A 72,089-nucleotide genomic window follows, 5' to 3' on the forward strand; every position below is an offset into this window, starting at 1 on the left:
TCGGTGCCAGAGCGATCTTATTCCACCATAAACGACCAGTGAATGTTGTAGAGCCGGTTTGACACATTCGAGCCACCATTGTTGCCGTGATGGGTACCGCAGCAATTGACGTTCACATGAGGCTAACGTCCTCTTATGAGTTGCGTACATTTTAGATCGTGTAGAAGTGCCACATTCAGTTTCCAAAATCCCCAACTTCTCCACACCGTCTGCCGCTGGAGGTTGACTGTGCAGATCTATGCACTGTGGGCTGGCAAAGTCGTAGGCCAGATCTCTGCTGCTAGAATCGCCTTCGCAAGGTCAGAGGAGACATAGATGCGATCGAACCAGCTGACGAAGGGACTGGTCGCATACGTCAAACGAGGGCGATCACCACATATCAGCAAAATGCAGGTGTTATACCAAGAGATGCAATTCATGGCACGGAGTGTAGTTGGTTGTTCCTCTTTCTGAGACAGCACACCAACAATAACGTCGTTATAGCGACCTATGAGGAGAGGTGTAAGTTCTTCCGAACACAACTGTGACCGGTATCGCCTTTAATCTGTCCCAGAAGGTGCGCATACATTAACAACGTAAGACCATGCATTGCCGGCCGCTGTGGGCGAGCGGTTCTACATACTTCAGTCCGGAACCGCGCTGCTGCTACGGTCGCAGGTTCGAATCCTGCCTCGGGCATAGATGTGTATGATGTCCTTAGGTTAGTTAGGTTTGAGTAGTTCTAAGTCTAGGGGCTGATGACCTCAGATGTTAAGCCCCATAGTTCTTAGAGCCATCTGAACCATCTGATTCTGCATATCGAATGCCAGCCCCTGTGCCGATGGCAAGCATATCACATTGGGTACCTCTGTCTTGTCTCGTAAAAGGGTAGCCGTTATCATGTCTCCCGTAGCAAGGACTTAAGTGCACTGCTGGCCATTAAATTTGCTACACTATGAAGATGACGTGCTACAGACCCGAAATTTAACCGACAGGAAGAAGATGCTGTGATATGCAAATGATTAGCTTTTCAGAGCATTCACACAAGGTTAGCGCCGGTGGCGACACCTACAACGTGCTGACATGAGGAAAGTTTCCAACCGATTTCTCATACACAAACGGCAGTTGACCGGCGTTGCCTGGTGAAACGTTGTTGTGATGCCTCGTGTAAGGAGAAGAAATGCGTACCATCACATTTCCGACTTTGATAAAGGTCGGATTGTAGCCTATCGCGATTGCGGTTTATCGTATCGCGACATTGCTGCTCGCGTTGGTCGAGATCCAATTACTGTTAGCAGAATATGGAATCGGTGGGTTCAGGAGGGTAATACGGAACGCCGTGCTGGATCCCAACGGCCTCGTATCACTAGCAGTCGAGATGACAGGTATTTTATCCGCATGGCTGTAACGGATCGTGCAGCCACGTCTCGATCCCTGAGTCAACAGATGGGGACGTTTGCAAGACAACAACCATCTGCACGAACAGTTCGACGATGTTTGCAGCAGCATGGACTATCAGCAGCCCGCCGATGTGTCCGAGCGGTTCTAGGAGCTTCAGTCTGGAACCGCCTGACCGCTACGGTCGCAGGTACGAATTCTGCCTCGGGCATGGATGTGTGTGATGTCCTTAAGTTAGTTAGGTTTAAGTAGTTCTAAGTTCTAGGGGGCTGATGACCTCAGATGTTAAGTCCCATAGTGCTCAGTGCCATTTGAACCATTTTTGGACTATCAGCTCGGAGACCATGGCTGCGGTTAACCTTGACGCTGCATCACAGACATGAGCACTGCGATGGTGTACTCAACGACGAACCTGGGTGCACGAATGGCAAAACGTCATTTTTTCGGATGAATCCAGGTTCTGTTTACAGCATCATGATGGTCGCATACGTGTTTGGCGACATCGCGGTGAACGCACATTGGAAGCGTGTATTCATCATCGCCATACTGGCGTATCATCCGGCGTGACGGTATGGAGTGCCATTGGTTACACGTCTCGGTCACCTCTTGTTCGCATTGACGGCACTTTGAACAGTGGACGTTACATTTCAGATGTGTTACGACCTGTGGCTCTACCCTTCATCCAATCCCTGCGAAACCCTGCATTTCAGCAGGATAATGCACGACCGCATGTTGCAGGTCCTGTACGGGCCTTTCTGGATACATAAAATGTTCGACTGCTGCCCTGGCGAGCACATTCTCCAGACCTCTCACCAATTGAAAACGTCTGGTCAATGGTGGCTGAGCAACTGGCTTGTCACAATACGTCAACTCTTGATGAACTGTGGTATCGTGTTGAAGCTACATTAACAGCTGTACCTGTACACGCCATCCAAGCTCTGTTTGACTCAATGCCCAGGCGTGTCAAGGCCGTTATTACGGCCAGAGGTGGTTGTTCTGGGTACTGATTTCTCAGGGTCTATGCACCCAAATTGCGTTGAAATGTAATCACATGTCAGTTCTAGTATAATATATTTGTCCAATGAATACCCGTTTATCATCTACATTTCTTCTTGGTGTAGCAATTTTAATGGCCAGTAGTGTAGTAAACCCTTGGAAGCTTGTGAAGGTCTCCATCCGAACTTCCTGCAGCAGAGCAACATCCACGTCCGCCTCCCTGAGTGTATCGCATAGCAGTTGAAGCTTGATACGTGTGCCAAACATATTGAGATTGATAAAGGAAATCTCGTAAGCTTGCATCTGGCCTGCAGGCCATGGGACGTTCATAAAAACATGGGGAAGAGTTATAACCACAACAACAGATCAACCACGCCTAGCCGCCCCTTCACCGCACAACACATTCTATCGTTTCTGTGCCGCTGAGGCAACAGTCACCTATGCATCCTTGGCCGAAGATTCGTGGACAATATCATCCACCCACACGACTGGGTGAGTTGTAGGACCTTCAGAGGCCTCCTCAATGGGACGTGGTGGCTGCCAGGATGCTTCACATGACAAAGGACGGCGTTCGTTGCATTGGTCAGCAATCAACGGCTGCGCGTTCGACAAGAGCGAATCGGCGGCCGGCACGGTGGATGGACACGCGCCAGAATCCGGCATGGAGGCGTCCATCGGAAGTTCATCGTGTTGGTGAGGAATCGCATCTGCTAACGACTGTACCATACGTGCACTGGCTGAGGTCATCTTTCGTTTCTTCTGACACTTTGGAGATCGCTGTTTCTGAGGGTGTGTGTGTGTCAAATGACGGGAGTGAGTCCGGACGTCCAGGCACATAGGCGGCCGTGGGTACAGCCATCGCATCTACCTCCAAACCACCATGGGGCTTCTCTACCTACACCTCCTAGAGCCCTCCGGGTGTGAGGGGGGACTGTGTTAGACGTCGGCTGCCCTCGTTGTTCTGTCTTGACATCACCGGTTACAAATAACTTAAGAGGCGGCACTGTCACAAGTGGTAAAGTACCAGTGGTTACAAGTGACAGATTAGTAGTTTTTAGGGTAGGGAGGGCAGAAACAAAAAACGTTCAGAGACAAGCTGAAAATGACATTCACATTGATAAAACAGGCAGCCAGAAAGCAAATTTTAATGTACACAATTCATGCAGGCGGCCTCTGATTGAAGCTAGAGATACTCAAAAATTGGGACGACAATTAGTTTCATCCAGTTGCAATTCAGCCAGTGCACAAAATCAGTTGTCGTTATTGCATCAGAATATCCAAGGACTAAGGGGTAAGCTTAATGAGCTGCTTTTTTGTGTTGAAGAATTAGAGTTGAGCAAACCAGTTTATATAATCTGCCTCTCTGAACATCATATGACCACTGGAATAGATATGTTAAATGTTGCAGGATTCAAGTTAGCTTCTTACTTCTGTAGAGAAAATATGGAGAAAGGGAGAGTTTCCACATTTGTCAGAAACTGTTTTGATTTCAAGAGTATTGATATTAATAAATTTTGTGCAGAGTAGCACTTAGAAGCTTATGCAACAAAAGTTTTTTTTTTTTTTTTTTTTTTTTGACTGTTAGTTAGAACCATGTGGCGTGTTGTACGATCTAAGACTGGAACAGGTATTACGTATAGAGCAGAGTGCACAACATTTGAGCGAGCATTTTCATAACTAAACGATCCGGTGAACTCAATTAACTTCGGTAACGGCTGTAAATACCATAAACTGGCTACGTGTGTGATTGTGGTGTGCATGTGAACTTTACATTGTGTTGCCACTTAGTACGGACTTGGCAGTATTAACTGTGATCTTTATCGTAAAAATACACCTGAAAATTTACATTGCTAAGTTAAAACTTTTATTTCAGTAGCTAGCCACATCCCGTTTACCGGACAATTCTATGTATGTTGCGACCTGCAATAGACAGTAGTGGTCTAGTATTTTCTACTACAGCTTTTAGCTAGACAAATGAACATTGCTGGAAACTGGCAGGGCGGTAAAAAGTAGCGTGCCACGACTCACATGGTATATAATTATAATTACCTTTATAATAGTAGGTATATACAGATCACCTTCAGGAAATTTTAACCTCTTCATAAAAAATCTGGAAGCTCTGCTGTCCCATCTCATGGTAAAAAAAAAAACAAAAAAAAAAAACAAGGAAATTGTGATGCTGGTGATTTTAATGTGGATTTCTTGAAAAGCTCTGTTAGTGAACAATTGTTGCAGTCAGTAACACTATCATTCAATTTAGTTCCTACTGTGAACTTTGCTACTAGGATATGTTTCATATTCTGAGACTGCTATAGATAATATCTTTGTAGACAAATCAAGGGAAAAAGTCATATCACAAAACCAATAGTAAATGGGATATCTGATCATGACAGGCAGCATCTTGTGTTAAATGTTGAAACTCGTCAGGATAAAAAAAATCTATTAAATCTAAGTACAGGATGGTAATAAATGAGTCAAAAATTGAGAAATTCAGGAAATTGCTCAAAGACATGAACTGGATAGATGTCTACAACACTTCTGAATCAAATAGAAAATATAAAGCATTCATTAATAAAGTTATCACCACTTTTGAAAACTGTTTTCCTCTAAAGGTAACTCAAATCACACTGAAGTCAAAAAATAAACAGTGGATTGCACAAGGAATAAATACATCACGTGGGACAAAAAGGAGACTGTATCAACTATCAAGGAACAGCTCTGATGTTAGAATTGTAATGCATTACAAAGAATACAGCAAAATATTGAAGCAAGTAATCAAGAAAGCGAAGCAGCTTTATTATGAGAAACAGATAATTACATCAGGCAACACAGTAAAAACTATATGGGATATAGTGAAGATAGAGACAAGTGGGGCCAAAAAGGAAGAGGAACAGATAGCTCTAAAAATAAATGAGACTTTGGTAACAAGTACATGTAGTGTTGCAAACCTCTTAAACACGTACTGCATTTCTGTTACTGACATCTTGGGGTTATCAGGTTCAGTGAACAGTGCAATGGAGAATCTGAGATCAATCTATAAAAATAACTTCAGTAAAATGGAAATGACACTCATGTCTCCCAAAGAAGTAGCATTCATCATCAAATTCTTAAAATCTAAGTATTCCAGTGGGTATGATAACATATGAATGAAGTCAATCAAAGAGTGTTCATGCAAGCTGAGTTCTATCTTAAGTTATTTGTGTAATCAATCTCTTATCAGCAGAACATTTGCAGACTGGCTAAAATATGCTGAAGTTAAGTCTCTTTACTAGAAAGGGGGTAAAGAAATACCATCAAACTATTGACCAGTTCCACTTTCGCTGGCTTTCTCAAAAATATTTGAAAAGGCTGTGTTCAAGCGTCTCCTTAAGCATCTGACTGCAAATAATATATAGTCCAATGCACAGTTTGGATTTCTTAAGGGTTCTGATATAGAGAAAGCTATTTACACTTGAGAGATTGCAGGGCACTCTCACTTTTGATACGGTGTCATGCTGCTTAATATTCTTAGGCAAGGTGATCTTTATTACTTGGTTGCTATATCTGATATGATCTGACTTCATTCATATGATGAATTGGTTGGTAGTAGTTATCGCTCTTGCTTGTGTGCTCTAGTGCAGGAATAGTGGGAAGGTTTACCTGCATTCAAAGGAAGAGGGTGCCGAATAAACTGACTGCAGTAAATGCGTACAGCGGCCATGTCTAGGTAGGCTGACTAGCGCCGAGGAGTCACTGCAGCTATGAGCAGACCTTTGTACGAACTGATGGCCGGCAATAAAGCAGAGGATGGGCCCTTGTTAGGTAGGAAGCCGATGAAACGGCTGTGAGTTTCTGTGAATTTCTGTAGGACAGGGCAGTGGCGCCCGGGCGTCCATACTGTGCTACAAAACACATTTGTGAAGGCACGAGGCTTTTAGCGAGTTTGTGGCCGTTCTTTGCAAAGTTCGAAATGGACGCAACAGGAGAGGTAACGATCTATTTATGGAGGGCTGTGGTTCCATCCAGGTCATGCTTTTAACAATGACACGGCACAAACACGTGGGAAAGAGGCGGCAAAGCTGAATCTTTTTCCTTTTCTCCCAATTAATTTTTAAAGTCGCTGGTTGGTCAAATCTGTGTATGTAGAGCAGGGAGTGGTCTCTCAGCTCGTTACTGGCTTTTGCTGAAGTGGGTGTAGTTTAAGCATGTAAATATGCTATGCTACCGAGCTGGCGAGGAAAGCTGAGAGAAAGAGAAGAACTCACTCTTGTACTGGCACTATGGTAGTAAAAAACGGCAGGTCTTTACCTAAGCGGTGAGAGTTGTGTCCTTTGGCTAGTGTGCCACTTAGAGCCTGTGCCAGTCACCATCTGGACCGTCAGAGATACTGCGTCTTGCATCACGCACACAAGTGATGCATGGGTGTACTTATTTGTTTTGAGTTGGCCTTCTGTACATTTGACATATTCCGTCACCCATCGTCATGTCACGGAGTCAAATTGGTTTGGCAGACCAGCAAACAGGTCCTCCTGCACACTGGAATCCACTAGGGTTTCAGAGGCTCATAGAGAAGTATCTACGTTCTGCATCAGCCGAACGCGAGACCGTGTACTTGAATGTTTCCGGCTGCGCGCCGTTAATAACAGATTGCCACCGTCCATGACTGCAGTCGCCGAATGCATCGTGGTGTGCCGCCCTGACCTGTAGCAGGGTAAAGTATTCGCTGCTATGGCGTAGGGCTCCAATATATGCTTCTAAGCACCCTGCTATTCGGAACCATATTTCTCTTTATGGAATAGTAGCGTCGTTTTTGGGCCATTCCACGAATTCATATTTATGCAGTGAGATGAAGCGATTAGTTCTGGTTAGTGTGGTGTGTTGATCCCCAGCTGATCACTTTGTTCACCATAGACCGCATGTTACTGAAAGCGTTTGTGGCGCTTCTTTAGCCATCTTTCGTCATGTTAAGTTAAGAATGAATAAATCAATTGTTATTTAGACCACAACTCTTCCCAGTGCTGTGATCATGATTACCTTTGCCATTTTTATTAAAGTCTTGATTGCAATTGGAAGAGCAGGAAGCTTGCAAATGGCGAACCACTGCCAAGATCTAGGTCTTTGGCAGTTCTGTGATGCTGTCATTTAGCCACTGCTTCTCAGTATATTTATTCCTTAATGAAATTCGTTGCAAGTAATAAATCTCTATTTCTAACCAATAGCTCAATACATAGTATCAATACTAGGAATAAGGACAATCTACATAAAGACCTAAAATCACTTAACTTGGTCCAAAAAGGGGTCGAATATTCAGGAACACAAATTTTCAATAAATTGCCGAGATTGGTTTCAGATAAAGCACAGTTTAAACAGAGTTTGAAAGACTTTTTGATAGGCAACTCCATCTACTCCACATATGAATATTTTAACAGAGACTGTTAAAATATGTGTTAGATTTCAGTTTTGACAGCAGTTAGTGACAACAGTCAAGATTAGCTATATTGAGTATGATAAATATGTTAACAGTGCTTAACAATGTTTCATTATTACAGAGTGTTAATTCTGTAAATATTAGCTGTTACAGTTTACCGCACTGTATTCACTTATTTCGACAATCTCCTGACAAATGGTCACGATAGTAAGTACACTACTGGTAATTAAAATTGCTACACCACGAAGATGACCAACAAGAAGAAGATGATGTGATATGCAAATGATTAGCTTTTCAGAGCATTCACACAAGGTTGGTGCCGATGGCGACACCTACAACGTGCTGACATGAGGGAAGTTTCCAACCGATTTCTCATACACAAACAGCAGTTGACCGGCGTTGTCTGGTGAAACGTTATTGTGATGCCTCGTGTAAGGAGGAGAAATGCGAACCATCATGTTTCCGACTTTGATAAAGGTCGGATTGTAGCCTATCGCGATTGCGGTTTATCGTATCGCGACATTACTGCTCGCGTTGGTCGAGATCCAATGACTGTTAGCAGAATATGGAATCGGTGGGTTCAGGAGGGTAATACGGAACGCCGTGCTGGATCCCAACGGCCTCGTATCACCAGCAGTCGAGATGACAGGCATCTCATCCGCATCGCTGTAACGGATCGATCCATGAGTCAACAGATGGGGACGTTTGCAAGACAACAACCATCTGCACGAACAGTTCGACGATGTTTGCAGCAGCATGGACTATCAGCAGCCGGCCGATGTGGCCGAGCGGTTCTAGGCGCTTCAGTCTGGAACCGCCTGACCGCTACGGTCGCAGGTTCGAATTCTGCCTCGGGCATGGATGTATGTGATGTCCTTAGGTTAGTTAGGTTTAAGTAGTTCTAAGTTCTAGGGGACTGATGACCTCAGATGTTAAGTCCCATAGTGCTCAGTGCCATTTGAACCATTTTTGGACTATCAGCTCGGAGACCATGGCTGCGGTTACCCTTGACGCTGCATCACAGACATGAGCGCCTGCGATGGTGTACTCAACGACGAACCTGGGTGCACGAGTTGCAAAACGTCATTTTTTCGGATGAATCCAGGTTCTGTTTACAGCATCATGATGGTCGCATACGTGTTTGGCGACATCGCGGTGAACGCACATTGGAAGCGTGTATTCGTCATCGCCATACTGGCGTACCACCTGGCGTGATGGTATGGGGTGCCATTGGTTACACGTCTCAGTCGCCTCTTGTTCGCATTGACCGCACTTTGAACAGTGGACGTTGCATTTCAGATGTGTTACGACCCGTGGCTCTACTCTTCATTCGATCCCTGCGAAACCCTACATTTCAGCAGGATAATGCACGACCGCATGTTGCAGGTCCTGTACGGGCCTTTCTGGATACATAAAATGTTCGACTGCTGCCCTGGCCAGCAGATGCTCCAGATCTCTCACCAACTGAAAACGTCTGGTAAGTGGTGGCCGAGCAACTGGCTCGTCACAATACGCCAGTCACTACTCTTAATGAACTGTGGTATCGTGTTGAAGTTACATTGGCAGCTGTACCTGTACACGCCATCCAAGCTCTGTTTGACTCAATGCCCAGGCGCATCAAGGCCGTTATTACGGCCAGAGGTGGTTGTTCTGGGTACTGATTTCTCAGGATCTATGCACCCAAATTGCGTTGAAATGTAATCACATGTAAGTTCTAGTATAATATATTTGTCCAATGAATACCCGTTTATCATCTACATTTCTTCTTGGTGTACCAATTTTAGTGGCCAGTAGTGTATTATATTCAAATGTTTTATGTTTTTATGTTATACATTCTGTCGTCTTCCACACGCACGAGAATCATCTCAATTTTTGGCTCTATGGAACGAAAAGTGAATCTAATCTAATCTAAAAAGATTCTGTAAGTGGTCGGGCCCATGCAGCTGACTGGGATCCGTCTGGAGCGTCGCTACATACGAGAGAGGTAAAGATGTCGGGGTGGTGGAAGGAGCTCCGTTGCTCGGAGTTGGGCAATCCGTCGCTGCAGACACTCTGAACGATTGTGGTCCTCTTTTCCGCAGGCTGTCGTATATGATAATCGCTCTTCATTCCCCGATGAAGAGATAAGACGGAACATGCTTTCTGAGTTCAATGTGTACCTGTCACTCTCCATTCAGTAAGGGGTACGTGGTATATTGGGCCTACTTCTCCGCGACGTGGCTGTGAATCGTTCCCTAGGACCCGAGTGCAATCACCACATCGTCCGACAACCCTTGGAACGGAAATTCGAATATGCGGACGAGTCTGAGACCTGCCTGATCCACAGTCACTGGACCAACGTTGCCGTCCGAATGTTGGAACTTGAACCCGTCTCGCGCCTTCTTTATAATCGCCTCGCATACAGCATCAGTTACTAATTTAATAGAAACCACGCTGCTCACAACCGAGTGGTGGATTCCAAAAAGGTCGCTACAAGAAATCTTCACATCGTCTCGGAAAAATTGTTCTATTTCAAGCGCTTTGGGACGTGGATATCCATTCAAGAAATTGAATGTCGTTGTAATAGGGAGTGACTTCAACTTGAAAGGTATAGATTGGGAGAGCCATGCAATCAAAACTAGTGCAGTAAATAGGGATTCATGTGACATTATTCTGATTGTCTTGTCTGAAAATTATTTCGAGCAGCGAATCAGAAAGCCAATTTGTGAAGTTAACGTCTCAGACCTATTAACAACAAAGCAGATCTGGACTTACCCAATCAGTTAACGTAGCGGAAGGTATCAGCTATTATATAAGGCTGTGATACCAACTATGTCTACGGGTATTACGAGGAGCGTCAAGAACGGTAGGAGAATTATTTTGCTTAATAGGATTGACAGATAGAAATTGCAGAGTATTTGAGTAGTCAATAACAAATATTCCGTGCTGAGGACGAAGATATGGAGCACAAATGGAAAAACATTCAAGAGCATATTTAATATTCCTTAGACAAGTATGTTCCGAGCAAAGCCTTAAGGGATGAGAAATACCGAGCGTGGTTTAATAGCCATGTTAGGAAACTGCTACCTAAACAAAAAGCACTTCATCGCAGATTCAAGAGAAGTCCAAACCCAGTTGTAAAACTAAAGCTGAACGAAGCCAAAATGAGCGTAAGGAGAGCAATCAAAGAAGCGTTCAGTAACTTTGAAAGAAAATTTTGTCAACCGATCTCACTAAAAACCATAAAAAGTTTGGGTCTTACGTAAAATCAGCGAGCGGTTCGAAATCATCTATTCAGTCACTCAGTGACTATACTGGCACCGGAACGGAAGACAACAGAGAGTATACCGAAGTACTGTATTAAATCTTCCGATATTGTTTCACCGCAAAAGATCGTGGTACGGTTCCTCTTTTCGACTATTGTGCGAAAGTAGCAAATACTGAGATAATCGATCACGGAATACAAAATCAACTACAAACTCTTAGTAGTGGAAGGGTATCAGGACCAGATGAGATACTTGTAAGATTCTAGAGAGATATGGAGAAGAACTTGCTCCCCTTGCAGCAACATTTTATCATAGTTCGCTGGAGCAAGAAGCGTACCTGGCAACTGAAAACAGTGCAGGTCCTTTCTGTTTTCAACAAGGGCCGTAGGACAGATGCACATGATCATAGGTCTATGTCGTTGATGACAATATGTTGTACAATTATGAAACATGTTTTATACTCAAGAGTGAGGTTCTTGGACAATGAAAATCTTCTCTATAAAAATCAACACCGATTCCACATACATACGGGGTGTTACAAAAAGGTACGGCCAAACTTTCAGGAAACATTCCTCACACACAAAGAAAGAAAATATGTTATGTGGACATGTGTCCGGAAACGCTTACTTTGCATGTTAGAGCTCATTTTATTACTTCTCTTCAAATCACATTAATCATGGAATGGAAACACACAGCAACAGAACGTACTAGCGTGACTTCAAACACTTTGTTACAGGAAATGTTCAAAATGTCCTCCGTTAGCGAGGATACATGCATCCACCCTCCGTCGCATGGAATCCCTGATGCGCTGATGCAGCCCTGGAGAATGGCGTATTGTATCACAGCCGTCCATAATACGAGCACGAAGAGTCTCTACATTTGGTACCGGGGTTGCGTAGACAAGAGCTTTCAAATGCCCCCATAAATGAAAGTCAAGGGGGCTGAGGTCAGGAGAGCGTGGAGGCCATGGAATTGGTCCGCCTGTACCAATCCACCGGTCACCGAATCTGTTGTTGAGAAGCGTAGGAACACTTCGACTGAAATGTACAGGAGCTCCATCGTGCATGAACCACATGTTGTGTCGTACTTGTAAAGGCACATGTTCTAGCAGCACAGGTAGAGTATCCCGTATGAAATCATGGCGGTGAATCGAGGAAGTACAGTACATACTGACGAAACTAAAATGAGCTCTAACATGGAAATTAAGCGTTTCCGGACACATGTCCATATAACATCTTTTCTTTATTTGTGTGTGAGGAATGTTTCCTGAAAGTTTGGGCGTACCTTTTTGTAACACCCTGTAGATCTTGCGTAGCTCAGCTCGCCCTGTTCCTCCATGAGATCCACTGCGCTGTAGACAACGACATTAAGGTTGATGTCGCGTTCCTCGACTTCACGAAGCCATTTAACACGGTTCCGCACAGCCGTTTACTGAAAACAAAAACTACGTGGTTACCGAGTATCGGGCCAGATTTGTGACTGGATTCAAGACTTCCCTGCGGACAGAGCTCCCCTGTCGCTCTTAACGGAACAAAATCGACAGATGTAGAGATAATTTCGGGGATATCCCAAGGAAGTGTGACAAGACCGTTACAGTATACAACGTATATAAATTATCTAGTAGAAAGCTTCGGAATCTCTTTAAGACTGTTCGCAGATGTTGCGGTTATCTACAAGAAAGTAGTAGCGCCAGAAAACGTTATCGAATTGCGAACGACCTACAGAGGTCTGGTGAATGGTGCAGTTGACCTTGAACATAATTAACGGTAACATATTGCGCATACATGGGGAAAAAAATCCACTACTGAACAACCACACTATTGATGGAAAATTGCTAGAAACAATATCTACGTACATAGCGACCTTAAGACGAATGACCACATAAAACAAATAGTAGGAAAAGCAGGTGCCAGAGCGAGATTCATAGGAAGAATCTTAAGGAAATATAACTCATCCACGAAAAAAGTGTCTTACAAGGCGGTTGTTCGACCGATTCTTGAGCACTGTTCCTCAATCTGAGACCCTTACCATGTAGATCAGGTAGAGGAGATAGAGACGATCCAACGAAGAGCGGTGCGTTTTGTCACAGGTTCGTTTAGTCAGCGTCAGAGCGTTACAAAGATGGCCAATAAACTCTAGTGGCAGACGCTACAAGAGAGACGTTGTGCATCACGGGGAGGATTACTACTGAAATTTCGAGAGAATACTTTCCATATTACTTCCTCTCACACAAATCTAGGAAAATGGCCACAACGAGAAAATTCGTGAAAATATACCTAGTACAGACGCTTACCGACAATTATTCTTCCTACGCTCCATTCACGTGTCGAACAGGAAAGGGGGATAAATTAGTGTTGCCAGAAGTACCCTCTGCAACATAGCGTCAGGTGTCTCGATAACTATAGATGTAGATTCACTGACAGCAATGGTTCTTGTCGAGTTTGAAACCAGTTGTCATTGCTTGCAGGTAAACTTTTTATGGCCACTGTTCTTAGGCCGCGTAACGTGAGTGCTAGTGGTGTATCGTCTTCGTAGACACGTTAACCCTCGCATTACCAAGCAGGGTATTCTGACTACCCCAGGTTGATTTTTTTCCCTATAATAATGTTATCTGAAGGGCCACTTGCCTGTGGTTTCATGACTTTGTACTAAAGTGATTGACGTTGAATTCACACTCACGACTGTCTATTTTTTTGGCTTTATCATTGTTATTCAAGTCATTTATTGGCGGGATTGTGAGACAACCCCGCTTGGTATGAAACGTCTTATTTTCTTATTTGTAGAAAAAGAAGGTTTTTGGGAAATATATCTGTTATTCATCTTCTTTGTTGAGTTTTGCCATAGATCCAATGTTTGTTATTGTTGCTGGTTACTATTGTTGAGATGAATTTGACGTTCCCTGTTGAGCTGACATTACACGAATCAGTATTTCATCTGCAAGTAAGGATATCCGAAGGACTTCCTAGCGAAGAGATCATGGAAATTCTATACAATTATGGTGTCAGTGACGATGAAAATGAATGGGACATTGATAATGAACTGAATAAATATATGGAACCTCTTGACAAAGACCATATCATAGCAACAGATGAAGCTGATGATGAAATATCAGAAGACACTACACATTCACGTGAAAAAGTAGTAGTAGAAGAAAAAGAAGAGGATGAAGAAGAAGAAGAAGAAGAAGAAGAAGAAGACGAAGACACTGGAGATTTGTTTGTTTCTAGAAGTGGACTACAATTTTCTAGTGAACCACCAAAAGGTGGGCGGCGTCGATGTCGCAACATTTTGAACGTAACACCTGGCCCAGTGAATGATGGAAAAACAATCAAAACAATAACAAGTCATTTTTATTATTTATCTCACCGGAAATAGTGAGCATCATTGTAGAAGAAACGAACAGAGAAGCCAAACGAGAAATTTCTTTGTGGAATGCAGCTCATTCTTCGAACAAAACGACATGGAGAGATATAAATACAACTGAAGTGTACGCTGTGTTAGTAATTCTAATAGGAGCTGGTCGAACTCATGGACATCGCACAAGTGCTTCCGATCTGTGAGGAGGTAATGTTGCCTTTCGGCAACCATCCTTTTCTGCTGCCATGTCAAGAAACCGACTTTTGTCTATACTGAAATTCTTGCCATTTGACAACAGACACACAAGAGCACAGAGAATTGAAGAAACCAAGGAGAAGCTACAAGCCATCAGGGTAGTGTTCGACAAATTTCAATCTAACTTGTGCAAGAACTTCTGTCCTTATTAATACGTGACTATTGATGAACGATTTGCAACGTACCGAGGAAGCTGTCCTTTTAGGTTTATATGAAGAGCAAGCCTGGCAAGTATGGCATTAACATTTGGGTCTGTGCTGATGTGAAGACATCTTACTTATTACGGATCCAAATTTACTCAGGAATGGTGGACAATACTCGGGAAGTGAATCAAGGACAGAGAGTTGTTTTGGATCTGATGGAACCATTTCTGAATAACGGTCATGGTGTAACAACTGATAATTTTTTCACCAGTTTTCCATTGGCTGCTGAACTACTAAAACGAAACACGACTTTGGTTGGTACCTTGCGTTCCAATAAGAAAGAGATTCCGAAGGAATTCTTGCCAAACAAAAAGAGAGAAGTTCACTCTTCAATGTTTGGTTTCACAAATGACTTGACCCTAGTTTCCTATGTTCCAAAGAAGGGAAAGGCAGTAATACTACTCTCTACTCAGGATAATGAGAGACAAGTGAGTGGTGAAGAAAACGAACACAAACCCGAAATCATACTGCGCTACTACAAAACCAAATGTGCTGTAGGTAATGGGGAGTTGTGTTAGAGGAACGAGGCGGTGGCCACTAAGAATCTTCATGGAAATGATAGATATTGCAGCACTGAATGCATATATTCTGTATACTCAAAGATTTCCTGAATGGCAGAAGAATTACCGAAGCCGACGCAAACTCTTCACGACTGAACTGGCATTTGGACTCGGCAAAGGCAACATGGAAGAAAGAGCCAAAAATATCAACGGTCTTCATAAAGATGTACAAGATGCACTGAAAGCTTGTGGTATTGCAATTCCTACAGCAGTGATCCAGACCCAGTGTTCCAAGTTATCAACGCCACTACGATGTCAAGATTGCAAGAGAAACGAAGATCGGAAAACAAGATTCTGTTGTGTAACGTGCAAGAAACCTGTTTGTAATATACAGAGGGAAGAAACTGTTACTGTGAAGCGCATGCAGTGCAAAAATGTACTTGACTGAAAAAGTGAAAAAAAGTCTTGTGTTATTTTACTGCAGTGACTGTTGAGGTACATAGATTATTAATTTTCTGTTCGTTGAGTGCTGACTTTAGTGAAAGATACAAAATTTTTTTTGTACTCTGTATCTGTGATCTGATTAAATACTTCTAATAACCTGAAAAGCTGTTTTTCAATACTAAATAAACCCATTCAATGGAAATAACGAAATCTGAGAACAAATATTACAATAAAACACAAAACTCTTTTGCGGTAGTCCAAATACCCCGCTTGGTAAAATAGAGATGTGAAAAAGCTTGGTAACTGGAGGGTTAAACAGTCCGCGCTGATACACCAACTAATGAGAAAACTTCATTCCTAGGCAACTCCAAACACAATAGCTCCTTTCTGTCATTCTGTGACGTCTCCAAGAGGACGAACCTACTGCGCTGATTGCGCACAGCCGACGGGCACGTACACACCCTTTCTCTGCCATGACTTAATGACATCCAGTGATGGAGGGTCTCTGATGCCAGTTATACACCATCTACAGCGCTCCAAAGTGGCCATGTTGCTCATTTAAGGGTGTGACTGATATACACGGTGAGCTTAGTCTGAATTATGACGCCGACACCTCAGGCGAGAACGAGATGCACGCTCTTGGATCTCCCCTACAGGACAAAGTGGGCCACCGCCGTGTGAGGGACTTTCCTCTTACACTGGCGGAGCTTCTCAATCCTGATTATTTACCCAGCGAGGTGGTGCACTGGTAACACACTGGACCTGTATTTGGGAGATCTACTGTTGAAGTCTCCGTCCGCCGATCATGAGTTAGGATTTCCGTGGTTTCCCTGATGTGTCGTCCGAACAAGACACAGCCATGGCAAAAGCACCACAGGCGCAAAAGATGCGAGCTGGTGCCATTACCATAGACACTCGCCACTTGCGCGAGTTCCACCAGCGCCACGGGCGGCGCTAATGATGTAGATATCGACTTCGCCTCGGCCAACTGCCGTCCGAGTACAAACCGCCAATGACCGGACGACAACGGACAGAAGCCTACTCGCAAGATAGAAGAGCAACTCTCGCCCACTTGGTTGTAGATAATCTTTCAGGGGTGACTTAGACAGGGAACGTCGTTTAATGAACTCTTAGAAGTGAACAGAAAGTTGTTGTAATTTACATTTGCTATCTGCTGTGAAGTTTACCTACGGTTTTCTGGTAAACCTTCCGGGATGTAAGGTCGTGGTCCATGAAACTCTTCATCCCGGAAGGTTTACCAGAAGATATGTCATCCGGTCGTGAAAGCTTTCATACTATGATTACCTACGGTTATTTACACTTAGCCATTGGAGGCCTTTTTGTGTTATATTACATGCAGTGTTGCAGAATTCATTATTCGACAAGTCACAAAGATAAATAAATCCCTTGTGTGACTTTGTTACTAATTTGCCCTGGGGCATAGCTGTGTAGTAGTGGCAGGGAAAAATTGTCTTAGCGGTGTACTGCACCAGAAGCCATTTCAAGAACTCACAAACTCGGCCTAACGTAACAACAGTGGCGGCTCGGCCTCCACAACAGTGGCGACGAGGCCTTTACAAAATTCCCTAAATCACCACATTAGGCAGAACCCGCAGTACCGCATCAGCTCCACGCTAGCACAGCATTCAGTTCTAGGTCACGAGGAGGTGTGCGTCGCAGGGAGGTGAATAACACGTGAAATGTAATACAGTGCCATAAACAGTCCCTACGCTTTGCCGAGAGTATTTTGCTCTTAGCACTCTTATTTAAAGTCAGGCTTAAAATATTTCTTACTATTAAATATTGTCTCTATAGTATTCATTAATCTTTTTAAACTTCAATTTTCTATATTTTTAAATCAGTACATATGCATTTATTTTCTGAACTTATTTTGCTAGTGATACATAATATTTTATCCCTTAGTGCATTATTATTGTTCTTATTACAACTTACTACATGCAACAACTCTTAAAAATGTCAAGAACACGAACGGTATACAGAGATAGAAAGTCTAAAGATAGCAGTAAATAAATAAATAAAATTTCCTAAATAGCTTAAACCAAATGCCGGGTTGGTTCCTTTCCCAAGCCTAGCTTTTGTTCCATCCATAATTTTCCTTTCATATTTCTTCTTGTGCAGTTGCGGATACATTAGATAAGTGAACAAGGGGTACTACAAATAGTTTGCATACCCACCTAGACTGGTCGACATACCCCATATTAATGACCACTAATAAGTGCCTGTTTACTTCTGATCAGATAGTGTCTATTACAAACATCTTAAATTTGTCAAACTGAAACTTTGCAGCTATCTGAAGAACTGTATTAGTAGTTTTCGATCTGACGCTGATACTGCCGAGCGCTGTTGGCAAGCGGTGTGCACTCAGCCCTTGTGAGGCACACTGAGAAGCTACTTGATTGAGAAGTAGCGGCTCCGGTCTCGTAAACTGACATACGGCCCCGAGAGCGGTGTGCTGACCACATGCCCCTCCATATCCGCATCCAGTGACGCCTTTGGGCTGACGATGACACGGCAGCCTGTCGGTACCGATGGGCCTTCTAAGGCCTGTGCGGACGGAGTTTTAGTTAGTCTATACCGAAAAGAATTCTGTAACCGGAAAATACTAATTATACTGTTCAAGAAAAAACTGAGACCATAAGTAGGTAGTTCTGTTGTTTTTGACTTTCGAGTGTTGTCGTACAGCCTTGTTTTCATGTTGCGGACGTTCCTGCACGTCATATACTATCGTATTTTCCATCTCCTGGCAGGAATACCTTGAAAAGGAATTCAACTAACAGGTCCTATTTATCGAATATTGAGTTTAATGCAGATGGAACTCAGCGTTTTGTAACAGTAAAGTCACTACGCAAATCAGACTTTAGGATTCGCAACTGATGATTATCCTCAGCATCCATCACCAAGAGAAATTCGCAATGATTGGCACTCTGGGCTCACATTTGGTAGCAATGGGTTACACAGCCGATTTCGTGTACACCCAGAACAAGTGGTTCTTCTGCAATGGAGTCGCCGTCGACGAGATGTTAGATCCTAGTCTTCCTTCCTTCCTTTCATCAGCCAGTGCTGGTTGTGGTTTACAGTTCAGTTGTAATCTATAGACCCAGTTTTGGCTTATGTGTTTCGAGGAAGAGAAAAAGTGGGAAGTAAGGAAAATTAGGACTTAATGTCGGGTCGACAACTATATCATTAGAGACGGAGCACAAGCTCGGAATGTTTCAAGGATGGGGAAGGACATCGGCAGCGTCCTTTCAAAGGAAACATCCCGGTATTTGTCTGGAACGAATTAGGGAAACCACGGAAAACCCAAATCTGGATGGTCGAACGCGGATTTAAACCGTGGTCCTCCCGAATGCGATTCCAGTATGCTAACCATTGCGCTACCTCTCGGCGAGGAGAAAATTTGTTAGTTACTAAAACAATTAATATATATAATTATGCCTATAATGTAAGTGTGCAATATGTTAGGGCTCTAATTAAAGTCGTGTATTTACACTGATCAGCCAGAACATTATGACCGCCGACCTACTATCGATATAAACCTGTCCAGGCGATAGCAGCGTCACCTGGTGAGCAATGACGGTTAGTCAGACATACGCACTGTGCACGTAGTATCAGTGGTCACGCTTTCCGTGTGTAGAATGGAGAAGGCGCACGATTTATATGAGTTTGACCGAGGCCAGACTGTGATGGCTCGGAGGCCTGGCACGAGCATTTCGGGAACCCCACGACTTGTCGGATGTTCGAGGAATGCTGTGGTGCGTGTCTTCAACACGTGGCGAAACCAAGGTTAAACCACGTCCAGACGTCGTGAGATTGGGCGACCATCCCTCATTACAGATGCCGGACGTCGTAGGCTGGGCAGACTGGTAAAACAGGACAGGCGACGAGCTATGGCGAACTAACATCAGACTTTAATGCTGCGCAGACTGCGAATGTGTCTAACACATATGCACCGAACACTCTAAACGATGGGTCTCTGTAGACGACAACCCATGCATGTGCCAATGTTAACCACGACATCGGAAACTACGACTGAAATGGGCACGAGGCCATAGGAACTGGGCTTTGGCGCAGTGGCAGAGCTTTGTATGGTCAGATGAATCCTGGTACCTTCTTCGTCATGGCGATGGGTGGACGCGAATCCGTCGTTCCAGGGGAACAGCTCCTTGACACGTGTACCTGCGGAATGGAGACAAACTGGCGGCGGCTCCATTATGCTCCGGGAAACATTCACGCCCCCAGTGGAGTTCGTGCAAGGCACCATGACGGCCAAGTAGTATTGTACACTGGTTGCAGACCACATACTCCCTTTCATGACGATCACATTTCTCGACGGCAGTGGCATTTTTCAACAAGATAATGTGCCATGTCACAAGGCCAGGAGTGTCATGGAGTGGTTCGAGGAACGCAGTGGCGAGTTCCAATTGATATGCTGGCCTCTGACTCGCCATATTCGAACCAGATCGAACACATCTGGGATGTAATTGAGCGTGGCGTCAAAGCTCATTGCTCCCTCCCGGGAATTCACGGTAATTAGGTGACTTCTGTGTGAAGATGTGGTGCCAACTCCTTGCAGCGACCTACCAAGGCCTCATTACTTCCATGCCACGACGTGTCGCCGCTGTTAGCCGTGCCAAAGGTGGACATACCACCTATTAGATATGTGTTCATGATGTTCTGGCTAATCAGTGTACTTTGTTAGTTAATAATTATTGTTCTCTCAAATCAGCCTGCACCATAGAGAACGCGTCCACAGGTGGGAGATCGCGGAATGCTCGTGAGCATCACCTGGCTGTTGAAGACAAGGAGGGAAACAAAATACCAAAAGGCTGGAAAGAAAACTCCGATAGCAAATCTAGCTAGGGTCGGTCTAGCAGGCAAAACGTGCATAAAGTAAATACTTTCAGAAATGGAACAAGCATTGAAAATAATATGTGTAATGGAAGACAGCCCAGCTGTTCCTAATGACTAAGATGTGGTAATCATAATATACAGATGCTGACAGGCAAGGTGGAGAAAGTCGTGGAATTGATGAATAGGAGGAGACTGGATATTCTAGGATTGTCAGAAACCAGGTGGAAGAATAAAGGAAGTAGGGAATTTAGTGAATATAGGCTGCACTGGAGAGGGAATGAGGAAGAAGGAAGACATGGAGTGGCAGTGGTTATGAGAAGAGCGTTGGAAGAGGAGTTGAAGGGAATAAGTGACAGGACGACGAAGGTCACAGTGAACTGATAGGGGAAGGATATGGATATTCTGTCAGTATATGCACCCCGTGTTGGCTAGTCTGCTAAAGAAGAGGAGGACTGCGAAGAGGAAATAGATTGACAACTGACTGGAAAGAAGATACTGATAATGGGAGATCGAAATGTACATGTGAGCAGGGACGGAGAAGGGTATGACGAAGTGTTGGTAGTGAAAGGGTTGGAAAGGGAAATGAAAGACGCGAATTTTTAGACTAACAGCCGGTAAGAACTGGTTTAAGAAGAAGGAAAGTCAGAAGTTACGTGCTACAGCCATGATTTGTCGAGTAAATTTATTGTAAAGTTGATAATATGTGACCAAAGCACAAAGTGAAGAATCACAGATCTCAAGGTAAACTTTCCGGAGCCTTAGATAGAGATCACATTCTTTTAGTAATGACAGTTAGAGCGATTATATAGGAAAAGGGAACAGAAAGAAACGAAAGAAGGATGAGAGTGTGCAATTTGAAAGAAGAGGTATTACTATTACTACTACTACTACTACTACTACTACTACTACCACTACGTGATCAGGCCCAGTTGACCGTACGCATCAACAAGTTTCCTCTTCCACTGTATTCTGTCCATTGCTGCTATCCACCATCCGTTCACATCTATTGACACTTGGTTTAAATCTTCATGGAGTCCATACCTCCAACGCTTCTTGGGTCTCCCTGACGCTCTCTTTCCTGTAGGTGTGAAATCCAGGAGCTTCCGGGGCTATCTGTGATCCTCCATCCGGGCCACATGGCCGGCCCACTGCGTTCGTTTGACTTTGACAGTTCATGCTAGTTGGGCTGCTGATATAGTTCCTCAAGTTCTGAATTGTATCTGATCCTCCATTCCCCTGTATCTGCATCCAGAACCGGACCGAAGATCTTCCGAAGCACTTTTCTCTCAAAAACAAGGAGCTTATGGAAATCCTGTTTCTGGATACTCCATGTCTCACAGCCATATAGAACAACAGGCTGGATCAGGGTTCTGTACAGTCGAATCTTGAATTGTCTGGAGAGATATCTGGACCGAAGCAGTTGTGCTAGGGTGTGGTAAGATCGGTTTCCTGCTTGTATTCTGGCACTGATCTCTGCTTCACATGACGAGTTCTCAGTGAAAAGTGCCCCTAGGTATTTGAATTCTTGCACTCTCTTGTAGGACTGGTCCCCAACCTGCAGTGATTGTAGATGATCAGCAGTCTAACAATGACCACGCGTCATAACGAGGTACTCTGTCTTGGCTTCGTTTATGTTTAGCCCAAATTTGCTGGCAGCCTCCTTTAGTGCTTTGGTCATTTGCTCCAACTCCTCTTCCGACCTAGAGAGTAAACAGATGTCGTCTGCATAGGCTAAGTATGCCAGTCTCTTTCCTTCGATTTCAATCCCTTCGTTCTCTTGGAAGGTCTCGCGTACGATCTTCTCGAGGATAGAAAAATTTCGGAAAGTAGTGAGGAACAATGTACCAAGCCACAAAATAAAGTAAATAAAGAAATAATGGGGAAGGTTCGAAACAACGATGGCAGAAGCAGCTGAAAAAGTATGTTGAAGAACTAGTGATAATAAAAGATAGAAAGACACACTCTGGGCCGGCCGGTGTGGCCGAGTGGTTCTAGGCGCTACAGTCTGGAGCCGCGCGACCGCTACGGTCGCAGGTTCGAATCCTGCCTCGGGCATGGATGTGTGTGATGTTCTTAGGTTAGTAAGGTTTAAGCAGTTCTAAGTTCTAGGCGACTGATGACCTCAGAAGTTAAGTCCCATAGTGCTCAGACCCATTTGAACCATTTTGAACACACTCTGGTGAAATGACAGAGTAAGAAAAGGTACAAAGTAGTAGAATTCCGGATATGGTTTCGAGAGAAAACAGAGGCAACTAGAAAGGTAAACACACTGAAGAAGAAGAAGAAGGTAGCTAAGAGAGTGGTAGCAGCGGAGAAGGCGAAAAGGAAAGAAGAGTGAACGAAATCGACGCAAGAGGACAGCGAGGGGAATAAGAATGTCCTGTATGGAGTGGTTAAGGCTATGAAGAGAAGTATGATCGAAACTGTCAGGATGACCAGTAAAGAATGAAACGAAATTAAGAATGTACAGGACTTCAAGGAAATATGGAAAGAATATTTTGAAGAATTACAAAGTATAGAAGAGGAAAGTGAAGAACCATGGATGTAGAGCACGTCGAGATAGACGTACCAATGGCAGAAGTAGAGGGGGTGATAAAGACCATGAAAGGGGGAAAGGCGCCTGCACTGGATCTCGTAACTGTGAAGCTGGTGAGAGCAGCTGGCATTGCTGATGTGCAGTGGTTCTATCGGATCATAAGGATAATACGGAAAAAGGACTCCTGAAGACTGGAAAACCAGAACAGAGGTGCCAATTTTTAAGAAGGATTTCATGAAACATTGCTAAATTATAGGGGCCTTGCTTCGATGTATGAAGCTGCCATAGTTTTTGAGAATGTCCTGGGAAAAGGGAGTGTGGGCAATACTAGAAGGAAGAACGTTATAGGTTTAGACCAGGAAGGTCAACTGTGGGTCTAATAATAAGCATAAATTAGGTGCAAGACAGACGCTACAAATTTTGCTAAGGGTTTTGTAATAGTGTAAAACATGCCCAGTGTGCACGCCGCGTCAATTCTGGGTGAAACCTCAAGCTTTCGACGATTATCACCCTTGTCTTCGTCAGGAGCAACTTATTGTCATGGCTTCTGATTAGTCAGTCTCCGTTATCCTTACGTCGTCTGGTATAAAAGATCTCGAAATCTACTCTGGTGGCGTCACCACTCTCATAGGAACGAAAATATTTCGGCGATTTTCTCTTTCTTCTCAGTGTTGAGAGCTCACTTCCACCTGCCAGTAAAATTATCCTCGCTGCCCCGGCTGAAGTTAATCTAGGACATTTCTAAAGCCTTTTTAATAACAGGATCTCAATATGTGGGAGCCTGGGACAAAACATTTGTTTTATCAAAGAGTGTTTTGTCTTAATTTGTGAGGTTACGCTCAGCAACTGCTGATTACTCAAGTTCCCGATTTTTACTGTGCAGGTGACGTTCTGCACAGCAGTAAGATATGATACGTTGGACTGACCGATGTAGCTGGTTCGGCACTCGCAGGGTATATTATAAATTCCAGGGACCCTGAGGCCGAAACTGTCCTTAATCGAGCACAACATCCCTTTCATCTTCTTAGAAGCTCAGAAAATAGGTCTTATCCTTCGTCTTCCCAGGGCTCTGTCTATTTTGTTAGCTGCAGCATAGCAGAAATGAAGGAGTATAATCGCTGGTTCATCGCATGATTATTCAGTAATATCACGTTTTCATTTCTTGGAGAGCGTCAACTTCATAATACGTGACCCCTAACCATTCCTTCGGAACACTTACTTCGGATGATTAATTTCGCAATTAGAAAGGCCCTCGTCAGAAACAGCTGTAGCCCTACACATCAATGTAATTAAAATGGCTCTCTTCCGGTCCGGACGATGAAAACTCTGTGCGAAGAAATATAAACCAGTGTGAGTCGTCGCTCTGCGGCACACGGCCGCTCATGCGTTGTACCAAAGCATCTAAAAATGACAACTTCCTTTCTCTCTGTCACTAGAGTGACCTGGATATTTGGGCGTATGCTGTTCACGTGCCCAACGAACTGCCCAAGAGGATAGACGCCATGTGGCCAATCGATAACCGTGTCGTCAACAACATAACGATAAGAATTAGGACGGATGGAAAGGTGAAATGGAGCCAAAATTAATGCTCATCCCTCAGAATGTTCCACAAAAAAGTTGCCCACTGCTGGAGACAATGGAAAACACATAGCCATTCCGTCAGTCACTTCACAAAATTTACCGCCATGCAAGAAGTAAGTGGTCGTCGTTGCATCATGAAATACCTTTACAGTTTCACAAGGAAAGTACTCTGCAACAGTTTCAGTCTGTCCTACACATGAACTTTTGTAAACAGAGAGACCACATCCAGACGGACTAAAGCGTCTTTCGGGCCAACCCTACTTTTTGTGATTTTCTAAATGAACACCTTAGAGTTTTTAATGTGATGTTCCCACTGGTCAACTACAGGAATCATTAACCTTGGTAGACATTTTTTCTAGTCTTCTCAGCCTAGCCAGAACACACTTGCACAAGTGGAACAAACAGGCGGTTCTTGTAGCCGATGATGATGGTGTTCGCGAAGTGAATGGCTGGTCAGAAGCAAAATAAAGAGTAAAGCAAAAGTCATCATAAATGTGCTCAATCAGTCCAGAATCTAAAAACATAAACACAGGCAAGGCCAATCAATCTACTCTCAATGAATATTAAAGGTTTCAGAGAATACCGAGAACTGGAGGACAAGTGTGGGCCCGCAGTATTGATGGACTCTGTTGCATCTGTGGACGAGGCTACATTATACGCCCGCACCAGTGGTGGCCCCCTACACGGGAGCAACCTGTAGCTCCTGCCTTTCTTCCAAATTGATATTCAGGCTGGGCGGGGAATTCTAATCACTGTCGGATACTGTAATATTTTCCTGGTCTGTGTGTGGAAAAACCAATAGCACTAACGATAGGTCTTAATGGAACACCATCTTCGTGGATTTTAGGTAATATGTACAATCTGGGAGGTCTTGGAGTTCGAGCGCTGAGATTTTTTTCATAATTTCGTCTGGTAGACCAGAATTCTTCAGCAGCTCCGCCGTGTTTCTGCTGAATGCCAGAGCGGGATCCCAAATGGTTCAAATGGCTCTGAGCACTATGGGACTTAACAGCTGTGGTCATCAGTCCCCTAGAACTTAGAACTACTTAAACCTAACTAACCTAAGGACATCACACACATCCACGCCCGAGGCAGGATTCGAACCTGCGACCGTAGCAGTCGCGCGGTTCCGGACTGCGCGCCTAGAACCGCGAGACCACCGCGGCCGGCCCGGGATCCCATTTCAGGCATTTATTCATATGACCCTCCAACAGCGATGACACTTTATTGTGATATTCTGTGACAGTAGGAACGAGCATGATATTTCCTGTGTCTGCCAGAAGCACACCTAGATCTCCAACTTACCATAATGCACGAAGTCCCTCTCTCTCTGCTGTGCTGATATTTGACTTGAGAGGCTTGACTGTGGATAAGATGTTACTTCTGGCAGGTCGTACCTCATCGTCGACGTCTGGTGAGAGATGCTGCAATGTCTGTTCCACTTCACCAATGATATCCACAACAGGTACAGCGTGTGGTGTAGGAGCGAAATTCAATCGTCTTCTCAGAGCCAAAATGATTCCTTCGTCTTGATTATTGTGTAAGAGGTTTTGACAGTGTGTGCTGTTCCATAAGATGACACGGTCGTTGTATAATAGGAAGCCGCTCAGTTTTAGTCTTTTGTTTTCTCGTTTTACTGCTGTGACGAATTCTCTGATGAGCGGGCGTGTTCACATCAACCCATTCCCATTCGAAGGGTTAATAAGATGCTTGTAAAAAGAGGTGGAAGCTAAAGAAACAGTGTTCTTTTGTATCCATTCATACCTTGTATGTCGAATCCTATCTTTAACGATCGCCAGCCTAGCCTTCAGTAAAATACTTTCCACACCTGCCGATCTTTGTGATGTTTTATGACAGCAGAATTGGACAAGATCTCCGTATCTTCACAGCTTTGTAAGAAGAAAAGTTGCCATTTGATACAATGAAAGTTGAGTGGGTGGCTGTATATCGCAAGCCGACGCACACTGATTTTTTATCTCAATGTACAGAGTTTCCACAATTCAGCCCAGAACAGAGCCGTTTTAAATAGATTAATACACAGAGTTACAGCTGTTAATCATTCGACATAGATGTTGCGAAAGAATGTCAACAGGGCACGTGATATAATTTGGCGCTCTCCAAGAAAGCAAAACTTGAAAATACCGAACAATTACGCGATGAGTTGCCGATTATGCTCCTTCTTTTCTGCGATGGTGCATCTAGAAAAAAAGTATGGTCTTCGAAAGACGAGGAATATTATTTATTATCTGACCATCCATGAAGATGGAGATGATGTGATCGGTTAATGACAGTCTCGGCCTCAGGGTCCCTGAGATTTATAATACCAGCAGCAAGTGCGGAACCAGCTACGAGTATATCCGTCAGTCTCCACGTACACTGTGTGATCAAAAGTATCCGGACACCGGGCTGAAAATGACTTACAAGTTTGTGGCGCCCTCCTTCGGTAATGCTGGAATTCAATATGGTGTTCGCCCACCCTTAGCCTTGATGACAGCTTCGGCTCTCGCAAGCATACGTTCAGCCACGTGTTGGAAGGTTTCTTGCGGAGTGGCAGCCCATTTTTTACGAAGTGCTGCGCTGGGGAGAGGTATCAATGTAGGTCGGTGAAGCCTGGCACGAAGTCGGCGTTCCAAAACATCCCAAAGGCGTTCTATAGGATTCAGGTCAAGACTCTGTGGAGGCCAGTCCATTACAGGGATGTTATTGTCGTGTAACCACTTCGCCACAGGCCATGCATTGTGAATAGGTGCTCGATCGTGTTGAAAGATGCAATCGCCATCCCGGAATTGCTCTTCAACAGTGGGAAGCAAGAAGGTGCTTAAAACATCAATGTAGGCTTGTGCTGTGATAGTGCCACGAAAAACAACAAGGGGTGCAAGTCCCTCCATGAAAAACACGACCACACCATAACACCACCGCCTCCGAATTTTTCTGTTGGCTCTACACACGCTGGCTGATGACACTCACCGGGCATTCGCCATACCCACACCCTATCATCGGATCGTCACATTGTGTACCGTGATTCGTCATTCCACACAACGTTTTCCCACTGTTCAATCGTCCAATGTTTACGCTCCTTATACCAAGCGAGGCGTCGTTTGGCATTTACCGGCGTGATGTGTGGCTTATGAGCAGCCTCTCGACCATGAAATCGAAGTTTTCTCACCTCCCGCCTAACTGTCATGGTACTTGCAGTGGATCCTGATGCAGTTTGGAATTCCTGTATGATGGTCTGGATAGAGGTCTGCCTATTACACGTAACGACCCTTTTCAACTGTCGGCGGTCTCCGTCAGTCAACAGGCGAGGTCAGCCTGTACGCTTTTGTGCTGTAAGTGTCCCTTCACGTTTCCACTTCACTATCACATGGGAAACAGTGGAGCTATGGATGTTTAGGAGTGTGGAAATCTCGCGTACACACGTATGACACAAGTGACACCCAATCACCTGACCACGTTCGAAGTCCGTGAGTTCCGCGGAGCGCCCCATTCTGCTCTCTCACCTGGCAGTAGGTGGCAGCACAGTGCACTTAATATGAAAAACGTATGTTTTTGGGGTGTCCGGATACTTTTGATCACATAGTGTACCATTTCAAACCGCTCTGTGGAACATCAGTGGCACGTTAAAGATCGGAAACTTGAGATATCTGAGCATAATTGCTGAGCATAGTCTCACAAATAATAAATACCGTTTGATGGAACAAAAGCTTTGTCCCAGGCTTCCGCATAGTGAGATTCAGTTATTACAAAGATTGCAGAATTATGTGAGAATAACTTCACTAGGGACAGCGGGTATAAGCTTAAGCGTGCGTGGAAGTGAGCTCTCAACGCTGAGCAGAAACAGAGAAATTCGCCAAATTGTTTACGCTACTATCGGTGAGGTGGCGCCACAAGAGCAGATGTTGATATTATCTATCGTAGCATGACGTAATGACGGGTACGTCGGCCAAATAGAAGCCGTCCATAATCTCCATTACAGCAGCAGTCACGACAGTCAGTTGCTCCTGACAAAGTATATGTTGCTAATAGTCGAAAGTTTGAGGACTTACCAAGAATTGAGGCAGCTGGAAGTCCAAGTATGTACATGGATGTTTGCGAGAAACTTGGTTTTCATTTAGTAATGATATTCCTGGGCAATGAGTAGACTTATAACGGAAAAATCATGATTTGGGAAGCCCTTCAGAAAAGGGAAATTGGATGCCTGACTATGAAAAGAATAATGAGAATTTATCAATGACATGAGTTGTGAAAATGTGGGGTGAGAGATGATAGACTGGTGAGAACAGAGAAAATGGGCCAAAGCCCACCACTATGGATGGGATAATAGAAGGAGTGGTAGCGCGAGTAGGAGATGAAAATAAGAAAGTAGTGCTGTTTGTACGTGATTTAATTGAGGAAGGAAATGGAGAAAGATAGCTATGAGAAAGGCTAAATGTATGAGAAGAAGTGTTAGGTCATAATGGGTTGAAATTTAATGCAATGAATTGTGAAGCGATAGTGTCAACGAGGAATCAAGAGAGAGTAGTAAAAAAATTGTGTATTAGTAGTAAGGAAAGTGGAAAGCTTCAAGTACCTGGGGAATTCCGATGTTAGAGGACTGAGGACAACCCAGTATGGCAAATGACCTGGCAAACAATGAATGCTGTGCTCTTATGTCCAGGTCCACCATCTTGAATTCTGATGTCATTGGACTGGGAAAAAATCTGTAAGGCAAAAGGTCTAAGGACACATGTTGGATTTTATACTCAGGGTAAGTGATCTATGTGCACGCTCTTGGATTTTTTGAATTTCCTATCTTTTTTTCTTGAATTTCCTGTCATTTTATATATAGGACAGTTGGCATCGGTCTGTTGTGATGTCAAACGGGTAGGGGATAAGGACTAAATGTGGTAACAATGCTTGGTGACATCATTGATAACGTCATCGGAAATCTAGTCACACTGCAGTCTGTGCTGCAGTCAGCTTAGGCCCAGTACTGTCATTCATGAGTTCCAAAGCGCTACCAGCAGAGCAGCTAGCATGATGACTGTGTGGTCGAACAGCTCCTCACAAGCCACACATTTCTGTAGTCACTGTTAAGCGACTCCTGAGGTGGTGTAAGGAGCCACACCACTCCAGAGTCCATAACTGGATACCAGTTGAAACGTCCCCTTAGAAAATTTATGAATGACTGTCTGATAAACTTCTACGTTATTTTATACAGAGACAACTGAGTAAAACTGAACGCCGGCCGAAGTGGCCGTGCGGTTAAAGGCGCTGCAGTCTGGAACCGCAAGACCGCTACGGTCACAGGTTCGAATCCTGCCTCGGGCATGGATGTTTGTGATGTCCTTAGGTTAGTTAGGTTTAAATAATTCTAAGTTCTAGGGGACTGATGACCTCAGAAGTTAAGTCCCATAGTGCTCAGAGCCATTTGAACCAGTAAAAGGAAATGCACACGGAAGTATGGATTTGCATGCAGTCTTCAAGAAGTAGTGTTGTCCCTCCAACGAAAAGACAATGCTGACTCCTGACATGCAGACAGGTAATGGGCCACAACAGAGCAAACCCACAGCAGAATCAGTCGAAGTTTTGAAGAATATTGGTGGGTAGGTCATCACAGAGCAGACCCAGTGTAGTCCTGGGTGAGATTATGGAATTGGTGGGCCACCAGAGGTGCAAACCCAGTGTAGTCCTGGGTGAGATTATGGTATTGGTGGGCCACCAGAGGTGCAGACCCAGTGCAGTCCTTGTAGAAATAATGGTATTGGTGGGCCATCAAAGGTGTAGACCCACTGCAGTTCTTGAAGAGATAATGGTATTGGTGTGCCATCAAAGGTGTAGACCCACCGTAGTCCTTGTAGAGATGGCCAGCAGCCATCTGTTGCGACTGTGCGGGTGAACAGTCACCATCAAAGAGTCTTGCAGACAATATAGCAAGTCCATAAACCACCACTTATGCACTCACAAACCTTTTGGAATGTCCTGAGAACCAGCAGTGCTGTTAACCAGTCCCTTGCTGAATTATCAACACATGTGCAAATGTTAACAGTCCCCTTTTTTTAACTTCTCACATATTGTGCATATACTATGACCAACAGAAACGTGTGCAGTGAAATGAAACTTAATTTGAAGAACTGGTGTCTATACAATTACAAATTTATGGCATAAGAATACAATTATAAAGATACAGAATACATCATTAAAGAACATAATAATACAGATAACATTTGTAGTAATACAGGCTTTACAAAAGAATAGAAATAAACATATACATCAGTGTTACAGGAATTATGACATAAGTAAATAAATAAAAAATGAGAAGAGCTTTTGAATCATTAACTTCACATATGAGCCTTAAAACAGAACAGAATAAATAATGTCTAAACATCTTTACAAAGTAAATAACATATTATTAGAAAAATTCTGCAACGTAACTCTTATCAGATAGACACATAAAGACAGGAAGAACACTAATACACAAGGGTACACAAAAACATAGCGGAATAACACAAAACGAAAGGACAGGTTTGTTTTCAGTATGGAATTTGGTACTGCAGTATTTATCGTATTTGATTTGCAAACAAAAATTTCTTTACTTCTTGGAGATCTCCCTTAGTTCATCATTATTCCCAAAAAGTCCTATCTATGTCTGTTGTCCCTAAACCCTACTTTTTTATTCATATCCTCTTTCAAAATAATTATTCTTCATTGTACACTACTTTTTTCTCAAACTTCTTTCTTATAGCTTCTCATGCATCTCTTCTAGTTCATCACAACTCATTCTCTTATATAGCTTACCCCCTCTTAAGCTAACTTAAATCTACTGAGCTCTGATATATATACTAAAGGACGAGGCAATGCAGCAACACAAAACAATTAACACAAACAGCAATGACAAAAAAATGCAAATTGGCAAAGCAAGCAGCAGTATATCTAAATTAGCAAAGCAAATGCAACATTACAACTAATATGAGCGAATGTGCAGCAAAAAGAAAAATAAATCAGTAGTAAAACTGGCTTAACACAATGTAAAATTCAGTAGAACTATGCCCGGCAAACAGCAGCAGCAAATGCAATAACTTATACCTAAACATGATAAAGCTCAAGCAGAAAGAATACTACAGTAAAGATAGGAATGTCTAATGCCTATGTCAGATCTTAACACTAGAGTGATGCATCACAATAACTTACTCTACCAAAAAAGTTACCAAATCGTTGAAAAATTATGTTTGCAATTCCTGTGATGGGAAATGTCTATTTTTGCTCCCTTTTTTTAAAGGAAGTACATCATAAAATTATTATTTACTGGGTCTGTAGACAGAAAACTTTTCTATTAGTACATGTATTAAATTTTATTTTAACCAATGCTGCAGTGTAGCTAGGAGCTAGATATTAAACAAAAATGAGCAAATATATACATAAAGCAAGGCATGAAACATCATTCACTAGCCATATGGCAATTCATAAGGCAGTAAAAAAATCTCTCGACTAGCAAGATGTAAAATGTTTCTCATCATTTCATTAGGCATTTCAATAACTATCAGAAATTACGAGCTCCAAAGTGTAATCATATGTTTTCAAGTATGAGCGTGTCGTATTTGCAATGCTTTCTACAAAGAAATGTCAATAGCGAGGTTAATGGCCTCTCCTTTTTTTGTTGTGCCTCTGAAAGGCATGGCTTTTTTTCCAGGCGACTGTCATGTAGCTGGGTGCCTACAGCGCATTATGTCAAGGTCACTTAGCTTCCTTATGAAATATTTACGAGAGCAGTTTCCGCTACAGTGACAGTCTCATATAAAAAAATTTCACAGGTCGAAAAATTATAGTATAAATTGCGTAGAAACGAAATCTCATGAATAACAGTGTTGTGATGCATTCATTCATGGACACACATGTCATAATTCTTAAACTACGATTCTTGGTTTCCAACATCCTTTTTCACAAACCAGAGCCCCTAACTTCTATTCATTATTCATATACATATAAACATGTAATCACATTCCTGATATAGCATCAGCTTATTGATCATAAACATGCCTCAACAGCATAATACACATCGTCATAGCAATAATAAGATCGTAACAGATCAATCACATCTCAAAATCGTCGCAGCTTCTTTCAATAATTTCAGAACCTTCAATAAAGTCATCTACCTCAAGCGTACTTCAAAAATCATGATCCCTAACCAAAAATAACATTCAAAGCTCTCATAGTATCACAATGGTTCCGACAAAATGTGAACAGTTCACAAAATACAGATAAAATACAATTTCATAAGTGTGAAGTTATCCAACTGTGTAATTGAGTGGTACCGATGTGTAAAGTTGTATAAGCAAATGCCATATTGGCTACCGAGTGAGGTGGCGCAGTGGTTAGCACACTGGACTCGCATTCGGGAGGACGACGGTTCAATCCCGTCTCCGGCCATCCAGATTTAGGTTTTCCGTGATTTCCCTAAATCGTTTCAGGCAAATGCCAGGATGGTTCCTTTGAAAGGGCACGGCCGATTTCCTTCCCAATCCTTCCCTAACCCGAGTTTGCGCTCCGTCTCTAATGACCTCGCTGTCGACGGGACGTTAAACACTAACCACCACCGCCGCCATATTGGCTAGGGCTCCTAGCGCTTGCCATACGCTTAGTGCACAAAGTAGGCGTGCACCCGCTGAGGATAAATGTGTCACTGACGCAGTAAACAAAAAAATGTTTGTCTCTCTCAGTTAAATGATCAGACAGCTGTGTAATTCTGTGTTAGAGAAATATGTTACCGATGTGTGAAGTTGTATAAGCAAATGCCATATTGGCTAGGGCTCCTAGCGCTTGCCACACGCTTAGTACACAAAGTAGGCGTGCACCCGCTGAGGATAAATGTAATTATAACCTCAGGTGTTACAGATTACAGCAATCGAATGAAATGTATCGCCGAAAACCTTCTTCGTATCTTTGTAATTCACAAATCTTTCAAAAAAAAAAAATGTTCCAGGTACAAAAAATTAATCACTCAACTACGTGTACTGTAGCGCTAAACTGTGCGTCTTGTTAAAAGATAATCTCTGTCATTAGGTAACGGTAAAAATGTGCCAAGTCTCGTAGTTAACGTCCTCCATAAGAAGCGTCCTGCAGAAGTCAATGTACTTACCTCGTCATAAACAAAAGTGAAATGCTATGCTTATAGATATCGTAGTTATTACGCTTATTGCCGTGATCAAGAAAGTACTGTACTGTACTGTTGTGCTACGGAAAAGGCTGTCTTATTGTAGCTATACCACGAAAGTTACTACTAAAACATGTTTTACTTTCCCAAAGAATTCAGAAAAACTCTGCAGATATAGAACAGACCCAGTGCAAAAGCAATAATATAAATTGTGTCACTCATTAGTAGCATCGTCATATAATCGTGTAGCTGTCAAATAAACTAACCACTGTGTCATCTGGTATCTCTCAGAAAGTACTTTAAATCCAAAATGTATTTTCAAGTAAACCAAAATGTTGGATTAAAATCTCATTAGCAGTATATGTTCTAAGTATGTAACCCTTATAGTCGTTACGTAATCGTGCAACTAGCAAGCAAGAATGTACACACAACAACACTGTGTCGTCTGTTCACTATAACAATGCATTCGTAATTACTGTTTAAATAAGTTCTCTTGGTTCTTGACTGGATAGTTAACTTTAAAATATTGTTGCATGTTAACAGTTTACAAGTGTGACAAAGCGTACTAGTAACGTGAAGTGAAAACATTTTATGGCAAAGACTAAGTTTAAAAGCAGATTATCTCTCAATAAACGGTTTTACATGTGAAATGTGGTGTAAACCTTTACCTTTCCTCAGTATGCAGAATGTCAACTTGAACGCAATTATCATGCGGTATCCGTCGGTAAAGAATACTGGAATTTTTCTCGAGGTTAGCTTACGTTATTTTTCTCAAGCCCAGCCGGCGCACGTGGCCGCCTGCGGTGCGTGTCATTATCTGTTACCTTTGTTGTCGCGCATCGTTACTGGGATTTGGAGATCTAACTTTTACAAATTCACCTTGTCGAGAGGCCCCTGCCCTATTCGAACCACGCCAATTTTGGTTAAATTCTGGTCTGTTGTTAAGATTATATCATCTGTCGTCTTGTCGATAGTTTCCGTAATTTCTTTCTTGTCGGTTTCATGGTGGAGAACTTCTCCCTGAGTCGTAACTGTGCGCTAGGCTGTTGCGTATGAAATTGTTCTGTCTCCCTTGATAATAATACTTCTGGTTCCCATATCGTCTGTTTTTATGATTGTCTCTGTTATATTCATTACTGTGGAAATGCGACCTTTCTCTGTAACTATTATTCTGCCAACAGTTGTCATACCGGTGTTGTCTGTTTTGGTCACGATTTGCGTTGTAAGAATAGCCTTGTCGTGTCCAATTATTATTTCTGTCATCGCGGAATTGTGACGGATGTAACCTGTAATTTTTGTGTTCCTGTTTTCGCGTCCCGCGATTGTCAGTGTCAATTTCCAATTCTTGTAACAGTCACTGAAAAGCTTCGATGTCGTCTTTGCAACATCCTGCCAAAATAATATGTCTCAAATGTTCAGGCAATTTGATTAAGCAAATGCGAATAAGTTCTGAGGGGCTGTATGGGTTTGAAAGATACTGATTCTTATGAAACATGTCTTCAAAATATTTGACAAGACTGGAAAATTCCGATTGTTCGAAATGCTTCATCATTATGATACTATGTTTTGCGCGATCTTGAGTAGTTTGAGACCAATATGCTGAAAGGAAGGCATGATAAAATTCTCCTTCACTGTGACAATCGCGAATGATCGAACGCATTCTTTCAGCCGGTTCATTCTCTAAGTAGCGACACATAAATACCAATCAGTGCTCTAATGACCATTTGGGAGGAAAACAATGAGAGAATTGATGAAGTTACGCTTGTGGATGAATGTCGTTGCCAGAATTCTTAAATGTTTTGAATTTACGTGTAGTGATGAACAGCTTATAGTCAAAGTCATCGCGTCGGCGAGTCGCATATTGGTCATTGTTACGTCGTGTCGGCGGTTCTACCTCAAAATTCGGTGCACCATGCCAATTTCTTTCATAATTTCCAAAATGCCCTGTGTTATTATTTTGTGGCTGTTCCGTATTTCTATGGCCCTCTTCCTGTATTGGAACACGAGTGTCCTCTGAAGTATGTAATTCTTGTATTACTTGTGCCAACTGATCTTGTACTTCCCGGATTTCCCTTTTGTGTTGCGTATTAATTTGATTCCGATTTTGTTTGAATTTTCTAATTTGTTCATACTCTTCTGTGTCAGTGATGGCTACAGGTGTTGTGTCATTTAGATCGTCATCTACCTTTTTAGATAAGTTAGTGAACTGATCCGAAAGTTCGGCAACTTTCCTTGATAATGAACTGATTTTCTCCATGTGTCTTTCTGAACCAATTTTCAGAGTGTCCATTTGTGTTGAAGGCGTATCTACCGTGTCCTTTAAGTTTTCAGGAGTTTTTGCAAGTTGCATAACCGAATCGGTAGATGCAACTGAGTCAGTTTTAGCCCGCAAGGTCTCGTGATTTTCATGAGCAACAGTTTGCAGTTCTTTTATGGCAGCTTCGTGATTCTGTAACACATTTTCATGCCGCGAAAAAATAGGTTGAAAATGCTCACAAATTTGTGTTTTCACGTCATTACACACTTTTTGACATTTAGATTCAATTTTGAGTAACTCTGCAGTTAAATCTTCACGTGTTTGTTCAAGTTTTTCTTCCACTGAGTCTAACTATTGAATCTGTTGATGTGTTTGTTTCTGATTTTGTTCCATTGTGTCTAACTTTTGAAGCTGTTGCTGTGTTTGTCTCTGGCTTTGTTCCATTTGTTGTTGTGATTGTTTTTGATTTTGTTCCATTGCGTCTAGCTTTTGAAGCTGTTGTCCCATTTGTTGCAATAATTGTAATAACAATGCACTGGTGTCTGAAACATGTTCCTCTGTACTTTTCGCCAGTGCATTTGCACCGGCAACATTCGCATTTTGAAAAGCAGAAAATGTGTCTCGACTTGACTGAGTAACGGGTAATGACGCAAAACCTACAGTATTTGCAAGATTGTTTCCTGTCATTTCGGATTCCTGGGGGGAGCTGTTGCTGACCGATCGATCGGCAGTACTAACCTGTTCACTAGCTGTTTCACTGTCGACACCTTTATTTATTGCCTGGTCCATTTCCCTATGCACAACTACCAAATTGCTATTCTGAATATTTGTTAATTCATTACACGGTGGCACTAACACACTACTCTCGTCTTCACTGTCTTTTCTCAGTTTACTTTGGAGCCTAGTATTACGTTTTTCACACGCCATAATTTTCAAAATATTTCACACGATTACACAGAAAAGCACAATTTGAAGAGCAAAAACATTAACATAGCATTAAAAATAATGTCTAATTAACTGCAAGCACGGCTGCGAAATATTTGGTGCTAATTTATATGCATGCCACAACTGTTTTACAGTGCAACAATGAAAAACTACAACTACAAAGGAAATTCTCTCTACAATTACGCGCTAGCAATAAACAATAACTACGCTAATTACACAAACTACAAGAAAAAATCAGAAGATTCCAGTGAGGTATCCTCGGCTAGGGGTCGATATATGAAACGTCCCCTTAGAAAAATTATGAATTACTGTGCTGGTAAACTTCTACGTTATTTGATACAGAGACAGCTGAGTAAAACTGAACGTACTCAGACATTTCTCTCCTTACTTATTCTGATAATCAATAAACTGACACACAATATTTTTAGCGCAACGCAATCTGACTTTCAATAATCCTCACAAAAGAATGGCCCTGACTAACAATAACCTATACCTTTCATTAATCACTTACCTCACAAAAATCTTCGTTACTCGAACTACTGCAATACAGCGAGCGCCAATACTGCCAGCTAAGTAAAAGATTCTAACTACTGAAGGCACTAACTACTGATAAGCGTAGTTAGCTAATGAAAGATTTTCATAGAGAACGAACGATGTATTTACCTTAATAGCGTTCAAAAGTCATCATATATATATATCAGTTCATGAAATCCAGTCTTACAAATTTCCTTTTTCTGGCGCACACACGTCCAGATCGTCAGCTCTCAAAACTCTGGCATCTCTCACCCCACATCCACCACTGCTGGCGGCTCACCTCCACCTGCACAACGCTACGTGCTGTTCACATCCAACAGCCCAACAGTACAATAGCGAATATTCCAACAATGCCAACCAGCCACAGACTGCACACAGCACAGTCAGTGATTTTCATACGGAGCGTTACGTGGCGTTAACAACATCACTTACACAGTCATTTGGAGGGATGAATCACTCTGTATCCTGCGGCAATCCGATGGAAAGGTTTGGGTTTGATGAATGCCTGGAGCATGTTACATGCCATTATTTTTAGTGTGAACAGGGAAGTGTGGGGCGTTAAGTTATGGGTGTGTTTTTCGTGGTTAGGATACAGTTCCCTTATTGCACTTAAATAAACGGTACGTGCGGAAGAATATGAACACCTTTTACCGCACTGCGTATTGCTGTTTCTGGAGAGTAATATTTCTGAAATGACCCAGCCCTCCCAGAGTCATGACCTGAATCAAGTGGAATGAGTTATAACATCGAATTCACTCCAGATCCAAAGGATCCAACATCACTACCGTCTCTGGTTCAGCTCTCAAGGAAGAATGGGCTGCCTTTCCTCAACAGACAGTCAAAATCAACAGTGAAATTATGTGCGTCAGTGTTTAAGCTGTCATAAAGGTGTAGGTTGGGCACAACCCATATTAACGTCCACTAACAGATGTCTGGATACTTTTGATAAGATTGTGTATATGTTACTGTACTGGTGTCACCGACACACTGGTGGGCAAATTGTTTGCTTCTTTTCCCCATACCGGCAGACATAGAACTGACAAGTCTGAGGATGACTGTGTGTCATTAGTTGGCAACTGACGATATATATAAACAATAATTGAGTCTGAGTCTAGCAGATATAATTTTAGTTTTATGACTGTAATTTTTTGCCAGCAAATCACAAAAAACATAAAATTTTAGGTCAATGGGGTCAGCTGAAGCAGAAAATTGTGAACCAGCGTATAAATGACTATTGGAAGATAACAAATAGCCCACTCACAAACTGAGTGAGAAACAGCGGTTGCCACGCGTTACACTGTGGAAAGTCACAACTAAACGTACCACGTTTCTTCTGTTTCGTTGAAGGCAGTGGTTACTATGAATTCTCTGAAAATTATTTCGAGCAGTTGGTTCATAAGCCGACGCGAATAGTAAACGACTGTGAAAATATACTTGACCTCTTAGCAACAAATAATCATGAGTTAATAACAAGCATCAAAACGGATATAGGGCTTAGTGAACACAGGGTTGTCGTAGCGATACTGAGTACTGTAACCCCCAAATCTTCCAAAAAATAAACGAAAAACATACCGATTCGAAAAAGCAAATAAAAATTCACTTGACGCCTTCCTGAGTGATAATCTCCACTCCCTCCAAATTAACAGTATAAGTGCAGACCAGATGTGGCTTGAATGTAGAGAAATAGTATCAGCAGCAATACAGAGAGTCATACCAAATAGAGTAACAAACGACGGAGCTGATCCTCCTTGGTACACAAAACTGGTCAGAACACTGTTGCAGAAACAACGAAAAAAACAAGCAAATTTAAACAGTCGCAAAATTTCCAAGATTGGCGGTTTATTACAGAAGCTCGAAATTTAGCGCTGACTTCAATGCGAGATGCTTATAATAGTTTCCACAATGAAACTTTGTCTCGAAACCTGGCAGAAAATCGAAAGAAATTCTGGTCGCATGTGAAGTATGCTAGCGGCGAGACACAATAAATGCCTTCTCTGCACTATAGCAATGGAGATACTATCGAAGACAGTGCTGCCAGAGCAGAGTAACTAAACACAGCCTTCCGAAATGCCTTCACAAAAGAAGACGAGGTAAATATTCCAGAATTCGGATCAAGAACAGCTGCCAACATGAGTAACGTAGAAGTAGATATCCTAGGAGTAGTGAAGCAATTTAAATCACTTAATAAAGCCAAGTGTTCTGGTCTAGACTGTACACGAATTTGGTTCCTTCCATAATATGCTGATGCAATAGCTCCATACTTACCAATTATATACAGCTGTTCGCTCGTCGAAAGATCAGTACCCAAAGACCGGAAAGTCGCACAGGTCACACCAATATTCAAGAAAGGTAGTAGGAGTATTCCACTAAATTACGGGTCCATATCATTGATATGAAGCAGGATTTTGGAACATATATTGTGTTTGAACATTTTGAATTACCTCGTAGATGTATATTTAGACAATCAGTATGGATTTAGAAAACATCGTTCTTGTGAAACACAACTAGCTCTTTACTCATACGAAGTGTTGAGTGCTGTTGACAAGGTATCTCGAATTGATTCCGTATTTCGGGATTTCTGGGAGGGTTTTTGACACTGTACCACACAAGTGTCTTGTAGTGAAATTGTGTGTTTATGTAATATCGTCTCAGTTATGTGACTATATTGGTGATTTCCTGTCAGGGAAGTCACAGTTCGCAGTAACTGACGGAAAGTCATCGAGTAAAACAGAAGTGATATCTGACGTTCCCCAAGGTTGTGTTATAGGCCCTTTGTTGTTCCTTATCTATATAAACGATTTAGGAGACAATCTGAGCAGCCGTCTTAGGTTGTTTGCAGTTGAGGCTGTCGTTTATCGACTAGTGAAGTCACCAGAAGATCAAAGTAAATTGCAAAACGATTTAGAAAAGATATACGTATAGTGCGAAAATCGGCAATTGACCCTAAATAACGAAAACTGTGAGGTCATCCACATGAGTGCTAAAAGGAATCCGTTCAACTTCCGTTACACGATAAATCAGTCAAATCTAAAGGCCGTAAATTCAACTAAATACCTAGGAATTACAATTACGAACAACTTAAATTTGAAGGAACACACAGAAAATGTTGTTGGGAAGGCTAACCAAAAACTGCGTTTTGTTGGCCGTACACTTAGAAAATGTAACAGATCTACTAAGGAGACTAGCTACACTATGCTTGTCCGTCCTCTTTTAGAATACTGCTTGGCGATGTGGGTTCCTCATCAGATAGGATTGACTGAGTACGTCGGAAAAGTTCAAAGAAGGGCAGCACGTTTTGTATTATCGCGAAACAGGGGAGAGAGTGTTACTGAAATGACGCAGTTTTGGGATGGACATCATTAAAACAAAGGCGTTTTTCATTGCGAAGGAATCTTCTCAGCGGCTGGTCCCGGTGGAGGTTCGAGTCCTCCCTCGGGCGTGGGTGTGTGTGTTTGTCCATAGGATAATTTAGGTTAAGTAGTGTGTAAGCTTAGGGACTGATGACCTTAGCAGTTAAGTCCCATAAGACTTCACACACATTTGAACATTTTTTTTTTAATCTTCTCACAAAATTCCAATCACCAACTTTCTCCTCCGAATGCGAGAATGTGTTCACGCTGACCTACATAGGGAGAAACGATAACCATGATAAAATAAGGGAAATCAGAGCTCTTACGGAAAGGTATAGGTGCTCGTTATTTCTGCGCGCTGTACGAGATTGGAATAATAGAAAATTGTGAAGGTGGTTCGATGAACTCTCTGCCATGCACTTAAATGTGATTTGCAGAGTATCCATGTAGATGTAGATGAACTCTGTTGTTGTTGCTGCAGCGGTTGTAACTGTTGTTGGTGTTTTTGTTATTGCTGCTGCTGCTGCTGTTGCTACTGCAGCTGTTACGCCAGTTGTTGTTCCTGCTGCATCGAATACTGGCTCAGCGGCCGGCCTAGGTGGCCGACTGGTTCTAGGCACTACAGTCTGGAACCGCACGACCGCTGCGGTCGCAGGTTCGAATCCTGCCTCGGGCATGGATGTGTGTGATGTTCTTAGGTTAGTTAGGTTTAAGTAGTTCTAAGTTCTAGGGGACTGACGACCTTAGAAGTTAAGTCCCATAGTGCTCAGAGCCATTTGATTTGAACTGGCTCTGCGTGGCGAAATCGCGTGAGCACCGCTTGCTACCCATCATTTGCTTCGCACGCATTGCGGAAGCACGCGTCCCGCAGTTTCCCTAAGCCGTCCTTTCACGGGACGTGAAAACGCACGTGGAAGAGGCGCTGGTGATGTTGGAGCTTGGAATTCCACGTTCCACTACACCCCAGAGCGTGAAATACAGAATCTGGCATGTTAGATATTTGCCTTGTGGAGAGAAACGTGGCCAGTGAGATGCGATGTTGTTGTACCTCTCAAGCAGAACATAACAGCCGCCATATTGTATGGTGTTAAACATCGTATCTGGTGTGTTTTTTACTCATAGAGCACAGGGTATGAATATAAGCTGTTTCAGATCATCAGCAAATTGAGGACCTCCTGAAAATACGTTGATTTACTACGTTTTGTTGGAAAAATGGAAATGATCGTATGGCGTCAGTGGCCGGGAGTTCCCAGGTGGGAAGTTCGGCCGCCAAGTGCAGGTCTTATTGAGTGCAACGTCACATTGGATGACTTGAGCGTCGACAATGGGGATGAAATGATGATGACAGCACAACACCCAGTCCCTGAGGGGAGAGGAACCTCCCGCCCCAGCCAGGAATCTAACCCGGGCACTCGTGCGTGGCATTCCAACGCTCTGACAGTTCAGCTATTTTTTTTACCCTGGCAGGTTAAAACTGTGTGCCCGACCGAGACTCGAACTCGGGACCGTTGCCTTTCGCGGGCAAGTGCTCTGCCAACTTTTTTTTTTCTTATGCGCTGACTATTTTTTTTTTAGGAAGGGTAAATAAACATTTGCTCCAATTTGTAATGAGAATAGAATGAACAAAGTATACATCCTTTCCAGGCTGCCGTTGTACAATATAAGAAATGAAAAGTTTTCTTGAGTTTTTTTAATTTTAAATTTTTTTTATGAGGAAGGGAAAATAAACATTTGCTTCAATTTGTAATGAGAATAGAATGAACAAAGTATTTATCATTTCCAGGCTGCCGTTGCGCAATATAAGAAATGAAATGTCGTGTTGAGGTTTTTTTTTTTTTTGCCAAGTAGTAAACAGAAAATTTTATGGTGCACAAAGGACTAATCACTTCATTGTTGAAGGAAAGTTGCTTCGCTGCTCTGTGTGAGAAGGAAAATGTTAAAACAAAAATGGGAAAGAAAAAATGCCTTCTGCATTGGTGAGGGTCTGGATATTATCTTAAAATTCGGACAAGAACTAAAGTCCCAGGAAGCAATTAGGATTCATACATACAGATCACTGGCAACCTCTGCTATCCGAAATATTGGATTTGAAGAATTCAACCGTTAATTATGATTTTCAGCATATTTCCAAATATCCTCCTGTAGTCACAATGTTGGCTCATTTTAAAGTGTTCAACGATGCTGTGTGGCCCATGATCCACGTTGCAGCGTTTTTTTTTCTTCTCGTGGATATCTCGGTTTTTTGTGGCTGAATGATCTCTAAAAGGTCTACACCACTGGGCGTCGTACGGTCTATCACCGACAATCGTTGAAGAAGAAATGTTGTAATTTCTTCTGCATGTCCGCCTGTGAGCCTATAAATAAGCGTATCGACTCTTCTGCATGCGTCACAGCTGGGCGTTGGATGGAGGCCTACTTTATGTAGCTTTTCATACATTGCTACTTTATCGTTGACTGTTAGATACCAGTCGGCTACGACGCGTGATGGTAAGATGTCGGTGTGCACATTCCGCCGTACTGTACTCCAATGTGTATGTGGATGTTTTTCTTCGAGACGATTTCTGTAGTTTGTTTTCATAAGAAGGTCATAAAGTTTCCTGTTCGTCAGGCTTCCGTTATCGACGATGTTGTGTCGAATGTAGCTCGTTTCCATGTAGTACAGTCGCACATGTCGGTAAGAAAGTGGAATGCCGGCGATATTAACGGGTGGGTCAAGGCTATGAGGCTTCCACCGATGAATGAGGTTTGTGATGATACTGGTCCTCCGGGTACGAAACTCCTTCCTGATGCGATTTAGGAGCGGGGTGACACCTTTTTTGCGTACCTTAATGAGGTTAAGGCCACCTTTGGACGAAGGTAAGGTTAAGGTATCGAATTGAACTTTGAAAATGCGCCCTCTAAAAGGAAACCAACATAACGCTTGTTGTATACTCTTGGCTAGATGGTCGGAGATTGGATGAATTTGCGCCAAATAGTTCATCTTGCTTGTAATGGCGATCTCAATGGTCTTAACTTTCTGTAGTATGTTCAAGTCACGGTCGGAGTGAAGTATCAAAGCAGCACGTAATTTATTAAGCATGTGTGACCAGTTCTTCGTCAGGAATTTGTCTGGTTTGGCCTCAAAGGTAACACCGAGTTGTGTGATAATCCTTGACCTTGCACCAGGTAACACGGTATATGTCTCCGATACCGCCTCCGATCTCCAGAGCTGTGGTTTTAGTTCTATTTAGTATTGCTTCTGAAAGAAACGTGAATGTTTGTAAAAGAGTTTCTGCTGACAGAAGTTGTTGTGATAATGACACAGTTACGCATATATCGTCTGCATACGCAATGCATGGGATAGTGACAGACTCGACGCTAAAGCCCGATCCCGCTATGGGCTAAGTTGTTCAGTAGCGGCTCTACTGCAATGACGTACAAAATCATTGACAGAGGACATCCTTGGCGGATGGATTGCCCAATGGAAACTTCATTTGTAAAATGGCCATTAATGAGAATCCGTGAAGAGGCGTTTGTAGTAAGTTTGCGAATTAATTCTATGAGATGAGGTCCAAATCCTAGTTTCTTCATGCTTTTAAAGAGGAAGTCATGACGTACACGGTCATAAGCCTTCTCAAAATCTAGAAAGATCAGAGCGCCCTGTCCTTTGGTTTCAGCATATGAACGGATGATGTCCCTCAAATCGTAGGCAGCTGAGATTGCACTTCGGCTTTGCACTGCACTGTACTGGTAACTGCCTAAAACCTCGTACATAATGGTTTGCATCCGTAGCTTAATCGATCTGGTAATGATTTTAAAATCGGCATTCAGGAGTGTGATGGGTCGCATGTTTTCGACCTTCCTGCTGTTACCTTTTTTCGGTAAGGGCAAAATGATAACTTCCGTAAATGCCTTGGGTATGACTCCCAGGTGCCAGATTTCATTCGCTATCTCGAGGAGTGTCGGACCGAGGAGGTTCCAGTATCGCTGGTAAAACTCAGCGCTGAGACCGTCGGGTCCTGGTGATTTCCCTTTCTTTGCACTGTGGACCGCCAGTCGGATTTCGTCCTCTGAGAAAACAGATTCCACATTTGCATTATCCTGTTGTGACAAGCGGCAGCTCAAGGTCCTAAGAAAATCGTCGCACGAGTGTTCATCAACGGATTGCTTCTTGTAAAGTTGACTATAGTAGTCGTAAACGTGCGATATGATGTCACATTGCTTCGTGATGGCATTCTCAGCGTCATCAACGACGGCTTCAGTCAACATGGCTTTACACCGTTTCGTCGATCTCAGGATGTGGTGCAGAGAGGCCCGTTCTTCAGCGGAGACATCTTTGGGATGGGCTCGCACGATGATGCCTTGCCTTCGTTTGCGTTGTATCGCCGTGATTTTCGCTTTATATCGTTTGATCTTTACATCGATATCCTGAGAAGGATTGGTAGTGCGACTGTACAGTTCTCTCAAACAGCGATAATAAAATTCAATAGTCTTTTTCTGCCAAAAGCTTTTTTGTCGGGCGTAGCTCATGAGAGTGAGGCGTAATTTAGGCTTGGCACACTGAATCCACCACTGTAGAACGCTAGCGTAACGACGTCGGTCCCGCTGGAGCTGTTGCCATGTTATGTTCACCTCCTCTTCAAGTTGGGCATCGTGCAGAAGGCTGACATTCAATTTCCAGTAGTCTTTCCACGGTAAATTTGCTGGCGTTGTACGTTAAGGTAACACTGATATGCGCAATGGTCGGAGATGTTGACAGGAACTATGTCACAGTCCACAGTGTGGCGCTGGTGGGCATCGGACACATAGTTCCTATCCAGCCGACTGGCAGAATGACTGGTTACGAAGGTGTACGCCACCCGTTCACCGTGCAGTTGTTTCCATGTATCGTGAAGACGCATGCCATGAATTAAATGTTCAAGTTCGATACATCTATTCGTGTTAGGAGTTTGGTCTCTGTCGTTAAGCACACAGTTGAAGTCACCACCAAGGATGAGATGTGCACGATAAGCGCTAAGAAGGATGGAAACCTCGTTTTTATAAAAATGTGAAAGATCTCTCTTATGAGTGCTACCCGAGGGGGCGTACACGTTAACAATCTGCACGCCATTCACTCGAAGAGAAATGCCAAGACCACTAGGCAGCCGCTGCACGTCCGTAAAGGGAATACCGTCGCGCAGAAGTATGGCAGTGCCAACAGCATCCTGGATATTGATGTTATCAATAAGAACGTAACTGGGCACTTCTAAGACTGTGACTACCTCCTGTAGGAGGACAATGTCAACGCTGGTACCATACAAGAAATCAGTTAGCGAACGGAGTTTCACCGCACTTTGAATCCTATTGACGTTAAGTGTGGTAATATTGTAGGTTTGGCTGTCGCACATGATGGCTCAGAGGACAATGAGCTCTGAGTGTTGGGATCGTCCTTCTCGACGGCTTCGAACCGAGCTCGTTGGTAACGTCTGAGTATGAGGCGAAACGTCAAAGCCATAACGGGTCAGGGAGTGGAAAAGGTCGCAACGCGATGGTCACGCGCGAGAGCAGCTACTGCTGCATCTCCTTGTCCTGCTGCCACCACGGCTCTTTGCTGTCGGGGTGCTGCGCGGTGCGCGAGTCGCCCTGCCCGCCAACGCCGGCTGAGTCTGTCAACGTGGTCTCATCCGCCTGGTCACCACGCGGGGCTGCGACTGACGTCAGCGAGTTCCTGCGGGAGCGCTGCTGCAGCTGCTCGCTGCTGTGCTCGCTCTTCCTCTTAGCGGTTACGGTGTTCTGTTCCCTCTCAGCGCTCAGTAGTGCCTTCAGGTGTTTGATTTGTTCACGAATGCGTTCTCGCAGCGCACTGAGCAAGAAGATTGAGGTTCAGTCTCGCTGCCACTTTCTGACATGTGTACGGGTCTCAAATCATCCGACTTTTCCTCTTTGCTACTATTCCCTTTGCTTCTCTTTCGGCGGCCTTTCTTCGTTTTTGCTGCAGTCTCTGCCGATAGGGGTGTTTCAGGCAAACTGATCTGCACCCGCTCCTGCGTCTCACACGGCTTAATTTCAGAGGTGGCTGGCGCATCGTTGGTATCCAGCGGTAACTGTCTCGGCGAGGATGACGGGGCCGAATCGACATCCGTCCTACCGTGAATGTCTTTGGCACTGCATTCCACCTGAACTGGCATATCCGCCTCGTAAAGATGTTCCGGCTGCCGAGGTTGTGGTACAGTCCCCGCGACTACCTCACTCAATAATGGAACAAACCTTTCACTACCGTCTGCAGGACGTTCCCGTGGAAGCTGAAATGGACGTCGACGTGTGCAGTTCATCCGCAGATGTTCTGTTGAATGGCAGATCGAACAGGTAGGGGGTTGTCCAACGTAAGTTACCTGTGCGCGACAGCCGCCAACGACAGCATACGAAGGTATATGCTTTTTTAAGTCTACACGTACACTTCGCACGCCACTGTTAACTTGGTAGCGATATGCACTCGACCATTTTTCATTGGTAACTGACAAAACAGCGCCATACAGTGACAGAGAACGTGCAATCAGATCATTAGGGCACTCAGCTGGCACATTAAATACCCTAACGGTTCTCACTCCGTATCCCGAAGGCACGATTTGGACACTACTAATACTGCCATCATTATGACGAAATGGTCTCACGCCAGCATGCTCTTCAACGAATTTCTCGTAAGTGTCACTCGAAATAAACTTGACAAATAACGAGTACTGCACAAAGTCCAACTGGAACGTGTCGACTATATCTTCAGGCAATTTCAAATCCTCAAAAATCCACTCGTGAATTTCAAACGCCGTCGGTCGCAATGCAGCGCGATCGAAAACACACTGAACGCTGTACGCTCTGTTAACTGTCGACGTCGGACTTAACAACAGTTATACAGAAACAAACGTTAACAGCGCTCGCACACGCTGCTCAGCTCTCCACCTCAGCACTGCTCGCGACGTAAACACTGGCCCGCGCTACCGCCCGTCACAGCGCGATGTGCATTGGCCGAGTGCCTGAACACGACTGTGAATTGGGGCGGACTTCGTTTTGTTATGGTAAACTGACACAAAACTACATGTCGGTAGGTAACGGCAGCCTGTTGTTGATGTTTTTACTGTTGTAACTCGGTGCTACAACAGTGTATCATTTTAATGCTACAGTACAATGAAGATCTATAAAAAGACCGTCTTTTTGGTCCAATTTGCATATTAAATATAAAATAATGACGTCTGTAGATACAGTCTTTAAGCACTGTAAATTATTTACGGCAGCCAAGTAGTTCTGTCGAAACTGTTGCGTAGCTGATAGCGCTGTGAACTAGGAAAAGAAAGGTAAAAGGTTCACATCCACTTGATTTCCGTTTTTTTTCACTCGTTTTTATGGGCCTTTCTTATTCATTTAATAAAAGTACTATTTCAGAAGTCGATGTTATTATTTGTAAATGATATATTTGCCGCACTACTTGTTGAAAGGCCAACGACTGGTATATTTCTGCAGTGGTCATAAGTCTTAACGTGACTACCAGTCTATGTCAGAAATTAAAGACAAGTTACACGATGGGAGTTTTTACTGTTACGAAAATTCCTGTAAAATATGGGTTTCTGAAATGGCTTATGCTTTTAGCTTGCCAGTAAATATCTTTTTCAGTAATGGTGATCAGCTTCGAAAAAATCGAATAAAATTAGGTAACGAATCTCGCTCTTTATACCAATGTGACGAAGTAGGTTATTTCAGAGAGTTGGTAGTCAATGCAACATCGAGAATACGGATATTACGCCTGCGCAAACTGACGTTAGACACCATACCGTAACTATATTCAATTTAAAACCGAACAGGGAATGAAAATGCATTGAGTTAACCAATAACTTGTATTAGTAAGTATCTCAGCTCGTCGTACAACATTATGTATTGTTCCTCCTTCAACAATTCGCTGTTCATTGCATCGCCGAGTCCAGAACCTTTACCGCGATTTTCTCCGCTCTTCTTCGGCAATCGCTAAAAAAGTTAAGGCAGCTATTTCACACGTGTCCATTTTTGTATCGATACTGTGTAGTTTGCAAGCCAAATAAGTCCCACAACGGCCGCTGGAGAGCAAATCGCGTTAACCAGCTCGTCCGGTATGCCGACGGCTGTGCCCCGTCCGCGCCCCCCTCAACTTAAGCTGCCTCGTCCCGTGGGATGACGGCCCCCGGTACCCTGCGGGCGCACACTCAACTGTGGGCGGGCAACAGGCGAGTCGTCCTGTCACGCGACTAAGGAAATGCGCACTGATACAGCTTCGTCACAACGTAGCGCCAACGACGAGCCCGGCCAGCGTTGTAATGCATTTTCAATTAGAATTTCTTTTTAGCTTCCGATTTTCCATGTTTTCTACGGAGACAGTGTATGTTGTGTATTCGAAATTCACCAGAACTACCACAGCAACTGAGTGTGATCATGTATAATGGAAATTAAAGTGATAATCGAATAATGAATATTACTGAAGGTCATTGATTTAGTTATGGAATTGTAAATTTGTGTGAACGAATAGCTGATGAAACAAAGCCCGCGTTCTGTCTGCTACTAAAATCCCACTGACATTGAAACATATTTTGGACAGACCAAACGAAAAAGGTGTATGTTATAGAGCGTGTCAACTGTTTATAACTGCTAACTTTGTTTATAATTAACAAAAAAAAACCACAATACAGCTGCAGTGTAAACTCTCGTGAGTAAATCGAGGAAATGAACTAACAGGGCTCGCTGCAGCTGATAGTATTAACTGCTATAACGGGAAATGGAAGGAAGCGGAAGGGGTAGTGGTAAGCAGAGATGGGCATTATTCGAATAAATTTCTGTCTGTACAATTATTCGAATAAGTAGATCATTCAAAAAAATTTACTCGTGAATAAATTATTTCTATCTTAAATAACGAATAACGTAAAATGTCAGTGTATTTTCTTTGTTTACTTGTTGTTCGAAATTTACGGCTAGTGTTTGTTCTCTTGACTCAGTGCAGTTTTTATTTGGTAAATAACTTATAAACGGATTTTACAAAAATGCGCCTCTGTGATGCAGAGGATAAAACGAAAATAAAAACAAAACAAAGTGGGTTAATTTCCAGACCACAAAGCTAAAAGTTTTGCGTTGAATATCCCCTTGCTCCTAACATTTTTTTTTGGTAACTTATCGCTTATTTCATCTCTAACAACGAGAGAAATGCAAAGTCATGTTGCACGTTCCTCCCCGTGGCCTACTCCAGATCGGCTGTGACCCAAAGTTCACAACAGGAGAGCTCCTTCTCTTTTGCCAAAGGAACAGAAAAACTTCGAACGATCGGTCATTTTCATTTTGTGTCAAAATCGAAATCTAAGGGTTTGGTCAGAATGTTAAATCCCCAAGGGAACAAAGTGATGACATTTGGTGATTCCCTAATATGTCTTCTCATTATGTATCGACCCAACCACGATAACATAATTAGATGCTACGTGGGCTTTGTACCGTGTGCTTTTCGAACTTACACAACTGACATGGCGAGACCAGTTCACACCTTAGTAATGTGTAGGCTCTTTTGTTTGGGCTCACAAATATAGTGATTTATGACTGATCATATCGAGACAGTGCCCGACTAAGGCAAGCGCACTTCGAGCCGGTTATTGCCCGAATAACCCCAGGAGCTCGGGTTCGATTCCTGGCTGGGTGGGAGATTTTCTCCGGTCAGGGGCTGGGTGTTGTGTTGTCGTCATCATCCTATCATCCTCATCGACACGCAAGTCGCCGAAGTGGCGTCAACTAAAAAGACTTGCACCAGGCGACCGGTCTACCTTACGGGAGGCCCTAGCCACACCAGATTTAATTTCTTCAGTTTCTTCAGTACAAGCCTGGCAATACAAAGTCAGATCTGAGTGATGCATGACAAGATCTAATAATGAATATGAAAATAGGAATGAGGTAAGTTATTATGAACAGCATAATGCGTGCATTGTCGTAGCCAAGATAGACACAAAGCCAATACCCACACCAACTTTAGTAGAAGTTTAAATGGCAATTAGTGCTGCAGATGAAGAAGAGATTCACTAAGTATGTGATGAGATAAAGGAAATAACTCAGAGTTAAAGGAGATGAACACTTAAGTGTGATGGGTGACTGAAATTTGATAGTATAAAAATAAAAACTAGGAAAAATAGTCATGGAATACTGACTGTCAGGAAGTAAAGAAAAAGGAAGTCGTCTGGTAGAATTTTGCACAGAGCATAATTTAATCATGGCCAACACTTGGTTTAAGAATCTTGTGAGAATGTTTCTATGTGAAAGAGATCTGCCGACAATGGAAGGTTTAAAACTGATTATTTGATGGTAAGACAGAAATTTAGAGACCAGATTTCAAATTATAAGGTGTTTCTAGGGGCAGATTGGACTCTGACCATAATTTATTGGTTCTGAACTGCAGGGTGAAACTAAAGAAATTGCAAAACGATAGGAAACTAAGTAGGTGGGATCTGGATAAGTTGAAAGCACCAGGTTGTTACGAGTTTCAAACTGAGCATTAGGCAACGTTTGACTGAATCGGAGGAAAAGAATACAGAAGAAGACGAATGGGTAGCTTGGGACATGAAATAGTAAAGGCAGCAGATAATCGCGCAGGTACAAACAAAAGACCTACTAGAAATTCTTGATAACTCAGGAGATATTGAATTTTATAGCCGAAGGGGAAAGTACAGAAATGCAGCAAATGAAGCAGGCGAAAGACAGATAGTTTTGCAACACTCCATGTTTCACTATCATACAATGCTGTGCTCAAACATTCTCAGAAATTTCTTCCTCAAATTAAGGCCTATCGTTGACACTAGTAGACTTCTTTTGACCGGGAGTGACCTTTTAGCTAGTGCTAGTCTGCTTTTGACGTCCTATTTGCTCCGTCCGTCTTGGTTATTTTGCTGTCTAGGTGGCAGAATTCCTTAACTTCATCTACTTCGTGACCATCAATCCTGATGTTAAGTTTCTCGCAGTTCTCATTTCTGCTACTTCTCATTACTTTCGTCTTTCTTCGATTTTTTCTCAGTCCATACACTCTACTTGTTAGACTGTTCATTCCATTCAGCAGATCATGTTATTCTTCTTCACTTTCACTCAGGATAAGAATGTCACCAGCGAATCGTATCACTGATGTCCTTTCACCTTGAATTTTAATCCCACTGCTGAACCTTTCTTTTTTTCTGTTATTGCTTCTTCGATGTACAGATTGAACAGTAGGAGCAAAAGACTACGTCCCTGTCTTACACCCTTTTTAACCCGAGCACCTTGGATTTGGTCATCCTCTCTTATTATTCCCTCTTGGCTCTTGTACATATTGTATATCATTCGTCTCTCCCTATAGCTTACTCCCATTTTTCTCAGAATTTCGAACATCTTGCACCATTTTACATTGTCGAATGCTTTTTCCTGGTCGACAAACCCTATGAACATGTCTTGATTTTTCTTTCGTCTTGCTTCCATTATCAACCGCAACGTCAGAATTGGCTCTCTGCTTTCCTAAAGCCAAATTGGTCGTCATCTAACGCATCCTCAATTTTCTTTTCCATTCTTGTGTATATTATTCTTGTCTGCAACTTGGATGCACGAGCTGTTAACCTGATTGTGCCATAAATCTCGCACTTGTCAGCTCTTGCAGTCTACGAAATTGTGTGAATGATATTTTTCCAAAAGTCAGATGGTATGTCGCCAGACTCACACATTCTTCACACCAACATGAATAGTTGTTTTGTTGCCACTTCCGCAATGGTTTTAAATATTCTGATGGAATGTTATCTATACCTGCTGCCTTATTTGATCTTAAGTCCTCCAAAGCTCTCTTAAACTCTGATTGTAATACTGGATCCTCTATCTTATCTAAATCGACTCCTGTTTCTTCTCCTATCACATCAGGCAAATCTTCCCCTCATATAGGCCTTCAGTGTACTCTTTCCATTCATCCGCTCTCTCCTCTGCATTTAACAGTGTAATTCCCGTTGCACTCTTAATGTTATCACCCTTACTCTTAATTTCACCGAAGGTTGTTTTGACTTTTCTATACGCTAAGTCAGTCCTTCCGACAATCATTCGATTTCTTCATATTATTCATGCAGCCATTTCATCTTAGCTTCCCTGCACCTCCTATTTATTTCATTCCGGAGTGACTTGTATTTATGTATTTCTGAACTTCCGTGAGCATTGTAGTTCCTTCTTTCATCGATTAGGTGAAGTATTTCTTCTGTTACCCATGGTTTCTTCGCAGTTACCTTCTTTGTGCATATGTTTTTCTTTTCAACTTCTATGATAGCCCTTTTTAGAGATGTCCATTCCTCTTCAACTCTACTACCTACTGAGATATTCATTATTGCTGTATCTGTAGCCTTAGAAAACTTAAAGTCCATCTCGTCACTCCTTAGTACTTCTGTATCCCACTTCTTAGCGTATTGATTCTTTCTAACTAATCTCTTAAATTTCAGCCTATTCTTCACCACTAATACGTTGTGATCTGAATCTATATCTGCTCCTGGGTACACCTTACAATACAGTATCTGATTTCGGAATCTCTGTCTGACCGTGATGTAATCTAACTGAAGTCTTCCCGTATCACCCGGTCTTTTCCAAGTATACCTCCTCCTCTTGTGATTCTCTACAGGGGAAATAAATTTGACAACAATATTTTAGAAAGTGAAGAGGAAGTAGATGAAGAATATATGGCAGATATGATAACGCGAGAAGAATTTGACAAAGCACTGAAAGCCCTAAGTGGAAATAAGGCCCCTAGAGTAGATGACATTCTCTCAGAATTATTGAGATCCTTGGGAGAGACAGTCATGACAAAACTATTCTACCTGGAGCGCAAGAAATAGGGGATGGACAAAATATGAAAATACCAAAAACACATTATCCGGTCTAATACAATGTAGGAAAACCATTGTTATGCAAAAAGCTCCCTATCTTCTCGAAATTGATAAATACAGGTCCGTATGGTTTCCAAGGGAATCGTATACCATTCTTCCTGCAAAATTGTGGCAAGTTGTTAGAGGTGGATAGCGATCATGTACCCTCCATTCTAAAGCAGAACACAAAGGTTCAGTAACGTTGACATCTGGCGATTGTAGTGGTCGTGGAGATGCGACAATGCATCCTCGTGCTCACAAATCCAGTTCTGGATGATACCAGTTGTGTGAACAGAGACCCTGTCCTCTTGAAACACAGCATCACCACCGGGGAACAAATGTTGTACCACAGGATGGACAAGATCAGCCAAAATGATCACATAAACTTTAACAGTAATTCGACCTTTCAGATTAACCATTGAGCCCATGTAATAACACGATATTGCTGCCCAAATCATCACTTAACCCATGTTCACACTTGACAGCAAGGAGTCTGCATCCTAGACTTGGTTTTGCGTACGCCAGATGTAAACTTGGCAAGAAATTGGAAACGGTGTTAAAGAATGCTCAACCGATCAAACGACTTCCTTCCATTACTCTATAACCCAGATTTTATGGCTTCGACATCACGTTTTGCTGTTTAGGGCATTTGTATTACTGATGTGTGGTTTTGGAATCCCAGCTAGCCCACCAATTGACAGATTGTGGTCCTCCCGTTGTGTTGTTTTGGTGCTGACAGTGTTCGGGATTGCGACATTCAGTTGTGTAGCGACTTGTGCAATTGTCGTCCTTTTACTTTTTGTCACAATCTTCTTCAGTGACCGTCAGTCACGATCATTCGACGCACATTTTCGCCCATGTTGTGCATTAGTGGATGATGTTTTTGCGCTTCCCCTGTATGCGGTATAACTCTTCGATACGGTGCGTATTGATATACCAAACACTTCGGCTGCACTGGTTACAGAAGCACACACTATGCGAGCACCACCAATTTGCCCACGAAAGAATTAACTTAGCTCCGACATATGCACTCACAACTACATAGACCATCGTTATGACCACGACTGATGCTTGCAACGTGCTGAGGGCACTGCGCAGGTGGCATTAACAGTCAGGTACAACAGCGCGACCTGGAAGCGTGGCAAGCATCTATATTTATGTTCATGCATGCATTTCTCACCGGATTTCCATATTTGTGTCCTTCCTCTACAAGATTTTGACTGGCCTACACTCACTGAAATTTTAAAGGTAGCACGGATGAAATACAGGGACCGAACGTTACTTGCATCGTGCACTGAAATCAAAATGCATTTATAAGAGCCCAAGGAAATGAAACGGGAGCAGTAGTTGATAATGGAATGAGCTAGGGTTAGCATATCCTTGACGTTATTAATTTTGTACACTCAGCAAGTTATGAAGCTAACTGAAATCAAACTGCAATTATAAGAGCCTAAGGAATTGAAAGGGGAGCAGTAGTTGTGAATGGAGTGAGCCAGGGTTAGTATATCCTCGACGTTATTAAATCTGAACATTGAGCAAACTATGAAGCTAACCAAAGAGGAATTTGGGAAGGGAATTAAAATTCAGAAGAAGAAATAATAACTTTGGAGTTTACTGATGGCACTGTGATTCTGTCAGAGACGGCTAGAACTTGGAAGAGGACTTGAATGGATTGAATAATGTCTTATAAAGACATTATAAAGTGAACATCAGTATAAGTAAAACAAGGTAATGGAATGTAATCGAAGTAAATCAAGCAATGGTGAGGGAATCAGATTAGGAAGTAAGACACTAAAAGTAGTATATGAGCTTTATTATTTGGGCACCAGAGTAACTGATGATGCCTGATTAACGGAAAGAATAAAATGCAGACTGGCAATAGTAAGAAAAGCAATTCTGAAAGAGAGGAATTTGTTGATGTCTAATGTAAACCTAGGTGTTAGGAAATCTTTTATGAAGGCATTTGCCTGGAGGGGAGGGTCTTTTACTGAAGTGAAACGTGGACAACAGCAGTTCATACAAGAAAAAGACAGAAACTTTTGTGAAATTGCGCAAAAAGAAATTTAAGCACAACTTGACCAAAAGAAGGAATCGAATCGTAGGACACGTAATGAGATATCAAGGAAATGGCACGGTAATGGAAGTAAGCGAGTGTGTGAGTGTGGGGGGGGGGGGGGGGGAGGGAGGGGGAGAGAGGGGATTAAAACTTTAGAGGAAGACAAAACGATGTATACAGTAAGTGGGGTTAAATGATTGTAGGTTGCGGCAGTTAGGCAGAAATGAAGAGACTTGCACAGAATAAGCAAGGAGAGCTGCATCAAATTACTCTTCGGATTAGAGGCCACAACAACACAGATGAGAAATACTGCACACAACTAATTAAATGTACCATTGTTGTAAATAAATTATAAGTTTATAAACTTTCTAAAAAATTGAAAGTAAAACAAAATCTATGTCTCATATTTTACGTCAGGTACTGCACCAAGATTTTACTATAATGTATTAAAATAACAGATTTTGTTTGCTACTCGTGAATTATTAATAGTGCATAAATTATTAATTGGAAAGTTAATGAAAAGATCCATAAATAAGTATTGAGAACGTATTCTTTTCCAAGAACTATATTTTATTATAATTTTAGTTTCCATGATGTACCTGCTAATAGTTCACAAATTAATTTGCGACGTTAATGTAAAATCACTCGTTGCAAATCATTACAATTTATCGTGCACAATGATCCAGGGAACATGAAACAAACTGGACTCGCATTCGGGAGGACGACGGTTCAATCCCGTCTCCGGCCATCCTGATTTAGGTTTTCCGTGATTTCCCTAAATCGTTTCAGGCAAATGCCGGGATGGTTCCTTTGAAAGGGCACGGTCGATTTCCTTCCCAATCCTTCCCTAAACCGAGCTTGCGCTCCGTCTCTAATGACCTCGTTGTCGACGGGACGTTAAACACTAACCACCACCACCAACAACATGAAACAAACTAACTGACTTGCTTTGAGCGAAGTAAACACATTAGTTGTGTCATAAATGTCAAACTTAACAGCTGTGTCATATTCGTCATATTCTGCCGACAAGATAGCTGAAACTGATATTCTACTTCAATTGTACTCGACCTTGGGTAGCTTTTTTTATCATCTTTAATTTGCTGAAACTGCGTTGACAAGACTCTGCAGTCACTTGAATTGTCATAAATGTACACAAAGCGATTTTATTGGTTGGATAAGCATATTGTGACACATACTTGCCGAAAAACTTCTAAATATCCAAATGAGTAGCTGTGGCAGTGCCCTTCATCAGTGATTTCTACTGGAATTCCAAAGTCACTATTTTCTTAACTAGCTCAGCTATACTGTATAGCGCCTCATGTGGGTTACAATAACAGACATGCCACGGGATTGCACAGCAAGGACAGTCGAGCTCAGCGATAAACGCCGCTGCACAGCCGTAACCATGTGCCAAGTGGGAGGGTATCACCACATCAGGGCATGCCTCTAGTTGTGGCAGCGGGTTTTAATGAAAAAATGGGCACTGGAGGCTTGTACACTAAAGCGCCAAACAAACTGGAGTAGGCATACGTATTCAAATACACAGATATGTAAACAGGCAGAAGACGGCGCTGCGGTCAGCAACGCCTACATAAGACAATAAGCGTCTGGCACAGTTGTTAGATCGGTTACTCCTGTTACAATGGCAGGTTATCACGATTTAAGTGAGTTTGAACGTGGTATTATAGTCGGCGCAAGAGCGATGGGACACAGCATCTCCGAAATAGCGATGAAGTGGGGATTTTCCCGTACGACCATTTCACGTGTGTACTGTGAATATCAAGAAACCGGTAAAACATCAAATCTCCGACATCACTGCGACCGGAAAAATATCCTGCAAGAACGGTACTAACAACGACTGAAGAGAATCGTACAACGTGACAGAAGTGCAACCCTTCCGCAAACTCCTGCAAAATTTCAATGCTGGGCCATCAAAAAGTGTCAGCGTGCGAGCCATTCAACGAACTTCATCGATATGGGTTGTCGGTGCCGAAGGCCCACTTGTATACCATTGATGACTTCATGACACAAAGCTTTACGCCTCACCTGGGCCCGTAAACACTGACATTGGACTGTTGATGTCTTTAAACGTGTTGCCTGGACGGATGTGTTTCGTTACAAATTGTATCGAGCGGATGGACGTGTACAGGTATGGAGACAACCTCATGAATATATGGACCCTGCATGTCGGCAGTGGACTGTTCAAGCTAGTGGATGCTTTATAATGGTGTGGGGCGTTTGCAGTTGGAGTGATATGGGACCCGTGATACGTCTAGATAAGACTCTGTAAAGTGATACACACGTAAGCATTCAGTCTCACCACCTGCATCCATTCATGTCATTGTGCATTCCGATGGGCTCGAGCAATTCCAGCAGGAAAATGCGACACCCCACACGTCCAGAATTGCTACAGAGTGTCTCCAGGAACACTCTTCTGAGTTTAAACACCTCTGCTGGCCACCAAACTCCCCAGACATGAACACTATTGAGCATATCTGGGATGCCTTGCAAGGTGCTGTTCAGAAGAGATCTCCACCCTCTCGTACTCTTTCGGATTTATGAACAGCCCTGCAGGATTCGTGGTGTCAGTTCCCTCCAGCACTACTTCAGTCGTTAGTCGAGTCGATGCCACGTCGTGTGGCGGCAATTCTGCGTGCTCGCGGTGGACCTACACGATATTAGGCAGGTGTACCAGTTTCTTTGGCTCTTCAGTGTAAATAAGTCTGATAGGTTTGAGACAGTCCTGTACCTGCCACGTGCAATAAGTCCTTCATGGGACTTGTGTCTCAGCTCTGCCCATCTGTTCCCTGTGCCTGCAGACTCTGACGCTGAGTTCCTAGAGGGACTCAGGGCTACAACATCAGCCACCAGCTGACTACTGTCGGAGGGCGATGAGTCTCACCCCATACACAGCCGTCTCTGCCTTTTGTGACAGTGACACAAGGGGTGGAGGAGCCACCAGCCCTACACGACACCGGGAGCAGGAGCGCGTAACAGTCTCCCCATGCTGCCCCCATGGAAGCGTCTGGAGCCGAGCGACTGTCCCTAGTGGAACGCCATTGCAGCACATCACGACGCGCCACTGAAGTCAACGCCCGTGGCCTACAGAGGTAGTCGACCTCAGTAATGCAAGGTGCCAGCCAAGAAACCATAGGTAGCAGTGAATTACTTTATATGTAATCGCTTTGGGCACGCAGCTGGACGGTGTATGGAGTCCAGGTGGCTTATGATTAAACAGAAAAAGTAAGTTCTTAGAACATTCTGCGAGTACCTGTTCTATCTATATTAGTTTTGTTATATCTCTGTGTTTGTCTGAGTGGTGAAATGAATAAGGTCGAAGCAGGGGCAATGTCAGACACAAGGTGTCGCTAGTGAGGAGGCTTTACAATAGTTAGTCAATCAGGTAGCTCAAATCAGATCTGATAATGTGTTTTTAAATAATGTATTGGCAGAGAAGGATCAAGAAACAGAATTGTTCATGTCTCAGGTTCTAGAGCCGGATCCAGCTGTTGATAACCTTGTTTCTCTCTTCTCTGAAGGGCATCTGAGGATGTGGTAGTATTGGGTGAGAGATCTCTTCGTAAGGTGGACAGAAGTGTTATGTAATGTAGAAACTATTGACCAACTAAGAGAGGAGTAGGAACAATCGTGAAGGAAGCAGAGCAGTGAGCGGTTATTTCAGGAGCATCTGGGTAATGCGTCAAGAAGGTATAATGGGGCACTGTAGGTCTTCATAGATAGGATTATGAAGCTGAATGATCACACGTATGAGTTACGACAATGTGAAGAAAGTGGTGCTGCAGGAGGCTGAGCAGCGAGTACTCGATGCTTTTCTGATTCGTTTGTCACTTGACAGGTCGAGGAGGGTATGTATGGGGGCATCTAAAGTTCTCCATGCTGGGATTAGATTAGTGCAGGAATACCAGGAAGCTGATAGATTGTCAGGGGTGAGGGACTGAAGAGATGTATTTGCATCGAATATCAAGTGTTCTAATTGTGCAGGAACAGGTTATATGCAGAGACAATGCTACCAGCTATAAAGGAATGATGGAGTTAATAGATGTGGCCAGCAATTTAACGCGAATGGTAATAGGGGAGGCTTAGGTCACGTACAAGGATATAGGGATGGTAATAGAGGTGGTGCAGGGTGAACGAAGGGTCTGTTAAACTGAGGAGAGAACCCCAGGGCCACTGACAGGAGTCCCCAGTAAAAGTAAATGTGAGAACGAATGCAGAGGCAGAATGTGACATTTAGTAGGAAATATAAAGATTTGTTGGACACAGGGGTGCATGTATCAGTGGCCTCAGGAGAGCTAGTGGTAAGGAGGCATTGAAACCCACCACGTTATGATTTTCATGGGGTAGGGGATAGTGATATATTACCACTTGGGTAAGTAGTGATGGGTTTTTTGTTCAACACAACCACGTTTAATCAATGTGTAGAAGTGATGTCTCATGTGAGTGAGTTCTGCAGCATAAACATAGGTTTGGACTTCCTGCATTAGCACCATGCCATAGTAAACCTTCGACGACGTGTAGCAGAACATAATGGGACAACATTCCAACTACGTGAAATTGTTGTCATTGTTGATCTACCACAAGGAATATCTAACGTACAAAACAATCCAGTTAAACTGCGAGAAATTACATTAAGTCTTGATTCACATGATCGTGTGTCAGAAGGCAACGGGAAGTCACTATGGGTGAATATGGTACATGGGTTACCAGTGGATATGTTATGTGTGACAACACCGCTAGAGGGTAGCAAAATATAGGATGTTGCAGGGTGTTTGATGAATCGTAGTATTGTCTGTATACAGGAGAGGGACAGAGGTCAAATAGTATCCATCAAAGTGGATAATTTTGGAGCTGAAGAAATGAAGTTATTAAACGGAATGTTACTGGTTACATTAGAGATTCTGGATGAGGAAGATTTCCACATAGAGGGTGTTGGCTGTGTTGAGACACAGGATGCTCCTAGGACTGCATTTCACGAGTTTTGAAGCAGTTTATAAACCAACAGTTGGCTGATGGGATTATAGAGCCCTGACTTGCAGGAATTATGACCATGCCGAAACGGTCGATGGACAGCTCCAGGAAGTATCGGTTTTGTTGCGATTACCGCCATTTGAATAGTAAGACTAAGACGAATGCCTACCAAATTCCAAACATCACGGAGTCGACAGATTATCAACAGCAACGTCAGTACTATCTGACAACACACTTGAGGAGTGGATACCATCAATTAGAAGTTGCTCCCGAAGATAGACCGAAAACGGCGTTTCCAGCACTTTGGTGACACTATCAATGTATAAAGATGCACTTTTGGTTGAAGAATGCACGGGTAACATTCTAACAGTTGCTGGATGGGGTGCTGGAGGGGTTGAAACCGCGTCAGTGCTTTGCATCTCTTGATGATACAGTCGTCTTTTCAGAGGATACGCAATAGCATAGAAAGCGACTGAGGGAAGTATTCAAAAGATGACGAATACTCATTTAACACTCAGCACAGAGAAATGTCACTTTGCACTGGAAGAGATTAACTACCTGGGCCACATCACCAGTGGGGACGGTGCAAGGGCTGATTTGAGGTTAATACAGGCAGTGCAAGATTTACTTGTACCACAAACAACAAATTATTATAGAAAATTCGTGCTACGGTTTGCGAATATAGCAAGGCCGCTTACCCAGGTGATAAAGAAGGAGATTAAGTTTGTATGGTCTAAAGAATTCCAGCAAGTATTTGCCGAGTTCAAGAGAGTATCAATGTCGAGTCCAGTGTTGGTGTTTTCAGACTTTTAGAAGGAATTCATATTATCATGTGATGCGTCAAATTATGCTTTCGAGTGTGTTTTGATTCAGGTCGACGAGAAATAACATTCTGTTGCCTACGCATCAAGACAATTGAGCTCAGTGGAGAAGAATTATTCTACAACAGACCGCCTCGATAGCTGAGTAGTCAGCGTGCGGATTGCCGTCCAACGGGCCCAGGTTCGATTCCCGGCTGGGTCGCGGAGTTTCTCCGCTCAGGAACTGGGCGTTGTGCTGCCTTCATCATCATTTTATCCCCATCCGGCGCGCAGGTCGCCGAATGTAGCGTCGAATGTAATAAGACCTGCACCAAGGCGGCCGGACCTGCCCCGCAAGGGGACTCCCGGCCAATGACGCCAAACGCTCATTTCCATTCTACAACAGAAAGGGAAATGATTAGCTTGCTGTACAGAGTGACGTACATCTGGTGTTACTTCCATGGAAGGGAGTTCATGATGGGGACGGACCATGCTGCTCTTCAGTGGTTACTTAGTTTGAAGGACCCATCCAGTACACTGACGAGGTGGCCATTGAAACTCAGTGAATTTGAGTATGAAGTAAATCAGAAAAAAACACAGATATATAGACATTTTAAGTAGAAAAATCGCTGTAATACAAGCAGTAGGTGACGACCTTGGAGGATGGCATGCAGCGCAGAGCGCTGATGAAGAGTATAAGCAGTATGGCGAACAACAATGGCATGCACGATGGATTATTATGTACGGAGACGAAATTGGGACCATGGGTGATGGTGCCTGCTGAGCTGAAGATAGATGTGTTTTGTTGAGATACATGATCACATTTTATCAGCTCATGGGGGATGCCAGGCAATGAATCGGAGACTGGCGGAAAAGTATTGGTGGAAGGGAAGGAAAGATGAAGTCGAACGATATGCCAGGAATTGTATGGATTATGCACAGCGAGGTGATTTGAGTCGGAAGCAGGTACTGTTACAGAAGCTGTCAGAAGCAATGGAAAAGTTCAGTTTCATTGGGGTGGACACGTTAGGCCCATACAACCGAACACCAGCAGGTAATAGTTTTGTGTTGAGTATAACAGGCCATTTTTCTCGATACATCGAGATGGTGCAGATGCAGGACCAACAGGTGTCACAGTCACACAAGAATTGGATAATATGGGGATATTGAAGTTTGGGGTGCCGGATACGATAATTACGAACCAGGGAGTAAACGTCATGTCATACCTGACGAAATAGTTGTGTCGGTTACTAAAGGCGAAGAAACTGAGAACAAGTCCCTTCACCCTCAAGCTAACAGAAGGACAGACGAGTTCATCAAACAATTGGGAAGACATTTAGTTATTACATGAACTCACACCATTAGTATTGGGAGATGTATCTATCCTTCACGGTGAGTATGTACAATTTCTGAGCGCTCACTATTACAGGGTTGTCATGTTAACACAGTACACACTTATCCAGTGAAGTTAGCAGAAGTTGGAAAATTTGTGCAAGTAAGAGAGGAAGGATATCAGTTATTAGCGGAAGATGGGGATCAACATGTGGTGATGACCAAGGTTGAACTACAGCAATGACAGAGTGGGCTAGTGACCATACACTCCACTTGCGAAGATGTGGCAAGTAGGACTGCACGTATCATGTAACCCTTCAGGGGAGAAACAGAGTGACATCTTTTCCAAAAAGGTGTGATGAAACTGGAACCGTGTTTTCGGAAGGCAGGTTTGCGTTCGATATACTCAGTGTACAGTAACGTAGTAATAGTTGCTAGTTGCTACGAGCAGGGAAAACTGATGAGGGTGAGGTAGTTGGAATAACAAGGCAGTAGACAGAACTATGTGTGAGATTTCTGGACTCACGTTTCGTTTGCCAGCTGCTATGAGGGGAGTTACTCTACTAAATTTGACACAGGTGAAAATGTACTCGCCAGATGAATCCTTAGAGATGTTGTCCAAGCAAAACCTTACCTTTTTTAATAAAACCTGGGAAACTAGCCTTGACCATTAACTGAGCCGAATGATAGCAGCCGAGGAGGGGCAGATCACTGTAGAGCAGTTGTTGCAGCATGTGGAATAGTATTGGGATGGTAGACCTCAAGTAACTGTGACTTTGAACGTCACAGTTCCTAGCACTGGGGTGAGTCTGATTTTGCTTTGCCTAGTTCTCATATACCTAGAGCGATGAACTGCGTGGAATGCCAACACAGTACCAATCGAAGTTCCCATAGACTGGATATTATGAACAGGAAATGAAGGATAGATTTACAGAGTCAGGGAAGAATGCAGTAGTTTGCTTAGTACTTAGGAATAGCCAATCTAGTGCTGGGTACTAGTTTAATGGATTAAGGGTAGAAGTAGTCGTAATTGAGTTCTGGGCCAGGTTAAGACCATTGGAACTAGGTCTTTTCAAAAGGGGAGGGCTGTATAGCTTCGCGACCCAGTCTTTGGTCGGAAACTTATTACTCTTTGTCAAAGGTAAGGAAAAGAAGCATGGAAGCGTCATAGAGTATTGCGTTAACAATCACTGGTCTGTAGCCGTTAGTATGGTGATATGGAGGCTACAGTAATAGACACGCCATGGGACTGCACAGTGAGGATAGCTGTACTCATTGGTAAAAGACGTTGCACAGCTGTAACTATGTAGCAAGTGGGACAGTGTTACCACACCAGGTCAAGTCTCTTGTTTGGGTTATGTGACTAGGTGACGGGTATTAGGGAAACAAATGGGCACTGGAGGCATAAATAAGTCTGCATTTTATGGTAGAAATCACTTGTCATCGCCGGAACCCAACAGTACCACCACAACGTTAGAGCAACGCCAGACAGCGAGACGACTGAGCTCTACAAGCTGCGGCCACGGGTTCAAGACTGGGCTATATCTGCCATCTTCACTAACTTCTTCACGGGACTTGGTGTTCAGCCCTGCCAATCACGTGGTTGTGGCTGCTGATCCAATACCGAGTTTCTAGTGGGACTCGGCGCCACAACCCAGCCACCAGCCGACTACTGTTTGAGGGTAGTGAGTCTCACACAGCCGTCTTCGCGTTCCGTCGTAATTATGCGAGCGAGGCGAGGGGATTCCAAGCATCCACGACGCCACTGGAAACAGCACACAACAGCAGTCTCCTCATGTCACCACCGCGGCCCTGTGCGGAGCCAAGAGGCCATCTCCCGAGTGTGGCGCCACTCCAGTACACCACCACACCTCACTAACATCAACGCCCATGGCCGACTAGGATGCCGGCCTCAGCAGGCCGAGTTGCCATCCAGCAGCACCATATAAAAACCACTGCCCGTCCATCAGCCCCAGCCAGGGTCAGTGAGGAGTGCCGTGTCTACCTCACTACACCATGTACCAAGATTGATAAAGTTCTTGGTAGTTGTTAAAAGCGTTGGCCCTGGGCCCCATAGACTGTCACCATCACTCACTTATCCCCCAGCGTGCCCAGCACACTACAACTGATATTTCTGCTATATTTGACACCAAAGTATGTGCATATTTTCAAAATAATATACAGATGTCTCATTTTAGGCATTACTGACAGAAAACTGGAAGTGAGATGAACTAATATGATGTGAGATGTGTTTTTCACTTCATCCACTTTTCTATCACTTGATTTGTGGTAATCTATCTTAAACAGTTTCACACCAGTCCTTGGCAGATATTAGCAAAAATCGAAAGCCTTCAGTCAAATAGCATATTCAGCACCCACTCGGCAACCTCTGAGCTCTTACAATAATGTAGTTAAGTTTTTAGCAAGGATTTCAGTGTTGAACATGAACTAGCTCTGTAGGCAGCAGCTGTATGAACCGAACGCACTGTTGACCCTTTACCCATGCGACGCCTGTTCGGTAGTAGTAATTTCTTTATGATGCCACTCAGACGTAATGACACTCTGACAACAGCTTTCGATCACAGTCCGTGGCCAAGGCAAACGTTTCCTCTCTCAGGCAGAAGATATGAACACGTTGTGGAGGCGAATCCATGTACCTCTCTCGGTTAATTGTTAAACGATCTTTCTCTCTTTTTTTATGTGTGTGTGGGGGCTGGGGGAGGCAGGGGCGGAGGGAGGGGGCGGTGTTCTTCCGCTTCCTCTCTGACAGCGTCCTTGGTGGTGGCCTATCTCGCCATAGCCCTGGTTCCGACCTCTCCACAGGGTGGTACACAACTACCTGGAGCCATACTTATCGACTGTGGCGAGTTACAAAGGAAGTTGTCAGAAACTATTGCAGTGATCGAGAACCAGAAAGAGGATTACTGCCTATCCCATTATCGACAGAGGAAGACTGCACTGTAGTTCCTTCTCTAGATTGTCGCACAGATGACAAAATGGTAGATATCGAAATAGACGACAGAGGGATAGAGAAACAATTAAAATCGCTCAAAAGAGGAAAGGCCGCTGGACCTGATGGGATGGATACCAGTTCGGTTTTAGAGAGAGTACGCGAAGGAACTTGCCCCCCTTCTTGCAGCGGTGTACCGTAGGTCTCGAGAAGAGCGTAGCTTTCCAAAGGATTGGAAAAGGGCACAGGTCATCCCTGTTTTCAAGAAGGGACGTCGAACAGATGCGCAGAACTATAGACCTATATCTCTAACGTCGATCAGTTGTAGAATATTGGAACACGTATTATGTTCGAGTACAATGACTTTTCTGGAAACTAGAAATCTACTCTGTAGGAATCAGCATGGGTTTCGAAAAAGACGATCGTGTGAAATCCAGCTCGCGCTATTCGTCCACGAGACTCAGAGGGCCATAGGCACTGGTTCCCAGGTAGATGCCTTGTTTCTTGACTTTCGCAAGGCGTTCGATACAGTTCCCCACAGTCGTTCAATGAACAAAGTAAGAGCATATGGAGTATAAGACAAATTTGGATTGAAGAGTTCCTAGATAACAGAACGCAGCATGTCATTCTCAATGGAGAGTCTTCCGAAGTAAGAGTGATTTCAGGTGTGCCGCAGGGGAGTCTCGTAGGACCGTTGCTATTCACAATATACATAAATGACCTTGTGAATGACATCGGAAGTTCACTGAGGCTTTTTGCGTGTGATGCTGTAGTATGTCGAGAGGTTGTAACAATGGAAAATTGTACTGAAATGCAGGAGGATCTGCAGCGAATTGACGCATGGTGCAGGGAATGACGCATGGTGCAGGGAATGGCAATTGAATCTCAATGTAGACAATTGTAATGTGCTGCGAATACATAGAAAGAAAGATCCCATATCATTTAGCTACAAAATAGCAGGTCAGCAACTGGAAGCAGTTAATGCCATAAATTATCTGGGAGTACGCATTAGAAGTGATTTAAAATGGAATGATCATATAAAGTTGATCGTCGGTAAAGCAGATGTCAGACTGAGATTCATTGGAAGAATCCTAAGGAAAGGCAATCCGTAAACAAAGGAAGTAGGTTACAGTACTCCTGTTCGCCCACTGAATGAATACTGCTCAGCAGTGTGGGATCCGTACCAGGTAGGGTTGATAGAAGAGATAGAGAAGATCCAACGGAGAGCAGCACGCTTCGTTACAGGATCATTTAGTAATCGCGAAAGCGTAACGGAGATGATAGATAAACTCCAGTGGAAGATTCTGCAGGAGAGACGCTCAGTACCTCGGTACGGCCTTTTGTTGACGTTTCGAGAACGTACCTTCACCGAGGAGTCAAGCAGTACATTGCTCCCTCCTACGTATATTTTGCGAAGAGACCATGAGGATAAAATCAGAGAGATTAGAGTCAACACAGAGGCATACCGACAATCCTTCTTTCCACGAGCAATACGAGACTGGAATAGAAGGGAGAACCGATAGAGGTACTCAAGGTACCCTCCGCCACACACCGTCAGGTGGCATGCGGAGTATGGATGTAGATGTAGATGTAAAGTGGGTGAAGTGACAGTGGCATACATTCTAGACTCAAGGGTCAAGTTTCGTTCCTAGATAATGATGTTTACAAAATGTGTGACAAGAATAAGCAATGGTCGATATTCAAAAGGCATGGGACGAAAATATGCGGTGCGAATACAGAAAGAGTGCTGAAGTCAAAGGACAAATCAGGGCGAAATTCGAATGGCAGTCGCACATATTCAGTGCAGACTTAATCATACGGAACCTTACACTAAAGGATATTCTACATTTGGCTTCTTGAAGTTCTACCGAGTCATATTGCACCTGAGATAACAATTTGCATTGGTGCGCCAGAATAGAATGGAAATTGAAATAAAATAATTTAGACAGGTTGTCTGATGATAGCGTTGATATTTTAGGGATTGTGTTCACTGGTGAATGAGGAATACGGTTAGCAAGCATCGTTTATTGATGCCGAGAGAGAGTTAAAACAAAACGACGAGGAGAGCAGATAAGTTGATTCGTTGATGTTCCGGTGACGAAAAGGAGCAGAAGTGTCAGACACTGAAGAGGACTACGAAAATGATGATGAGTGGGAAGATATTTAGTCGTGCGACTCTTAAGATGACGAGACAAGTTACTTTATGTTTAACATTGCGGAATAGGCTGATGGGATATTCGACATTCTTCTCCTCCCAAGATAATGGACAGATGCAGTATTAATCATGCCTGAAGAGGACGACGACTCGAGTGGTGCCCAATATGAGTGTGTAAATGGTGAATGTGGTGTAAAACCTCAGGAGGACAAATGTGTCACGAACACAGAAAGTCCAGCTGTTTTGATAGTAGAATGTGAAAGGAAAGAAGAGGAAGGACTGAACAGTAACGACGAGGACGACAAGTGGGGATATTTATTCAATGTGGAAGATGAGTAAACAGAGTAGATGCCGGAAGGTTGACAATGTATTTGTTAGTAGTTAATAAGTTAGTTGGTATAAGTGCGATGTGAATATCCACATGTTTCTACCTGTGAATTATATGTTTGCTCTTACGATTCATCATCATAAAGCGATAAGGCAAAACATTCTTCATATGCTGCGAACTGTGCCAGGCAAGGAGAATTATCCACAACAATGGTGTACAGATAGAAACCATGGTACAACCCATGAGGAGCCGTAAATTCAAGGACCAGAAACACTTTACCAACTCAAACGATTTAATGAATAAAGCGATTCTGAACTAGTGGAAGGAGATGCATTTAGAAGAGCAAGGGAAACCACATTCATCCATTATTAAATGGAAATTGAGTTTATCGTGAGTAAAAAGTCTAGATGACTTACTACAGAAGTTGGAGTCATTGTAACCGTATCGAAGACGACGAGGAAGGTAGCACCGAAAGAACCGTCAGGAGAATTTACCCAGTGAGGAAGGTTTGCGTATTGAAGTTTTATTAGGAGCCAGTAGCGAGATGTACTGAGCCATGATTCGTTAGTTGTAATGCAGCAACGTGCCATTAGGGATTTTTTTTTAAATTCAGTCATGATTTGCCAGTGACAGTGAAGTATTGAACGATTAGGGAAGGGACACGTACAGCACAAAAGTGTATAGTCCGACCTCGTCTGTTGACTGACAGAGACCGCCGACAGTTGAAGAGGGTCGTAATGTGTAATAGACAGACATCTATCCAGACCATCACACAGGAATTCTAAACTGCATCAGGATCCTCTGCAAGTACTATGACAGTTAAGCGGGAGGTGAGAAAACTTGGATTTCATGGTCGCGCGACTGCTCATAAGCCATACATCACGCAGGTGAATGCCAAACGACGCTTCGCTGGATGTAAGGAGCATAAACATTGGACGATTGAACAGTGGAAAAAGGTTGCGTGGAGTGACGAATCACGGTACACAATGTGACGATCCGATGGCAGGGTGTGGATATGGCGAATGCCCGGTGAACGTCATCTGCTAGTGTGTGTAGTACCAACAGTAAAATTCGGAGGTGGTGGTGTTATGGTGTAGTCGTGTTTTTCATGGAGGGGGCTTGCACCCCTTGTTGTTTTGCGTGGCACTATCACAGCACAGGCTATTGCATCTCTCCGCAGTGCAGCACTCCGTGTAGAATGGGCTACCATTCACCTGCTACGTATGCCTGCGAGAGTGGAAGCTGTCATCAAGGCTAAGGGTGGGCCAACACCAGATTGAATTCCAGCATTATCGATGGAGGGCGCCTCGAACTTGTGAGTCATTTTCAGACCGGTGTCCTGATACTTTTGATGACATAGGGTATGTTCAACATAATCCATTGCCTTTACGAACCAGTACACGCTGTAATATACAAGTATTATATATGCAGTCCCATTTCTCCCATTGCTGTGAGCTTAGGAAAGTGTGTTTGTGTGTGTGAGACCGCATGTGTCCAGATTTACGAATTAGATGGTGTTTCAAAATTATTTCTCTGTGGTATTAGCACTATATATTTTTTATATCTTGAAAGTACCATGGTTTTGTTATCACTATCTAAATATGTAGTCTATACTTTTTAACACACACGCACACACACACACACACACACACACACACACACACAGAATAGATACATGAAGTGTTACAAATAGTGTGTAATGGAGAATGTTTGGTTCAAGTGGTTTAAATGGCTCTGAGCGCTATAGGACTTATCATCTAAGGTCATCAGTCCCCTAGATCTTAGAACTACTTAAACCTATCTAACCTAAGGACATCACACACATCCTTGCCCGAGGCAGAAATCGAACCTGCGACCGCAGCAGTCGCGCGGTTCCGGACTGAAGCGGTTCTAGGCACTTCAGTCCGGAACCGCACGACTGCTGCGGTCGCAGGTTCGAATCCTGCCTCGGGCATGGATGTGTGTGATGTCCTTAGGTTAGTTAGGTTTAAGCAGTTCTAAGATCTAGGGGACTGATGACCTCAGATGTTAAGTCCCATAGTGCTCAGAGCCATTTGAACCATTTTTTTCAAGTGGTTTAAATGGCTCTGAGCATCATAGGACTTAACATCTGAGGTCATCAGTCCCCTAGAACTCAGAACTACTTAAACCTAACTAACCTAAGGACATCACAGACATCCATGCCCCAGGCAGGATTCGAACCTGCGGCCGTAGCGGTCGCGCGGTTCCAGACTGAAGCGCCTACAACCACTCGTCCACAGCGGCCGGTGTTGAATGTTTCAAATAAAGAAACACACACACACACACACACACACACACACACACACACACACACACACACACACACATACGCGCGCAGTCGCGCGCGCGCGCGCACACACACACTTGCATGACACCATTCACCAAGCAGTTCAACACTGGGCCACTGTCTGATCTGAATGCCCCAAAAATTTGCATATTGCACAATTCGACCAACCGACCAAGTGAAGACTGACAATGTGGCCCCTTTCAAACTCTGCCAGGTGCTGACAAAGCTCTCTCACATGAGAATAGGGCATCTCTGTGTCCTTCACACTGACTACTCCTCAACATCTGAAGTTGGAGCAATGCCCTTACCTACCTTAACAGGTAAACACAAACAGCACTAATGCATTCTTTTGGCAGTTCCAACTGTCACTGAGAATTGCAACTTTAAACTTTTCATACCTGCCGATGGTGTATATGAATATGAAGTGTAATAGAGTCGGTAGCTGGGTACGTTGGAGGGACGCCAGGCAGCGCCATGAAACAGTGTGTAAATACTTAATGGTCTTTATTAATGCATATTGCTGCAGCCCAGCGATTTGGCTGAGGAATTTTGCTGCTACAGGTCTTGTTGACGCCCAGCATTGCTGACAGGGTGCAGCATCGGCCATCCATGGACTTCGTGATGCAATCTCCCCCCCCCCCCCCCCCCCAGCGCAGTCCCTCCCTCACCATCCGGCTGACTGGTTATATAGCAAGCAGTGACACACTGTTTCCAGGCTGTTACCCTGGGCTGATGTTGACCCTCTGTGGTTGTGGTTCCAGGACCAAACATCTTTAGGGCGTGCTGTTCCAGTGTAGATGCGAAGTGTGATCTTCAATCAGCATCCCAAACAGTGGCCAGGAGACACAGCCTCCTCTATGGTAGAGCTGTGGTATTGCCAGAAGTGATTTTAGTACAAATAGATTGCATACATATACCCTGCTGCGCTACACATGTTTGGCCTCTGCTATGCCTTTTGGCGTAACCACCTCCATTAAGACCTTGGCTAGTATGGCGGTGCGGGTCTCCCGCATCGTTCCCCTACACTCTGTCAAGAAGCATGGGACTTCATTTCCATGCCTTTTGGCATGTACAGAGTGACAATAACGGAACTATATGAAATGAAATCGTCATTACTTCTGAACGGTTTGCGTTAGGGCGTTCAATCCGCACGGTTGTAGGTTCTACATACAAATCTGTCTTCGAATTCAAGATAAAAAATACACGTAACTCACGTCTTTGTCTTTTTACGCAAAGTTTTAACACAATCACCTTATGCACGTTTAAACCAAAAATCTCATAGTTATATCTGTCATAATTTTTAAACGAATATATGTTAACAA

Source organism: Schistocerca americana, chromosome X (genome assembly GCF_021461395.2).
Source record: "Schistocerca americana isolate TAMUIC-IGC-003095 chromosome X, iqSchAmer2.1, whole genome shotgun sequence".
NCBI lineage: Eukaryota > Metazoa > Arthropoda > Insecta > Orthoptera > Acrididae > Schistocerca > Schistocerca americana.